The 72,089-nt window shown below is 39.4% G+C and overlaps 1 protein-coding gene and 1 long non-coding RNA gene across 2 annotated transcripts; both read right to left on the bottom strand.

Annotated features, from left to right (window-relative positions):
• Positions 1–42,224: 42,224 nt before the first annotated feature.
• On the bottom strand, positions 42,225–59,851 carry LOC125965778 (uncharacterized). Its single transcript, XR_007479964.2, has 4 exons — positions 59,394–59,851; positions 51,357–51,520; positions 45,114–45,206; positions 42,225–43,942 (listed from the first exon to the last, which is right to left on the bottom strand). It is a non-coding gene; the product is annotated as an uncharacterized lncRNA (long non-coding RNA).
• A 4,676-nt stretch (positions 59,852–64,527) lies between these two features.
• On the bottom strand, positions 64,528–71,275 carry tm2d2 (TM2 domain containing 2). Its single transcript, XM_049716582.1, has 4 exons — positions 70,883–71,275; positions 70,503–70,590; positions 69,950–70,065; positions 64,528–65,894 (listed from the first exon to the last, which is right to left on the bottom strand). Exons 1-4 carry the CDS (start codon positions 71,146–71,148, stop codon positions 65,681–65,683), a joined length of 684 nt encoding a protein of 227 aa, XP_049572539.1. The 5' UTR covers positions 71,149–71,275; the 3' UTR covers positions 64,528–65,680.
• Between the last annotated feature and the right edge of the window lie 814 nt (positions 71,276–72,089).

The raw sequence follows: 72,089 nt of genomic DNA, 5'->3' as shown, positions 1-72,089 counted from the left end.
AAGCTGGTTTAAGACACATGATAGGTTTTACTCATAATTGCAGGACACATCTGTTTGATTTTTGTTAAATTAGTTTCATTATAGTACTGATATGCGACCCCCGTGGGGGGACAAGCGGTATAGAAAATGGATGGATGGGGGTTAATATAAAATACTTCATTGTCGTATTTTACAGTTATCCTCATACACAGACTGTGTGGGTATATGTTTAATCCAAAAAAAGTTAGTAGTAGAGTACATTCCATGGGATGTGAGAGAAAATCAGTGTACCCACAGAAAACCAACACAAGCAAAAGGAAAAACACGAGGAGTTCCAATAGCAATTTTCTTGTGACTATGAGACAGATGTGCTACCCACAATACACCCATGCTGCCAATTATCATTTCAGCCAATAAAACGGAATACATACGAACAAAATTTGGAGTACTGCACTTACCGACCCTTTAAAGCAGGGGTGAGTAATTCATGTGAGAAATTGTGACAGCTGTCGCAGTCCACACCAACATGCTCAATTGTGTTCATTTTTAATTCCACATGTGATTAGCCAGTTGAAATGTTTTAATCAATTTGCTACTTGGGTATATGTACTGTGTATGGTTTATGTTAAACTTGGGAAATAAAAATATTTAAGTCCCTGTAAATTTAAAATATATGTCTTGTAACCTTGAAACAACAGTGTTGTAATGACCCCACCAAATATGAATAATCATCGCAGATAACATGAGTTGGGGTGAACACTGGTTAGTACATCACCTCACAGTTTGTGGGTTAAATTTCGGCTTCGGCCTTCCTGTGTGAGTTTGCATTTTCTCTCCATGCCTGCATGGGCTTCCCCCGATATTCCAAAGACATGCATGCTAGGCCGATTGAGCACTCTAAATTGCCCGTAGGTGTGGTTGTGAGTGTGGATGGTTGTTCATGTGGGTGTGCCCTGCGATTGGCTTGTGACCAGTTCAGCTTACCCCCCAAAGACTGCTGGGATTTGCTCAAGTGTATGAGGATAAGCGTTTCATTAAAAAATGGATGGATGGATGGATGGATGGATGGATGGATGGATGGATGGATGGATGGATGGATGGATGGATGGATGGATGGATGGATGGATGGATGGATGGATGGATGGATGGATGGATGGATGGATGGATGGATGGATGGATATCACAAATTTTAAAAATCAAGCCACAATCCAATAATGGGAAAAGCAAGACATAATTGCCAACCTATACCAAGAAATAACTGTCCACTGAAACCCGGGGACGGCAACTTCAGTTCTAGGGAGGAACTCCCCCTGCCTGTTTTAGAGTTAAGGTTCCTTCCTTAATACTAATTCAAATGATTTTGAGCATTATTAAACTTGCTGATAAGCTGATCATGTGAATCGGGTGCGTTGAGGAGGGAAAACATCTAAAACAGATAGGACAGCATTTCTCTAGGCCCGAAGTTGCCCCCCACTCATGTCTTCATTTCATAGTATGGGACCCTCTCTCTGTTCTCTAATTGCAGTTAGATTTAGCTTCTGATTGCTTGACCTCTACTTATATGAGTCAAAGCTTGATTTACAATCGAGCACATTGTCAGACCATGATTAAAATTTCATTTTAAAGGCACACTTTTCAAGAAAAACTGGACTTTATGACGCTGCTTTTCTGTGTGGCTTGTTTCAATCCCAAAATGTTTTGGTGGGCACTTTCTGAGTAGTTATGCATGAGTGAAACCGTGAACATTCACAAACATGCATCATCTGCATCAGCATCTTTGTTGAGTACGATGTCCATCTATCCATTTTCTGATCAGTTTATCCTCACGAGGATTGAGGGTGTGCTGGAGCATATCCCAGCTGACTTTGGGTTGAACTGGTTGCCAGCCAAACGCAGGGCACATGAAAAAGGTAGGTACACACATCACCATTGGCTTGCTTGACGTAACTCCAATCGGCATTAATACAAATAAATGCCTTTTTGCTGTAATATCTTTTTATTCCTTGCAATCGATTCTTCCACCATGCGAGTAATTACAAAGTAGAATGTTGCATACTATAAGGCTATTGTTGGCATTGTAACTAGTCTTTTTTTTTAATTATTGGATACTACAGAAGTTGGAAAAGTAGGTAAATGGGGTGATTAAGACGCTAGGTGGCAACACTGAAAACACAAATTGTTGCTTTTACCCAAATATACTGCTCATCTTACACAGGTACGGCAAAATAAAAGGAAGGGACATTTTATTTTTAGTTCGATTTGATGAAGACTTGCGAGGCAGGCCAGAGACTGTAATTGAGCCAGATGTGGCCCGTGAGCTGTACTTTGCCCAGGTCTTGCCAAGTCAGGCCATTTAAAAGTATCAAAACATGATGTCAATAAATGAGTCATTCTTTCTGAGAAGTGCAGGAACAAATGTTTCATTCTGTCGAGGAAAACAGCCAACAAGTCCTTTCATTTCTATATTATGAATCCTTCAGTCAGGATCAAGCTCAGTGTTTATTATATCTTTTTTTTACCTAGCCTTCTAACATACACAATGGAGCAAACGATCAAATCCCAAGTCGACTGAAAATAATGTATTTCAAAACAGCACATGACAAATCCACATGTCAAAGCCTCCTAATCTTGAAATATGCTTTGCTTTGATAGTTGCTGCTCAGAGTTAATGAATTACATATCAACATTACAACACGCAGAGATGGACGTGCCTGGTAATGTAATCTTTTTGATAATATTGGCTTGTAATGTACAGTCGGTCAGCTTCAAGAAAAAAGAGATCTCCTCTCTGCATCTGATTATGATGTGCAAGATTGGAACTGTCACAGTTAACCTTAAACAGCAAAACAAACTTGACTGTAAAAAAATATAATTCTGCTCTGCTTCAACTTGGTAATGGTAGCCCCGAAAAGATTTATGTGGTTATTGCCTTGGAAGCATTTTTTATAGCTGGACATTTTTCTTTTCATTTAAAAGCATAAACCGAAGGCTTTTCATGATGATGAGAAAACATATTTCCATCTTCTCTCACAAGAATTTCAAGCAAACCTAACCACTGCTGACTAGTTCATCAAATGATCAGAATGTGCAATTACTGATTACTTTTTTTTCCCAAAGTACTTGCCCTTTTTAAAGCGGATTCTATTAACTTTTACCTATTGTAGGGGAAGAAATAATCATGAAATGGTGAGTTCCTGAATTTTCTACGGCTGCGGAATATAGTACAATCTGATGAATGCCCAATCTAATTTGTTCGGGGTCGGCAATTAATAAACAATAGGCAGAGGTTTGCAGGGGTGCAGTTAAGAAGAGGAGTGAAGAGGAAAATGCTGTCGCATTACTCAGACCCTCCTGCACCTGTTTTCACTTTTGGTGGGAGCTGCGGGGGCAGTCCATTTTCCCAATTTTTATAATAAAATTAAAAAAGAAGTTTTTTTTTTTTAAATTTGTACATATTTAAGTTAATTTCCCACATCATTATGCATCCATCCAGTCATTTTCTATACTGCTTGTCCCGACGAGGGTCGCGGACATGCCGGAGCCTATCCCAGCCGTCATCGGGCAGTGGGAGAAGGGGGGGGGGGGGGGGGACGACACACCCTCAACTGGTTGCCAGCCAATTGGAGGGCACGCAGAGACAAACAACCAACGCACTCACACCTAGGGGCAATTTGGAGTGCTCAATCGGCCTGCAGTGCATGTTTTTGGGATGTGGGAGGAAACCGGAGAACCTGGTGGAAACACATGCAGGCACGGGGAGAACATGCAAACTCCACACAGGAAAGCCAGAATTGAACCTTGCACCTCTGACCTTTGAGGCGGACATGTTAACCAGTGCATGCCGCCCACCCGTACCATTCAAACCGTTCCAAATTTAAACTCTTCAGCTCATTCTTTGAAATAGTAATGCACTGATATGCTTCTGTCAGCGATTATAAGTAGTCAAGGTTACACAAACTCAATATAAAAAGAGGGAAAATTGGTGTCAAAAATGTTAAAAGAAAACTCATTTATGAATCAACTTTTCTGATTTGCAAGACATTAAAGATTTGTTTTTAGACCTTAAAAAATAATTTTCAAAAACGTTTAAAATTTGAACAAATAGTACAGGGAGTTTCTAAACTCAGCAGCATCTCTTAAACGGTTAAATGTATAAAACATGATATAGCCCTAAAGTTTTCTTCGCTAAAAAGGTGTTCCAAAATTTCAATGTACAATTATTTAAATGTTTAGTTTTAGCTTAGCACTTATTTTCCTTGTTTCTGGCCTGTAGAGAAATGACATTCTATAATAATAATAACAATAATAATAATAATAATAATAATAATAATAATAATAATAATAATAATAATAATAATAATAATAATAATAATAATGCATTGGATTCATATCACGCTTTTCTATAAAAGTCTTTTCTCAAAGATCACAATAGCTGCATTATTCATACGTTCACATATTTGCATTCCTATTCAAAAATGACTTTTTTTTTTTTTTAATCAAAAGAAAAACCCAAAATTAACATTTAATATTCACCTCTAATTTCCACATTTCTTGACTGGTTCAAATGATTTCAACTTCCAAAGTTAAGCTCATTTCTATTCCAATATTTTCCTTTTCACTGAAAATAATGCGGCTTTCCCATTCAATTTGTTTTGTTCTGTTTGTCGGTTTGCACACAGAGGGTATGTGCAAATATTTTATAATTGATTTGAAGCACCAAAATCAGAACAGCCACATTGACTTTTCCATTTGTGTCCTTTGATGGACACCCTTTAATTGGCTATAGCTAACAAAATATACAGAAATATCTTCAAATTATCATGTGAATTTCATCACAGGATAAAAATACTCTCAATTATGCTAATATTCGTTTTAAGAGCAAACACAGTGACAGGATAATCCCAATTGTAAAAGCTTCCGTGTCTAAAATGAGGATATTTCATGAAGCTTCTACTACATAGCAAATTAAAATCCATACAAAATCCATAACCCCAATGGGTTTTAGCGCCCTTGTTGATTAACATGATTACCAAAGATAAGAGTACTAAATTGAAACACTTTTAATTAAGTCTAAGATTTACAAGTGTTCATCCTGGAAATGTTTTATATTAACTTTCCTTTTGTCTTTTGTACTGCCAGTTGGCAATCTAAAGCCAAAATTTAGAAAACAAATTTGTCATTTACATTTTGTTCATCATACTGCGCTGTCCTTCAGTTCTTACTGAAGTCATATAAGCATGATACCTGGCAGAAATAGTGAGTGCTATTGTTTTATTTAAGTCAAGCGAGATCCGTTGAACAAGCTAATAAGGGCACACTCACACTAGGTCTTGTTGTTATTGCGCTGACACGCAATTATTCTCTTCTCCCGCTGGCCTGCTCTCAAATTGTGCTCAACTCAAGAGTGTCTCAGCACAATCCGTACTGCATCATGTTGTGATCCACCACTGCATTATTGCTACTGTCCTAACATTGTGGCTTAATTTAAAGGGATATTGAACTTCTGTTGTAATGATTGGTTTTCCTTACAGCAGTTAATATTTTTGTTGGAATGAATTTGAAAATATAGTAGTAGTGAAAGAACACCACCCCATTGAACAGAATGAATAATCGTTGTGGTTGCTGAATTACGATATTTTTAATACCGTAATGCCGTGTAATGCATGCAGTGTAATTGCGAATGTGCCCTTCCCGTGACAACATTCATTTTCACTTTGGTTTCTCCTCTCGTAACGTGCACCGACGACTGTCAACAAAGGCTGATCATAGAATTGATATTCTACTAATAATATCACTAAACTAATATTCGTGTTTACTACTAGCTAATCAAAATGATGACACACTGTTAATTAGACAATTAGCAGTCCTTATTCCATAGAAATCAATATCGGGGTGTATTTTTCAGATTTCAAGTGCTTTTCACGGCTGCAGTTCGGTCATACATGTAAGGCCATATTTGTAACTTTGTTATTTTGATCATGTAAGTGTAATTCCCATTAGGTACACTTAAAACCCCCTCAACTTTGCTATTTTAGAGTGATACATCCATGGTGCAACACTCGCCCAGCATTCACTCTGCGTTCTGAGTGATAACATATACTATACTCTGAATTTGGATAGCTTGCCAATTGTGCCATTCCCAGCAGAGCACACAAACATCACAATAGTTTTTATGTTTCTTTCATAAGACTAAATAGTGTGCATACAGTTCATAAAAGCACACTTAAATTTCAAGAAAGCTTTTGTTGAGATTTCATCCCATCTCATTTCATTCATAGATTAAATTAGTACTACTGCTATCAGCATAATAAATTATTATTATTATTATTTGTACTAGTAGCAGCGGCAGTATTATTATTATTATTATTAGTAGTAGTAGTAGTAGTAGTAAGCCCAGTGAGCCGGCTCAAATTTTACTTTAAAACAGTGAAATGAGTTTGAACACATCTCCTTAAAAATTGAAAGAAAAAGATGCTTCCCAACTGCCATCTTTATGACAGCTGGGTAAATATTAGAGATGATTTGAATCTTCATTTTCCCACCACTAGTAAATATACTGTATTTGTAAAGCACCACATAACCATAAGACGTTTGCATGTGCAACTTACCTGCAGCCTGAGTAAAAGTGCCTGTAGCTAAAGCCAAACTGTGGCAGGAATTTTACGTTCCGGACCAGGATTTCCCATTCCTGCAAACAAAAACCATTCACACTCTCATTCTTAAAATGCATGATTTTAGAATTTGGGAAGACTAGAGTATTAAGTGTCTGTGTCTACAGTGTCTATCCTAGATATTCACTGCTTGCTATAAATTTCTGAATCAATGGCTGTTTTTTAACCTCTAATTGGAAATTCTGATATAAAATCCAACCATGCATCCTATTCATCTTTTGGAATTTCTTTTTGAGCAGTTCAATAACCACACTACTGCCTGTTGAAAGGATTCCCTGAACTCCCAATTAGAAGAGCATATTTGCACCACACATGGTTTTGACTTTGAAATTAATAAGCAAGCGTTCAACACATTATTAGCAGACAGCCTCTTTTCAGATACAGTAGATTTCATATTTTTCATGTGAGTTGTAGCGCTTGCTCATGAGTTGTCCGCTATCAAAATACATTCATCTGTGCATGCACATACACACTACACACACATGCACATTATTATATGTATACGAGTATGGATATTTTGATGTTCTATTCATTCTATCAGCTTCTTGGTACATCTGCAAAGGATGTCTCACAAAAAAGATTGCTGCCTGTGATAGACATGTCATAGATTGTTTGATATATGCAAATGATTAAGTAGGTGACATTCCGGAGAAAAGATCCCAGCAAAGGAATATGACCTGCTAGGAACTCTTCGAGATTGTTCATTTCATGTAAGCTTATATGCCACCTGTGCATCAGCCAGATGGCAAAAAGGTCAAATTGACAGGCTGAGTCAACAGTTATAAAGACCATGCCATCGTTGAAGTACACTTTCTTTTATAATAAATGGGCGTCTGAAGTTTCCCACCTTGTCTATGCAGCTGCAAATGTGACACTTAGCAGAGCAATCTGTATCAAGTGACAGAGGGCACGTCAGTCTTACTGCTCACATTATTATTATTCACACTTTTTTTTTCACAACTGGCTTTCTGATGCTCAGGACTTCCGGAGTGATGGATAATATTCTGGCAAGCAGAACAGAGTTTGATATAAACTATTCAAAACGTGCAAAATATACCGTATTTTCCGGACTATAAGTCGCTCCGGAGTATAAGTCGCACCAGCCATAAAATGCCCCAAAAAGTGAAAATGCCATATATAAGTCGCTCCGGAGTATAAGTCGCATTTTGGGGGGCAATTTATTTGACAAAATCCCACACCAAAAACAGTCATGAAATAGCAACAACAGGCTAAACAATAGCAACAACAGGCTAAACGATAGGTATGCTAATGTGACAAATACAAACAAAGATCTGAGAACGGGCCTGACGTAACATATAGAGTGATTAAGCACAACTATTACATGAATAACATGTTTATAAAACCATCGGTGTCACTCCAATTCATTAAATAGCAACAACAGGCTCAAGAGGTATGCTAACGTGACAAACACAAACAAAGAGCTGAGAATGGGCCAAATAATAATAAATAATAATAATAAATATAAGAGGAGCAAAAATAGAGCAAGTGTACATGCAGCAGACAGTGGACTTTGATATGGTGCTTTAAAGTGTTAGTTGCTTTATTTGATGTTTTCTCTATTTTTTATGTTTTGAATATGTTCAAGATAAAGATATAAAAGCATGTGAAGTGTTCAACTATACTAAAAATAGGGAAGTGGTCAACTATACTTGTAAGTAAGTGATGTCTTAATGATCAAGTAAAAATTTGTGAAAAAAAACATATATAAGTCGCTCCTGAGTATAAGTCGCCCCCCCCACCCAAACTATGAAAAAAAGCGCGACCTATAGTCCGGAAATTACGGTATTTAAGTACCTATTAATTCTATTACAGTTTTTTTCGCAGAAGTGAGCAATTTACTCAATTTTGCTTGTCCATCATTCGCCAGCGCCCAGCGCACATGTCCATCATCATTAGTCTGTCATATTTTTCAAGCTCAAACTGTCATCGTCAGTCTGTCAGTCCGTCATATTATTTTCACCGTGCTTCTGTCATTTCGTTTTCTCCAGGGTATGGGTATGAACGTTCAATGTGTTTTGATTTGTTAATGCCTTAAACAAAAACATGGCATGTCTTTTTAAAAGAACCTTCTCACCCTGTAGAGAAAAAAAACAGCACCACCAACTACCAAACAAAATGGTCCATCCAGCTATGCATTTTCAACACAGCATAACTTTTCAGAGTTGCAGTGGGTGCTGGAGCCTATCCCAGCTGACATAGACTCAGACTACACCCTGAACTGGTTGTCAGCCAGTCACAGGGCATCATACAAAATTATGTTAACACCAAAAATGATTATGTTTATGTTTTGAGGCAAATTCATTATTCCTAAGAGGAATCTTTTTAGTAATTGACTGTTATTTTATGTTTGTTTTACTGTTGAAGAAAAACAAACATCTTTTTCATTTTGTTTTGAGAATGGACTTACTCTTTCAATAAAATAATGAGTACTCTATAGTTACCTTGGTTTTCAGGACAATTCAGAACGGACAATTTAAAAATAATGTATCCTGATAAAGATCTTTATTTATTCCTTCCTTCCTTCCTTCCTTCCTTCCTTCCTTCCTTCCTTCCTTCCTTCCTTCCTTCCTTCCTTCCTTCCTTCCCACCTCTGCTGGAGATTGACTGCAGATCCTCGAAAAGCATGTACTTGGCTGAACCAGTCAGTGGTGCAAAAAAGTTTGGGGAACACTGTGTTAGAGAACACTAGTGATAAACAGCATCTTGAAGACCAAGGAACTCACTACGAAGTTTCAACTGTCTCATCGAAACTGACAGCTGAGCTCACAGTTGGATATTTGCTGACAATTTCATTGAAGGATAAGACTAATTTTGTAGTTTAAGATTTGAATATATCATAGTGCTGGAATTTTTTGGACACACTGTGTGCACATTTAATTATTTTTAATTGTCATTTGGATCACTATAGGTTATTGTATTTCCTACACCCCCTTCACTGAGTAGCAGCACTTCACTTGAATATAAGAAACATTTCTTTTTTACACAGCAAAAAAATTGCTGAATCAGCAGTTGTCCATTTGACAGAAAATCGATGTTCACAAGACAGGCGACACATTCTTACTTGCTTGTTAATTGACAATTTACATCATGCTTCCTCCTCTCCTTCGCATGACTGCCCAACGCCACCAATTGTGGAAACTATAAAGTACAATGGAGAGCAGCGCAAGCGTGAAATGTTATTTGTTAATAACATGTTGTGGGTTAGGGATTGAAGGACAAAATTGTGACGATGCCTGACAATGTGTTTAGTGGATTCACTCTGTGATAGGTAAATACTAGAATTTCTGTCACGTCTCGTCCCCAACTGCTCCACTATGGGTCTGTTGTCTTGGTTTCTGTCTGTGTGCTCGCCCCTCCCCTCCTGTGTGCCCATGATCAGTGTGATTATTCCCACCTGCCTCTCGTTACCTGTCATGTATATAATTCCTGTCTGCCCCTCACGCCCTGTTGGATCATTGTTATGTGTTAACGTCATGATGTCTTTTTGGTTCCAGTTGCTGTCATTGGTAATGTCACCCTGTCATTTTGCTTCACGTCTTTTTCGGTCAGTCTTGTTTTTCATGTTTTGTTAGGTCATGTCAGTTGCCGAGTCTGTTAGTTTGCCTTTTTTGAGTTCACCAATAAACCCTGGTCCAAGCTGCACTTGGTCGTCCTGCTCTATGCTCCACCCGACCGTGACAATTTCAGGAGTAGAGATGTACTGTAGTTAGTCAGGAAAACTGTAATAGTAAAGAGAAGCAACATACCAAATCTGTAGGCTTGAATCACGATGACCAAGTTTAAAAAAACAGTCAACATTCTGGCATTGTTGAGGAGAGGACACAACATTTAAAGGAAAACGATGGTGATGGCTGGCAGATGGTAGCCTCACTCCCACACACCTAAATCCAAAGTAAAGTTGCACAGCGACCAAGTGGGAGAAGCACAGGTGGAGGGCCTGACACAGGACCATCTGGTGACCATGAAAATATCCCTTCTGAAATTTACACTGCACATGTGTAAATCCAGCTGTGCAAAGTATAAACTCCACAATTTTATGAGCATAGTGGATTTCTGCGAGATTATACAACCACGTTTCGGGGAATATAGGGAATAGTCATTCATAAATAACTTCATCAAAGAATTCAAATCTAAAACATTCTTTTCAAAGAAATCCACCAACAGTTAACACATCTGAGCTAAAATCCAAGGAATAGTCATTGATAAATAACTTCATCAAAGAATTCAAATATAAAACATTCTTTTCAAAGAAATCCACCGACAGTTAACACATCTGAGCTAAAATATTTAAATGCGCGAGTGCGAGGTTTAAATGAATCAAACAGCTGTGTTCATGCTACTTGGAACTGTTTGGACGATTTTATTCACACCATGGAGCCTATTCACATCTTGTGAAGCATACAGTAAATGCAATAAGATCAGGGTAAGAAAATAGAACAAACTGTTAAAGCAACATTGGTGACTCCACGTTACTGTAAAATACATCTTGACATTCATACCTATAATATGAATTTGAGACTTGAATGATCCTAGGTTACATTATTTTGACTGCAAGAAGAATGACTGATCGTAAGCAATGGAAATCCCACACATCAAGTTCTGAGCAGACTTTTGTAACCCATAATCAATTGGCTGGAGTCTTGCTTTAAAGCAATACCAGCCAACGTGCTGTTTTATATTAGTGGTTTATTACCCCCTATAATTCTTTGGTTTGATTTGGACCAAGCGTTGCCTGGTGTGAAAAATCATCAGTAAAAAAAATATATACATATTTTCAAACAAATATGCTGTTGTGCTGGGTTGTAAATGTTGACTATGGTACTATTAAGTAACTTTTCAAATTGTGTGTGTTTTCTTTTTTAAGTGCTGTTGTGCACATGCAGAAAACCACCCAATAAGCAACACAGAGGCAGTGATTCAGACAGATAACAGATTGAAAATTTCCGATGCACTTGCTTTCATTTTACACTACTTTGTGTATGTGAAATCGAATCAAACTTGACAAAAATAAACACTATGTATACCATACAAGTTCTGCACATGCTCTTGGTCTATCCACAAGGAATCTTTAAGGGTTATAGTACAGGAAGTACTTATAAAGCTTTCTCGAGCCCAACTTAAACACAGTGATTTCTACACAGCATTTTCACGTTATTTTCTGTCTCCCCGGCGAAAATGACCACACACACACACTCACTCTATCTCACTTGACTAGCATGCAACTCACTGGAAATACTCAAGCAGAGGTAAAGTTAAATGGCGGAACTCAGAAAAGCAGCAGCAGCAGCAGCAGAAAAGTACATTTTTGGAGTAAAGAGGAATCCTACTGCTTTATTTCTGTGGAGAGTGACATGCCTTTGTGTTAAATTAATGGTAGAAAGTAACGAGTGGAAATGACATTTACTTACGTCATGACGTTGATATGTGTCACTGTTTCTACTGGGATATTCAAATGTGCAAGTAGCTCCACGTAACCGGGTTACAACCAGCTACTACTACCAGCTCAGTGGCCTAGTAGTAGAGTGTCCGCCCTGAGACTGGAAGGTTGTGGGTTCAAACCCCGGCCGGGTCATACCAAAGACTATAAAAATGGGACCCATTGCCTCCCTGCTTGGCACTCAGCATTAAGGGTTGGAATTGGGGGGTTAGATCACCAAATGATTCCCGAGCGCGGCACCGCTGCTGCTCACTGCTCCCCTCTCCCCCAGGGGACGGATCAAAATCACATGGGGATGGGTTAAATGCAGAGGACAAATTTCACCACACCCAGATGTGTGTGTGACGATGATCATTGGGACTTTGGGACTTGACTTTACAATATGTGGGAAGTTTCAGAATCAGGATTTGTTTTACCTTTTGATTGCATGTCAATAAGACACTTGAGGCATACTATGTGGAAAAATTTCAGAGTGTTGGAAGGCTTATTACTTAGATTGATCAATATGAATAATTATTGAATATGATATATAACTTATGCAACAAATTGTTTTCATAATAGGACAAAATAATTAAATTGTTACCAAGCACTTTGCTGACAATTGTGATTCAATGTAAATGTTTTCAAATAACATGGTTGCCAACAACTTTGAAATTGAGTTTGTCTTTTTTTTTTTTTTTTATAGGATTTCAACGTTCTTGTTTATACAGACTGCATGTTAACCTTCCTATTGTGTTAGGGTCACTAGTGACCCGTTTTGAGTTTTAGCATTCATAAAAGTACTTCATACATTTGTTTTTTGCGTTGAAACTTTTTGACTTTGTCAGGGACTTCCATTTAAACAAAATAATGTTGTTGTTTTTTTACTGATTTATAAAGTGCTCTGGTGAAAAAAAATACTTTTGTGGTGTTCGGGTCACTTTTGACCCGGTTAAAATTTTTGATAATAAAACATTAAAAAATGCTAAAAATGAGATTATAAACACACAATCAACCAACAGCCTCTTTCTCCAACCACTTGAGCTTCATTTAGGGGCTTTTCTCTTTGCCTTTCTGCGAGAACAAACAAAGGGAGACATGTCCAGGCATGTCAAGCCATTTGAGTGTAGAGGTGGTGACTTGCAGAGTACACATCTCCAATTCACAGGATGCAACAATGAGGAGAAGATTGACTGAGTACCAATTGGAAGAAACAGACGCAACTGATCAGTCTGAAGAGGAGGTCACTGGTGCTGAAGCTGCTCCTGCTGAATCACTCCAATCCAAACGTGGCAACATACGTTGGAGCACAGTTCCTCCTGATGTGCATGCAAACATCATCAAAATGACCCCAGGGGCCACGAGGTTTGCTGTGACAAGAGTATGTGACATCAAGACGTGCTTTGATCTTTTTCTGCCATTGTCACTAAAATAAGTCAGAATTTCTACGACAATCCTTCAGGGGGAAAAAGTATATGATGCTGTGTCATCAGGAAGAGACAAAAAGCCCATCATCATCCTGGACTACAACAAAAACAAAGGCGGAGTGGACAATCTGGACAAGCTGACTGCCACCTACACTTGCCAGCGAATGACCAGGAGATGGCCAAAGGTTGTGTTTTACAACATCCTCAATGTGTCTGCATTTGGTCCATTTGTGTTGTGGACCCATATCCACCAAGGGTGGAATTCAACCCAAAACACCAAGCGGAGAATGTTTCTTGAGGAGCTCGGGAATTCCTTGTCCAGCCGCACATTGAGCAACGGGAACGGGTGCCCCGAGAACCAGCTGCTGCAGACTTGGTCAGACAGCTTCAGTGGTCACCAAGCACGCCATCCACATCCACAACAACCAGAAAAACATCAGCCAGTGAGACCACCTTGCTCAAAAAGAAAGCGCTGTCAGGTCTGCCCTACCAGTATGGACAGAAAAACCTACATAGTGTGCTTCACCTGCAAATAATACATCTGCAAAGAAAACACTAAGTGTCACTTTTTGCAACACATGCATCTAAACACACACAAGCGCGCACACACACACACACACACACACACACACACACACACACACACACACACACACACACACACGCACACACACACACACACACACAGGCATGTTCTTTGCACATAGTATTTATAGAACAAATACTTGATTTCTTTTGGTGTGATTTTCTCGATTGGTCTCGATTGGTTGTTGTTTTTTGACCTTGCAAATCATTGTTTTATTGTAATTTTTTATTATTTATGACTGTTCTGTTTTTCATATTGTTTAATATTGTATTGAAGTTCTATTGTGTGGAAAAAAAATACTTATTTTTGCCCTTTTCTTGAAGTAGATATATGCGGGTCCAAAATGACCCGAAACACCATAGATGTTACTACTATATTTGATAATATTAAAATGAAAATCTTTTTTTTTTTGTTGAACATTTAAGAAATATGTTTTAATATCTCTCAGTTACACTCAGGTAACTGATTATTTTGTTGCCTTCTTCTCTTAAGGTTCATTTGACCACTTTTTAGACATTGAAAATGAGGGGTATGCTGTAACAACAAAGGCCCAGGGGGCAACAAAAAATATTAAAACCAATATTTTCATGGATAAAGGAGCCAAACCAGCTAAACAAGAGTTATGAAAAACATTGGATGATAAAAGATTGTTTTTAGGGTATTTTATGGTTGATTTAATACACGGGTCCAAAATGACCCGCTAACACCACGGATGGCAGCAGAAAGCTAACACATTAGGAAGGTTAAAGTTGACCACAAATGACATCAATTTAATGACACAGAGTGGAAACCCAACATACTTCTTGTGCTTCACACTGTATGACCGAGTTGTTCAATCTGTTTTTGATGTGATTGAGAGACATCAGCTTGGAAATGCATGCCAATGATTATGAAGGGGCAGCGCTTTGCAGGAGCACAAACAGGAAGGATGCATTTGTTTTGTAGTTTGATTTGATCACTAACAAGCTGTCCCGACAGCTGTTCTTCAATACTTGTCTTCACTTGTGTCATGCTTTTCTGCTTTCAAGGTACTCGCTTCAATACTCACTCAAATTATGCCACACAAAAAAGTCCTCTGTTATGGACAACCAGACTAAACGCTTTCGTCATTTGAAGATGAGAACAGGGAGAACAATTAGAAACGGTTCAAAAAAACATTTTAATTACATCAGTATAATAAATGGAAAAACTGTTATATGAAAATAAAACAAATTTAAGTTAAAAGTGGAACATATTTTAAAAGTACTGTTTAAAAGTTGAGTGAATTTAAATGAGAATATTGTTTTAATATTGAGAAAACTTAAGTTTAAAAATATTATTTACGAATATTCATGCCTTCATCGTCCATCCATCCATTTTCTGAACCGCTTTTCTCCATGAGGGTTGCTAGCGCACTGGAACTTATCCCAGCTGACTTCAGGCAGTAGGCAGGCTACACCCTGAACTGGTTGTTAGCCAATTGCAGGGGGTACATAGACAAACAATGATTTGCACTCGCACTCATACCGAGGGGCAACAGCGAGTGCTCAATCAGCCTACCAAGGATGTTTTTGAGATGTGGGCGGAAACAGGAGTACCCAGAGAAAACCCACGCAGGCACGGGGAGAACATGCAAAATCCACACTGGGAGGGCTGGAGGTGGAATCGAACCCGCACCCTCGTAACTGTGAGGCGGACGTGCTACCCAGTGTGTCACCGCGCCTCCTCGGTACTAGTATTATAATCATTGTTATTATTTGTATTGTTGATGTTATTTTTTATTTTTTTACAAATTATTGACTAGTCAGTGGCGGCACATGTGTGTACATGAAACAAAACCAATAATTAACAGATCATAAAATACAGAAGGAGACTCCATTCCTAGATAGCCATAAAGCAAACAACTGTGCATTGTAGAATGTGTAAAAAGGGAAGCTCCAGTGTTTACAGATTTAAGTGAAATTCTAGGACCTCACAATTTAGCATTTCGCCTGGGTAAGTAACATCACGAATATTATTATTTTATACAAACATAGATGCTCAATCAGAACACAGATAAACAGACCGCTGACACAGCACACACACACAGGGCAGTAACTCTCCAATACACATCGATACCAAATGGTCGGGTGATGCTACCGAATGGTCAGGTTACAGCAGAGCAGAGGTTTAACTTATAAGGACATCCTTTTGCTTTCCCGTCTTTTCCGGACAGTATAAAACCTTCTGACTTGGAGAGTGGGGGTTGTTGTTTCATCTGTTGCAGTGCCTCGTGTACTGACCGCCATTAAACAACCCAAGATCTTGCCAAAAAAGAACCAACTGTTACTCCACATCTTTGTTTTCCTTGCTCAACGACGGACATCTTGAACAAAACGCAACTGTATATCTGGCAGTAAGTTTTAAAGGGTTGTTGACTGCATGTAAAAATAACGATTGACATGTCCGTGACATGCTCTAGCAAAAATACTGCAAAGAATCAAGCAATAGGACCCCCCACACACACACACACACACGCACACACACACACACACACACACACACACACACAAACACACACACACACTCTCTATCCATTACAGTGCAGAATGCCTCATAAGGCTTTTGTTACCATGGCTACCAGGGGCAGAGGTAGGGGGTGAACAAGACAAAGAGCTTGCAGAAGTGGAGTTTAGTGTAAAACAAATTGAATACAAGAAAAATATGTTATAAACAGTTCAGATCAGCATTGTTCAGATCAAAACCATGTTCCACATTATGGCGAACACGAAGGATGACTCAATTTCTAATTACTCAACTAACTGGAGGGCAGGTTTCTTGGATTTTTCCTTAAGGGTAAGTTTCCTGATACAGCCACACTTTTTGGCCTCCTGTGTAATACTGATTGAAATGATATGTTTTTTTGTAAATAAGCGCTCCCCTGTTATGCACGTAGCGCTTGCATGAGTGCCCGATAAACAAATTTATGTATAAGTAACAGTAAATTTATGACCAGAGACGTAACATTCTCCTTTGAAAACTAATCAGCATGGATTGTGAATATTTTGGTGAAGCGCTTAAAAGTCCAAATAATATGCTTTCTTTTCCTACAAAGTTTTTATTTAATGAACTTCTGTAGCAATCCAATGTTTATTTAGCCTGACATTAGCCTTGATTAACACAACAAAAGGTGATATAATTGGGAGCTGTTAATAATTCTAAGAAAAAAGGCCGCGTTAAATGACGTCTCTCATCACGCTGCCGTGTCACCATTTTAATGACTGCTGTTCTTAGAGAAGCACATAGTGGGTGTTCATAAATCCATCCATCCATCCATTTTCTGAACCGCTTAGTCCCCACGGGGGTCGCGGGCGTGCTGGAGCCTATCCCAGCCGTCATCGGGCAGTAGGCGGGGGACACCCTGAACTGGTTGCCAGCCATGTTCATAAATCTTTGTGAGCAAATAATCTATAGTAATATAAACAAAGTTTGTTACAGGCTATCAATGAAAAATACTGAGTAAGGATTCTACAATATACAGAATATATGACGAAGCCAATTTCCGTTCCGTGGCAAATCGCTTTAGAATTTATTTAGGCAGATTATTTCTATTTTATTGAATACTTTCTTTTATTTTCTTGAATCAACATTGTTGACATTGAGTGAACCAGATGTGAATTGGAAATACACCACTTTACGCTTGAGGAACACGCTAACTTGTGTCCTCTCTATTGAGCCACAGTTAGCAAATAGTGATCACACAGTGCTTCCTATCTTGAGGTTTGAGAAAATCTCTTTAATTTTGATGAAATTATTCTGCGAGAACAGATCAAAAGCAGGACTAAAAAAAGAGAACAGGTTCAAGAAGCAAAGCTTCATTTTCCCATCACTAGTAATAAGCACTGAGGGAAGCCATTTTTGGTTACTTCAATGAACCCAAAATGCAAAGACTGAGCAGTTTGAGGACAAGAAGAAGGAAGAGGAACAATATGAGATTTTAGTTTACTTTTTTGGAAGGTGTTCTAAACTTTTTCTAAATGCATCACATTCAATTTACTGTTACCCTGGTAAACATTTTTGTTTTACTGGCGGTCCTAAAATAGTGCTGACAAAATGTAATTTAGCGATGAAGGAAGTGTGTTAGAAATAATGATAGCAAAGCAACAACAGACTGGGCTGGCTTGAAGTGATGATGGAATGCTGATGACAGATTTCTGGGTCGAATGACTTAACTTAACTGCCATGGCCAATGATTAAATGTGAGCGGAGTTTGTCCAGCTTGCCCAGTAGCATTAGCATTAGCAGTTCATTCACGACTAACTAGGCAAGCAGCCACTAGACCATAAGTATCAAACTCAAGGCCCGGGGGCCAAATACAGCCCACCACATCATTTTATGTGGCCCGCAAAAACATATTGTGCATCAACTTCATGTGTCAATACTTAAATTACAAATTGTCTTAACTTTAAAAAATAGACAAATTGCTACAGATTTATATTATCATTCATCTTTTTAAAATACAATAAAATAAAACAGTTTTACTCATCTCTGATTTCAGAACTAGTTATTCATCACTTTGTTGTGTAGCTTATACTGTATATCAAATAAGGCATGCGACCAACATTGGTTTGACACCCCTGCACTAGACCAAAGCAGCTAGCATGTCATATTTTGTACAGTACAGCAATACTTTTAAATCAATTAATTTACATTTTAAGGCATGATTTTTAGATAGACAGAGAGAGAGAGAGAGAGAGAGAAAGAAAGAAAGAAAGAAAGAGAGAAAAAGAAAGAAAGAGAGAGAGAGAGAAAAAGAAAGAAAGAGAGAGAGAGACTTCCCGTGGAGCAGGACGGCATCAGCAGCCTCCTCCGCTTGGAGATGGTGCTGTGCAGTGGGTAGATGGGGGACAGAAGCCTGGCCAAAACCCGTTGGTCTGCCACAGACGTCAGACCAGGCAGATCTGTGCCCACAACAGAATTCGCCTTTCTCACCAGTTTGTCCAGCGGGGGAGTCATCCCTCTTCTTGATGCTGCCCCCCAACCCCACACACCACTGCAAAAAAGAGGGCACTTGCCACAACAGATTTATTGGTGAGGGGTCAATTGATAGTCATTTATTGTGTTTTTTTTATATAATTGTTCTATATTTCTTATACTACTGAGTAAATGTTTGATCATTTTCTTTGTTCATCATCTATTTCATTTTTTGTGTTTTTAAGTCATTTTTCAATACAGATGGTTTAAAACTGGCAATTTATCAACAATGTAAAGTCGTGATAATGATCACAATTTTGTTATTTAGATTCCACACCCACACGCAACGCACCACCCCTACTTCCATGGTATAAACTGGTCCATGTCAGTAAAAGTTTGCAAACCACTGATCTCGACACCCCATCCGGACATTTAAACAGCATGAGAATCTATTTATTGAAATTCAGCGCCGCAGGTAAGATGCCTGCGGGAAGAGAGTCTCCTAAGGACCTGGTTGGTCGATGCAGAATCCTCCGCACCAATTTTTGCAGGGAAGTGGTCCTCCTTTGGTTTTGTGAACTGTCTCAATAATCTTCCATTACAATGATAATGCCCGGTTTTGATTGCTGTCTCTTTGGTGTTGTAGTGGTGTTGACACCGCTGAGTGGAACTCAGCATGGGGCTGTGGAGCTCTAATCTCTGATTGGCAATTGTTAATCGTGATTTTGCAGACCATCAGAACACAGATTACCATGTCAGACAGAATTACAAATAGCATCTAATTAATTGAGCCGCTTGTGCATGTGCCTGATTGGTGCTGATGTGCCAGGATGGATCCAATGATTCTTTTGGAGCATTTTTAAATAAAACAAAACCCAACATATTGCATAAATACATGATTTTTTTTTAAATGTGTTAAGACAGCAAAATTTAAACTTTTTACTTCTATGCATTTTTCATGATTGTTCAAACAGTATATACAATACATCTTGAAAAATACATAATCAAAAATGACTTTGATAAGTGATGTAAAACACAATACCAATTTAGCAGACAGTGTAGGCTATAATGATGCAAATAATATTTGGGACGACCGAGTATAATAAAATAATAAAGGTCAACATTGGAACATTAATGCGCTTGCCTCAGTACATAAAGTGTAGGGTTCTCTGTGCACTCACACGGTGTTCTAGTGAATCCATCCATCCATCCATTTTCTGAACCGCTTAGTCCCCACGGGGGTCGCGGGCGTGCTGGAGCCTATCCCAGCCGTCATCGGGCAGTAGGCGGGGAACACCCTGAACTGGTTGCCAGCCAATCGCAGGGCACACAGAGACAGACAACCAATCTCACTCACACTCACACCTAGGGACAATTTGGAGTCTTCAATCGGCCTACCAAGCATGTTTTTGGAATGTGGGAGGAAACCGGAGTGAATCAGAACTGTAAAAAAACTGCATGATATTTACACCCCAAGATGTCCTGATAGATAAATAAATTCATGGTACACACGCTGAAGATTTCCTGGACCTGGAAAAGCAAAACAGCTGCAGAGGATGAGCCCAAACTATGCCTCAAAGTAGCCAAGGTGCACTTTTTTTTCTTCCTTTTCCTTTGATTCATAGGCCCAAAGACTTCCAATTTTGGAGCGACACGAAGATCACCATCTCATCAGTGGCTCTCATATGAAGCGCTTGATCATGGCAAATGTAGACTTGGTAGAACCAGAAGTCAGTTGACTCAAACCAGCTACTTGCTACAACGATTATTCCTACATGCCGAGAGGCTCAACTTCAAAATAAAACAGCAAAAAGGAGGAATGTGCATGGCTAGCAATGTCAGCAAAGCTTCTATAGCCAATAGTAGCTTACTCATACATTATAAACACAAATTGACACCTCTTTCTCAGGGTACTCTCTGGGGGGGCCTCTTTCAAGACATTTGCCCCTTTTTAACATCACACCTCTGTCTTGCTGTCGGCAGACTGACCCCTGTACATCTTGCACAATTTTGTAGCATGGATTTGTAATACTTAATACTCAAGCCATAAAACATCAACCAATCATTAAACCATTTTTGCAGTGTAGTATAACATCAATGTTATTGTATAGCTACGTATTAGGTGAACAATTAATAAGAATTGTCCTCAGTTTTTGAATTAACAATACACTTTTCTTATTTATTTTAAAACAGTGGTTCTTAACCTTGGTTCGATCGAATTTGGCTTCAGGGGTTCGGCAGAGCTGGTATGTCATTGCCTCGCCCCTGCTCTGCCCCTGCCCCTGCCCTGCCCCTGCTCCGCCCGTGGATGGCCGAACACACCGGTAGCACCCCCCTTCTCGACCGCGGATGGCCGAACACACCGGTAGCACCCCCCCCCCCCCCCAAAGACATATGAACCTGATGGGGGGTTCGGTACCTCCAAAAAGGTTAAGAACCACTGTTTTAAAGCCATGCATCTATTCACACAAGACTGTACAATAAATTAATGTCATGGATTAACATTGCCAACTTGTTGTTTCTCTTTGTCCGCTGTATGTAATTTTGTTGATATCTATGTAAACGCCATCACAAAGAGATCCGAGCTGTGGCAATACAAAGAGGTAAATGCCAATGACGACGAAAGATTGCAAAGGGGGGAAATAATTCACAGTCCAATAATTCACCACAATAATTAAAGAAAAAGTCAATGCTCACCAGAAAGGTAGTTTGTTTGAATAACCTTGGAGTGAAAATGGAACGTTTTAGGCAGAAGACTGACAATAAATGTGGCATTAAACTGTGAAATTTGTATGTGGATTCATGACAATGTGAACTATGAGGAGTTACGTACTTTTTACCTTCATACAAATTTTAACAAGCTCAGAGGAACATAAATTGCTTGTCATATAGCACTATTATAAATTGGAAGTTCTGAGTATGATTGCTTCGAAATATAAAGCATATGGACCTTGAAGACTTCAGACTTGAGCCATGTTTTCCTCTCCGTTAATCATTGCTTTGAGAACTTGTCACGTGTGTAGTTTACATGACGGTAAATCGGTAAGATTGCAAGTAAGTGATGTCATAGATTCATGGATGAAGGGATTATACGAGAGTGCCCCAGACAATGAACAGTAATGATTACTACGTTGCGCATCTTTTTCTCATTAGATGTGAATATTTATGATAGGCACCATCTAAAATTAATCATCCTGTAGCTGCTGTCCTTGACTACCTCACTAGCTTTGAAGGCTCCAGGTCTTACTGGGTCAAATCATCTCTCTGTATTTCATACAGCCCATTAAAATACTATTAAAATTTACACCGAGGCATCGAATTTTGCCATGTATAACCCTCAACTGCTTTTCCTTGCCATTAGAGTCAACACTTGAGAAAAAAAAGAAAATGCCATTTCCAATAAAGCACGAGATGAAAGCGGTGTGTACAATGGCAGTGAATAATGAAGAGCACCGGTCATCGTTCTGCTGTCTCCTGGCATCTTATCTCATGGTGGCTTCTCATCCATTTTGTGTGAGAGCATGTCAAAGGTGGCAGGCAGCTTCCTGTTGGAGATGTTCAGCTTGTGACACACTGTTAATAGTCAACTGAACAGAATGTAACAAGTGCAAGCTGTTCTAGCCCATCAAGTTTAGAAGCACATTAGTACGAAGCATCCAGGAAAACAGCTGTTGCGGCAGTCTTTGGTGGAGCTGCCGACGGGTGCTGTTTGCTCTTAGACTTTCCCCCATGTGGCCTTGGTGACAAGTCAAGCAATTTTAATTGGATAATCTTGAGTTTACAGGCAAAAAATAATCAGTATCTTGCGTTTTGAACAGCCGGCACAACAGCGCAACATGGCACCATATGTATTTGACTGATTAAGTCATAACTGTGTTTATTTGTTTATTTATTCATTCGTTCGTTCGTTCGTTCGTTCGTACGTTCGTTCGTTCGTTCGTTCGTTCGTTCATTCATTCATTCATTCATTCATTCATTCATTCATTCATTCATTCATTCATTCATTCATTCATTCATTCATTTATTTATAATTTGTCTTTTACAAGCAAGTGAAACAAAAATGGTTTGAAAATTCAAGAAGTTCAAAAATAGGACAAGTGCTCTGTTTATTTTGCTTTGACTGGGGGCTTCGCACCAATGATCCCTCTCAGCAGTGCACACTCAGAGGGAACATTGTGCGCAATCATACACTGTTCTTTACCTTCTCAGTGCACAACAAATATATGCAGCTCATAAAAAACAAAAAAAACAAAAATCCAATCTGTGATATGTTTACATTTTGTCTTCTCCTCATATGAATAAATTGAAAAGTTAATTGGCTTATGTGGTTGACAGAGCTGGGGAAAAAATGCGACAAAAAACAGATTGAAATGCAAGGTCATGTAAAATCACTGGCACATGATTTTTGCTCTCCCTTGGAATCACCCATCTGTTTATCATAACTAGTCTCGGGTCCTACATCTTTACAAGATGGCGGCGCGTGCACACGCAGCGGCCACTCTCTGTCCCGTCAGTACGGTGATTTGTTCGTCTAATGAGTGTTCGTCCGACAGTCTTGTGTGTTCGTCTCGTCCGTGCTACAAGTACAGCAGGCAGGTTGTGCTTGACATCGGCAGAAGTGGGTTTTGCGGCGTTCTGGACTTTGAAGCGTCGACATTAAAGGCGCTTGGACTGCTACGTCCTGAAACGTCGCCGACCTCACCCGCTATTCCTCCCCCGGTTGGGAGCCGTCGGAAACGGTGTGCGAGGAGGCAGAAGAGGGGCAAGCGCGGAGGCGTCCGGGCCAGGCTGGCGGCCAACCCAGCGCGACCGGCGGTGCCCTCCATTCTTCTGGCGAATGTTCGATCGCTGGACAACAAAATGGATTACGTTCGCCTGCTGAGGTCTACGAACCGGACGGTGCGGAACTGCTGTGTGCTCGATTTCACCGAAACCTGGTTGAGTGACAACATTCCGGACTCTGCAGTGCATCTGGAGCGGCTAGCGTGCTATCGGGCGGACCGTGCCATTGTACGAGGGGGAAAGTCGCGTGGAGGTGGAATATGCGTCTACATCCGAGAAGAATGGTGCCGGGACTCTGTGGTGGTATGTAAGCACTGCTCGCCGCTTGTGGAGTTTGTGATCATTAAGTGCCGTCCTTTTTATCTGCCGAGGGAATTTACCGCGATTCTGCTAGTCGCGGTATACATCCCGCCTTCCAACATCGAAGGAGACGGGATCGCGGCGCTTGGTGAACTGTACCAGGCTGTCAGTGAACAGCAAACAGCGCACCCTGACGGTTTCACCATCTTCGCTGGAGACTTCAATCATGCCAACCTGAAGTCTGTTTTCCCGAGGCTTCACCAGCATGTTCCCTTTCCGACACGTGGAGACAGCTTCCTGGACCTAGTCTACTCGGCGCAAAAGGGAGCTTTCAAAGCCACCCCCCTCCCCCATCTGGGGCTTTCTGACCATCTCACCGTTTTGCTTTTGCCCGCATACAGACAATTGGTAAAGGCATCCAGGCCGGTTCGGAGGCAGGTTCGAGTGTGGCCTGAGGGTGCCTCCGATGCACTTCGCGACTGCTTCGACACCACTGACTGGGACTTGTTTAAGCAGGCAGCCACCTACAACGATTGGACGGACATAGAGGAGTATACTGACTCTGTTACCTCTTACATCACAAAGTGCATCGATGATGTGACTTGCTCGAAATCCGTCGTCACTCGCGCGAACTGGAAGCCGTGGCTGACGGGGGCTGTCCTCAGACTGTTGAGGGCCAGGGACAAGGCTTTCAGAGCGGGGGATGAGGCTGGCTTGAGGACAGCGAGGGCCGACCTGTCCCGAGGCATCAAAGAAGCGAAGAAGGCGTTCTCGTGCAAGGTCTCCACCCACTTCAAGGACAGCAAGGACGCACGTAGCCTTTGGCGGGGCATTCAGACCATCACGGACTACAAGCCCGCGCCGAGGAGCTGTGAGGGCGACGTCCGTCTGCTGAACGATCTGAACCGCTTCTTTGCTCGCTTCGATGCCCAGAACAGCACTTGCCCACTGAAGTCCACTCCCCCCCCACACGAGCAGCCCCTGCGCCTCTCTGCCGACGGTGTGAGGAGGGCGTTTGCCACTATTGACACCCGTAAGGCGGCGGGCCCTGACAACATCCCGGGTCGAGCGCTGAAGGACTGTGCTGGGGAGCTGTCGGGTGTCTTCACGGACATCTTTAACGTTTCCCTGCAGCAGGCCATCGTCCCCTCGTGTTTCAAGGCTGCCACCATCGTTCCTGTGCCAAAGAAACCTGCACCGTCCTGCTTCAATGACTACCGCCCTGTGGCACTGACGCCCATCATCATGAAGTGCTTTGAGCGGCTGGTCATGGAGCACATCAAGTCCGTTCTCCCCCCCACCATTGACCCTTTCCAGTTTGCGTACCGTGCCAAGCGGTCCTCTGAGGATGCCATCTGCTCTGCCCTCCACTCGGCCCTCACCCACCTGGAGAGAAAGGACTCATATGTGAGGTTGCTGTTTGTGGACTTCAGCTCTGCCTTCAACACCATTGTGCCGCAGCGACTCATCTGCAAACTCGACGAGCTGGGCCTCAGTACCTCCCTCTGCAACTGGATACTGGACTTCCTCTGTCAGAGGCCTCAGGTGGTGCGTGTTGGCGACAAAATCTCCGCCAGCATCACGCTGAGCACGGGAGCCCCCCAGGGCTGCGTGCTCAGTCCATTGCTCTTCACCCTGCTGACGCATGACTGCACTGCGACCTACAGCGACAACCGCATAGTGAAGTTTGCTGACGACACGACTCTGGTGGGTCTCATCACGAAGGGCGACGAGACTCGGTACAGGTCGGAAGTTGACCTTCTGACCACGTGGTGCAGGGACAACAACCTCCTGCTGAACGTCAATAAGACCAAGGAAATGATTGTTGACTTCCGGAAGGGTCACACAACACACCTGCCGCTGATCATCGACGGTGCTGTGGTGGAGAGGGTGAGCTGCACCAAGTTCCTGGGGGTGCACATCAGTGAGGACCTCTCCTGGTCCGAAAACACCTCGTCACTGGCGAAGAAAGCTCAGCGCCGCTTGTACTTCCTGCGGAAGCTCAGGCGTGCATGTGCTCCTCAGGCAGTCCTGTCTACATTCTACCGTGGCACCATTGAGAGCGTCCTCACCAGTTGCATCGCTGTCTGGGGTGGTAACTGCACTGAACAGAACTTGAAGGCCCTGCAGCGCATAGTGAATACGGCTGGTAAGATTATTGGTGCTTCGCTACCCTCCCTGAAGGACATTTACACCTCCCATGTCGCCCGCAAGGCAACCTCGATTGCCAGAGATGTGAGTCACCCGGCTCACTCTTTGTTTGACCTTCTGCCCTCTGGGAAGAGGTACAGGAGCCTGCGCTCCCGCACCACCAGACTCGCCAACAGCTTCTTTCTCCAGGCTGTTAGGGCCCTGAACTCGCTACCCCCTTCTGCGTAGCGTGCGGCACTGTTGCGCTATTTTCGGGAATGTCTGCTGTACGCGCACTTGCTCCTTTTTTTTCTGCTCCTCCTATTTATTTATTTATTTATTTATTGGTGTGTTATTTATTCATTATTTATTCAGCACGCTTTTGTTATACTTGTTTACTTGTTTGTCTGTTGTGAGCCATGTCTTGTCACCGTGGGATAGGGGGGAACGAAATTTCGGTTTCTTTGTGTGTCTTTGGCATGTGGAGAAATTGACAATAAAGCTGACTTTGACTTTTTTGACATTATGAATGTACCTTACTAACGTAACATTGACCCTTACGCAGGGCTGGGTCTAATGACAGGTTGAAAATAATCAAAAAGAGATAAATATTTGCAATGCGTCTGAAAATTTGCAGTAGCAGATGCAACATTGTTAGCACTGTCCATTTGCCACATCACCGATCCACTCAAAATTGATCAGGGGGAAAAGCCATGATGTTGAGAGTGAGAACTGAGAATATCTCTACGCAACTGAAGCATATTACCACAACACACATTATAAAGTGCCTATGGTCAATGTATCAATCAATTCTTGAGTTCTGGCAACTCCGAGCAACCTAAATCACTATTGTTCGAACTACAAATGATCACACTTTGACTGGCTCTGTTCTGGACCATAGTTAATCAGAAATTTAGACCATTTTGTCCTGCCTTTTGAATCTGTTAAATCATCAGACAGCTTAACTTAGCTGATTAGAATTTACCCCCAAAGTCTAATGTTTAACATCAGTTTAAAAGTATGAATTTGTTTTGGACTGGTTGTGTTTTGGGGTGGGTTAGCTGACTAGTATTTACCCCCAAAGTCAAATGTTTAGCATCAGTTTAAAAGTATTCATTTATTTTGGACTTTTTGGGTTGGGTCCTTTATACCTCTCAGTATTCAAGATTGAGGTTTGCTTTATTTAATTGACTGGCTCTGAAGAACGTTCCGGGAACTAGAGATAAAAGAACTCCTTTTTCCTCAATTCACAAAAAAAAAAAAAGAAAAAAAGAGTTTTCAGCTTTAGCATTCAAGGTCTTCAACATGTTTTTTTTTTTTTAATCTAGGGGGAAAATTGACAAAATGCATACAAGCAAAATAAGAAAAGCCCGATTCAAAACAGAGAGGTCAGAGCCAAGGTATGAACACTAAATTTTTTTGGCTGAGGTCGACATGACGTTCACATGCACACTCATTCAGTTTTTTTGTTGTTGTTGTTGTGTCCCTAATGTTCACAAAGCAGGACTAGGAAAATATTGTGTTACATAGATATTGTGAAAATGGGTTGTAGCATATTGACTTTTGATCATTGTATCATTATTGTTCCAATAAAATATCAAGTTGTTCTACTGCCCCTGTTTCTGCAATTCAAGCATGCACACTAAACCGTATACAACTGAGCTACAATTGAGTATTCACTCCCTACTTCTAAACTGTGAGATTATTGGAAGTGTGTATTATTCCCACTTGCTTTGATTTTTTTCTCCAACGTTCATGAGTTTCAACGGAAAAAATAGCAATAGCAATGCATATTTAGTAGCCTTTATGGCCTACCGTAAAAAAAAAAAAAACACTGATTGGCTCACCCCAGCACCCAAGTCCAATACAACAAAGATAATGCTGTGAAGCACACTCACCTCTGTGCAATCATAAATGATTGATGTTTACCAAAAGCAATCTGTTGATGATGAGTGTTTTGAAATCATTTCCAATCCACACAGTTTTGAACAGACTCCCATTGATTTAACTAAGATACCATAGAGTGCTGCTCCCCAGTTAATTGGTGTTGGGTAGAGATGCATGCAATTACTCAGCATAAAACACCCATGACTTCCTCCTAATTATTACCCCTTGTGAATAATCACAGCCTACTGCAATTAATGGACCAACGCTTCAGCAGAAACACGGAAAGAACTACAGCTTGCCTTGATAACTTCTTCTAATTTAGCAGGTTTCATTATGCCCATCTATTCAGTTTAATTAGACTTATGAAATGTGGCTGACCTTCGAGTACAGCCGTCCACCGAGGCCGGTCATGATTGCCAATCATTGTTGGTTATATCAAGAGCAAAATGCAACCAACCTTTTCATCATGTTTTTTTTTTCTCTCATTCCCCTCAAATCGAAATTTAAATCATTTCAGGAATGATCACGTTTGATACAGGGGGCCCCAAGCTTTCTCCATGATAACCCTATATAGCAAAATCAAAGGATGCAAGAGTTATTTTCTCTTTCCCCTGAAGTTTGTGAAACATTAAAAAATAAAATCAACAATCTTTATGCATGTGCTAAGCATGTACAACAGGTGTGCACACTGGAAATTGCTGTGAACGGTAAAGATTGACAACTTCTTGAATGTTAACTTGAGGTCCAATATGTTCAGAAGTGTAGTTGTACTAAGTTCATCTTGTTTTTCCTTTTTAATCACTTCACTGGTTTCTTTTATATCAAACAAATTATTTTAGATGCATTACTTGACATGTTTCGGCGGTTTTGATGGAGGAAGAAACCGCAGAAGTGTGTTGAACTCCACTAAGACACTGCATACACCTAAAAAACATGCATGACAAGAAAATAGTAATAGTTTTTTTTTCTTCATTATTGGTTTCAGTCACACTATCTCACAACAGAACAGCTTCATATACTTTTGGTATTTTATTTTATTTTTTTTTTAACCGACCATTGTTCACTTCAATTGATTGTTTTGGCAGGTGTCAAACTCAAGGTCCAGGGGCCAGAGACGGCCCGCCACATAATTTTACGCAAAGACAAATTGTGCATCAAATTCGTGTGTCATTACTAGAATTGCAAATTGTCTTCACTTTTCATAATATCTTTTTTTGAAATATTTGACCAGTTTTTACTCGTCTGATTTGTAAACGAGTTATTTGTCAGTTTGTTTTGTAGCTTTTACTGTATATAATATGAGGTGCTCATACATTTATTTAGATTGACAGTCTTAATGGCCCTCCGAAAGAAGCTATGACTACAATGCGGCCCGCGAAAAAAATGAGTTTGACACCCCTGGTTTAAACAGAGCAGCTAATATTTACCGGGTGAAGCAAGACTTACGTATACATCCAGACAGGGAGACAGGTGTTTTATCTCCTGACAGCAGTATGTTTACAGCACCAGGACTGCAGTCAGGGGATGCAGTGGAGACAGAGCTACACCTGCATAATAATGATTAAATCCAATTCTTGTCTACTTTAGTTCTGCGGTGTTTGTTTTATCCTGAAATTTACTTTGAATCCAGTAATGTTCATGTCATCATTGTTAAAGATGCCAAATTTGCATGTTTCCAGCCACAAGTGTGGCAGCGAGCAGGCGCACCTGAGATTGGAGTCATCAGCAGTCATCGGGCAGTAGGCACCCTGAAGCGGTTGCCAGCCGATCGCAGGGCAGAGTTTTTGCATACGTTGCCAGAAAGCGCTATTTTAGTTTTGTCCTTCCTAAGAATTTTTTTCCCGAAGGCTTGTGGATGTTCAGGTGCTCCTTGGCAAAGTTTAGTCCTACCTTTTTAAATGCTTGACTCAGGGATGGTGTCTTCCATGGCCTTTGACCATAACAGACTGTTTGGTTCAGTGTGTGGCGTATTGTATATGTTGAAACTATGATCTGAGACTTTTACAGGTTAGCATAGTGTTTTTTTCAGACAAAAGACTTCGATAATCATTTTTTCTCTTACGTGTGGGCAACTTTCGTGCCATAATTCCTTAATTTAGAAGGTTTATTTTAAATTTGTGATTTTTTTTAACCCTTTGATGGGTCTAAAAAGACCTGGCTGAGTTTATATTTTATATATGTTTGCAATAAACAAATTTCAGCGGTTGGTACTCAAGGAATGCTTCAATTAACTAGTTTTTGACGACCCTACATCTTTATTTTCATTTTTACTTTTTTACTTTTTGAACAAAAAACATTTTTGTATCAAAAACGTGGGCATGCATTTCGAAAAAAATCTGCGATGTACTGAAGCCGCGACAAACAAACCGCGATGTAGCGAGGGATTACTGCATACATATACGTAGTTTATGATGGAAAATTGTGATAGAAAAGGGCTTCCATCACCGATCCGTCGATCCTTACATTGTCAGTCTGTAAAAAAAGTCGTATTCCAATAGATGAGAAACACAATTTGATTAAAATGGTGGAGTGCATATATCAGAGTTCTGAGAGTTTAGGGGGCACTTGACCCAGATGGGGACAATTACAAGGACATACGAAAACCCACTTTTGTCAGTGCTCAATCCATTCTTTATATGAATTTTCTTATCCCTGACCGTTCTAAATCCCTGGGACGGAATGTGCATCTCTGAAGAATTTAAAAGAGCATGTTTATGCTCGTAGACACATACTGTCTTTATTTAAAATGGCAAAAAGTAAGTGTGTAGTACTATGTGGCCCTGCAGTAGCATTGATGAAAAACCATGGCCCCCTCAGTAACGTATTCTAGTAGCCTATTGAAGTTGTCCAAGCCTGATCTAAACAATGTCTGCCTTCATGGCAAGCCATAATGCGTACTTGATTGTGTTGCACTCAGACTGTTTTACAAGCTGTCAGGCCAAATATTCCTCAAACAATTGAATAATTTCAGCAGCATTGGGTAACAGTAGGAGGTTAGACATGTTTTGCCAAACAACCACATAGAGATCAGTGGCCCTCCTGATGAGGCAGCAGCATCAAATACTAAGGAACAAAGAAGAAGAATTCTGGTTAACTTCTCTGCTGCACCTACTGTAGTGATGCCATGAATCCCCCTTGATTTTTTGTTTTGTTTTGAAGAATAGAGTAGAACCTGAATAGAATACATCTTTTTAACTGCATCGACTCATTTACTATCTTGAGACCATTTTCGGCAGTATAATTTCTTAGAAAACTCAGTAATCGCCCCCAGGAACCTTGAGCAAGCAAATCCAGACATCCTATACCCCTGCCTGCCTCCCCTTTTTATTAGTTTATTCCAACTGACAGGACATCACAATCTTCATATTGTTTGAGATACACAAGATACGGCTTTATTTGGTCACAGCTTTTATTAGTCTGTGTCTTTTTTTTATTGATGCAATTCAAGCAGAGAAGAATTCAGAAAATGCTTGCTATAGAAATAAAGTATAATCCTGCTGTGGTCAATAATTGTGCATTTCTGACTAAGATAAAGAAAGTTTCAAATTCCAACTGCATGGTAAAGAGCTCACCAAAAATTGCTTGCCACCAGCCATTCCTTTTCAGATAGTCTTCAAAACCACTGTGCTTTTTTTATTTGCGATGGATCTAACCATGCTCAAAGTCTGAAAGACGATCATCTGACAGAATGAGAAGAAATCTGCTCCAGATAGACAGAAACACAAATCTGACAATGATCGTGTCTATCATTGTGTACTTTTTTTTTTCTAAAGGTAATATATATGTGTACTCTGTTCAAATTGTGACCTTTTGTGCCCATAAACCCGTTTTCTTGTTGATAGCAAAGTTTGCCAGCTGGTCTGAATATGCGTGACAAATAGTAGGTCATAGACTGATGTGCATGTTTAGAAATGCTTCATAGTAGGAACACACAACTTCAAAAATGCTGATTTTACACTGGTAATCTTAAAATAAAATAGGTGCTGCTATTCTGAAGTGTAGCAACTAATGCATGAGATGAATTTTAAAACATGTGTAATACTTAGTAGCAGAGGTGGGCATCATCCTTCGTGCCTGAGTTTTCCGCCCTTATTTCATCCTCACCCAGTCGGTCCGAGTCAGCTAAACACCATTGAGAACATACTTGTCGCGTACCGCATCTGTGCCTCACACCTGACATGCAGCCAAAAAAGAAACCTAAGAATCAAAAAGAGTTCTAAACTTTTTGGTCCCACAGACCACGACCGGATCCACTACAAACTGCTTTTTTACACACCTTGTGTCCTCATAAAAATGCACCTCAGCTAGCTTCTCACCTCACAAGCAACCTCTGATTTTTCAAACCTCCACCAGCCCTCTGCTAAGCGTGCCACCATGAGAATAAACAGGGCCTTACAATTAATGGCTCCTCGGGATTTGGGAAGCTTTAAAAAGGAACAAAAAAAATTGTTTTTCAATCTTTTGCTAGATTTGCGTTAAAGCAAATGTTTATATATTTGACCAGTTGTCTGCTGCAGCCTTTTACTTTCTTAAACTATGTTGTTGTTGTTAAACTCTGTAGCATAAGCCATGAGTCATAAAAGAGGCCCGTGTCACCCGTGCCAAAAAAACGCAACTACCTTGAAGAAGTTTCTCTGATTAAGGCCTAAATAAATATATTTGAGCTGAATTATAATTATGTTCTGCCTTTGCCCATGAGACATCTAACCCACAAAGTCTTGGAGAAGTCAATTATCTTGCTCGACCATTGTAACCTTATAATTATCTAAAATGGACACTTGAACAACACAAGTGTATTATTTCAATCTCAGTCCAAAAACAGCTGAGTAAAACAATTGCTGAAAACAATTATTCGATAAGAAACCATGCGTGTATGCCACCAAGGAGTGTTACTTAGAGTATGTTAATTAGATTTAAGCTAAAAGTGTCACGTCTCGTCCCCAATTGCTCCACTATGTGTCTGTTGTCTTGGTTTCTGTCTGTGGCTCGCCCCTCCCCTCCTGTGTGCCCATGATCAGTGTGATTGTTCCCACCTGCCTCGCGTTACCTGTCGTGTATAAAAGTCCTGTCTGCCCCTCACTCCCTGTCGGCTCATTGGTTGCTGTCGTTCGGTGTTGTCGTACTGTCTTGATGCCGTCATGTCCTGCTGTCTTCTTGTTTCACGTCCCGGTCAGTCAGTCAAGTTATTGTTTGTTAAGTCATGTCAGTTTGCCTTTTGAGTTGCTTCAATAAACCCTGGTCCAAGCTGCACTTGGTCGTCCTGCTCCATGCCCCACCCGACCGTGACAAAAAGCTTCCATAGACCCTAACCACTATTTAAAAACTCTTCTTTACTTTTAAAACATGTAAGCATGTCCAGAAAAATGCAATAAAAGTGCAATTTATTATTGTTAAATCTTAAACCTTCTTTCTAGACAAACATTTACAAATATTTGGGGGATTTAAACCCATTGCACTTTGGGGATCCAACCCTCATCTAAATTTTGCCAGTAAAACAGATTACAGTCAATCTAAATAATTAATTGTACTAAGTTCATTTTCCATCCATCCATTTTCTGAACCGCTTAGTCCCCACGGGGGTCGCGGGCGTGCTGGAGCCTATCCCAGCCGTCATCGGGCAGTAGGCGGGGGACACCCTGAACTGGTTGCCAGCCGATCGCAGGGCACACAGAGACAGACAACCAATCGCACTCACACTCACACCTAGGGACAATTTGGAGTCTTCAATCGGCCTACCAAGCATGTTTTTGGAATGTGGGAGGAAACCGGAGTGCCCGGAGAAAACCCACGCGGGCCCGGGGAGAACATGCAAACTCCACACAGGGAGGGCCGGAGGTGGAATCGAACCCGCACCCTCCTAACTGTGAGGCGGACGTGCTACCCAGTGCGCCACCGAGCCGCCTTAAGTTCATTTTGTTTTTCCTTATTTAATCACTTCACTGGTTTCTTTTATATCAAACAAATTGTTTTAGGTTATTCACCTGACATGTTTCGGCGGTTTCTTCCGCCTTCATCAGAGGCGGAAGAAACCGCCGAAACATGTCAGGTGAATAACCTAAAACAATTTGTTTGATATAAAAGAAACCAGTGAAGTAATCTAAATAATTCTTTGCCAATTAAAGCAGTGATTGATCATTGCTTTTTAAGACCGATTTTCATACAACATTAAACATAACATTGGGTAAGTTGAAACCTGAGTCTTCCTATTGCTGTCCTTGTCTTCCATGTGTCTTTTTACATGCTCTTAACTGCATTTCGACCAGCAGTACATTAGTGGGGGAGGTAAATCTGGCCATCATAGCCAATGATAAAATTATTCTAATTAAGTTGTTTCTGAAAAGATTTGATTAGCCAGATCTAGTTAATTAAACTCTGGGTTGAGCTTGATGCAATCTGTTTCAACAAAAGGTGGCACATAGGTCAAAACCAATAACAATCAAGTTTATTTATGAAGTCATTTCTTTACTCTTTTCTAATGACATTTGACACTTCAAACACATACGCTGAAATTATTGAAAGATGGACAGAGAAATGGATCAATATTTTTTCTTTTAGTACTGTAATCATGACATTCAACTCACAATAAAAATTTCTAAAGCAACACCTCACCATCATGTGCAAAAAAGTTTGGGCACCCCTGACAATTTTCAGGATTTTCTCAAAGTTTTTGTTTTTTTAGTTTAGCTCTTTTGATATTTAAGAAGTGAAATGAAGTTTATTGGTTTTACAAAAGAACTACAATAATTATAAAATTAGGCAAGTGCAAATATTTGGGCACCCCAATCAAAATAAAAATACATCAATAATGAAAAAAAAATTAGAACACAATTGCAGCGATTTATCTGCTATTAATATGTTTATAAAATAATTCATACATATTGGCTTTTTAAAACGTTTTGGGCAATGTATGATGTAGATAAGGCACTATACAAGTTTTCTGCAATTACTATTTCAGAATGTTTTTTTTATTTATTTTTCAGAAAGATGGGTAATACAGTGTGTCGCGGTACGTTTTGATTTTTTTCTACTGATTCTGGTATTTCTATTACTAGCATTACTGATAGTTCTACCCCATAAAATGATTTTATATTCTGCTTTTGACAAAATTACACTATAATTATTGCAGACTTTTATTGCGTAGTAATCATGAGTCAGCATAATGAAGTAATTTCTTTGTTAAATAGTGTCCAAAATAAAGCAGAGACAACAAAAACAATGTTTAAAAATGAAATAATGAAGGAATGACAAAACTTTAATTTTATGTAATTTTTTTTCATTATAGTTTGTTGTATACAGAGAGGAAAAGATGAGCTAAAGAGCTGTCTAATAAATGTGTCTCTAAAATAGTAGAAACAACAAGGGAAACACCAGGTTTTCTTTTGTTTTGTTTTTTGACGTCAACTTTTAAGTCTCTGCCTGCTCCTTTTTACTTCTAAGAGCAGCCTGAAGAGTTTTTTTCACACATTACCTGCAGCTTGCACCATCATCAGCAACTCATGGAGAATGGGTGAATCAGTCGTCTGAAAAGTGAATTTAAAATTTGAATTTCTCTTGAGGCATTATACTCTGAGATTATCTCCCTTAGCAAGAGTAAGCAGCAAGAAAATACCAGGCTTTCATGACTAAACCAATGATGAGTGAAAAGCACACATTTTCTTATTACAGAAGAAGACATCCATAAAACATTATTTTTTGAAGCACAGGCATAGGCTTTCTCATTTCATTCAGTCCTTATTTCTGTCCTTATTTAATAATGTTCTTGCCCACTAATTGAGTATGACAGAAGAATGGGCTTTAAAACAAATGGTCATTCCTAGATGAGCAGCCAGAGGTTAAAGGTCTTGTGATTAATATAGTAGAGCACACAGAAAATAATGTGCTCCTCTGTTTGCTTCGAACTTCCTACTTAAAAAAAAAATGATCATGTCATAATATAAAGTGAAAGCAGCAAATGCTGAGATGGTTGGTTCTGAGAAGCTAAAAATGTATAGCAAAATTATGGGAGGAAATAGATATACAGTATCAAAGAAGGAATAGCTTTACTGAATGATATTAAGGACACCGGTGGTCCATGACCTTTTTTCTACCACGGCTTGTTTGTATTGCTGTTTCTAAATTTCTATTTTTATTGACCTGGAATGGCAAACTAAAATGCAAAGTTTCCATTTTCCTACTGTACATAGGTGAGCCTGCATGATTCACATCTCTGATGTTTGTTGCAGTTCTGCTGCAGAGATTGTGGTCAAAGAAATTGGAGACAGATAGTTAAAGCATGACATTTTGATACATTTATAAATCCTATCCCCTAGGTCATCCGGACAAGCTGTAAAAAAAAAAGTGGATATGTCCAGGCAAAAGAGGACGTTTGATCACCCTCACCGTAATACTGTACATAATTGTTTTTTTTTCTTTCATTTCGAAAGACAAATTCTACTTTGTTGGATATGAGTATTCTCTTTCAACGTCTTCATGTGCTATTTTGAAGAACTTGACATGTTGGATATGTGTCTCTTATTCTCAGAGAAAAAAAAAAAAAGTGTCAATTCCCCAAAGGCATTGCTACCTGTACACTCAAAGAGCACACAGTACAATTCTCAAACTATTGTCTTTTTAGTGAATTCAGATATCTGTAACGTAGCCTCAACAAATTGGATCAGCCTCTGTGAAGGATTTATTTCTTCAGGCATTGCTTGGAGCTCAGGGTTAGACTGTAGTCACAGTGGTGCACATTTTGGATGTGGTTTTTGTCCCTGCTTTTAACACAGCAGGTTTGTCATCCCAGTGCAAGCCAGCTAGCTTCATCAAAGTGTACCCCCCCCCCCCCATAAACATCATGCATAATCCTCCACAAAGAAACTATCCATTCATTCATTTCATACATTACTGGTTATTGTTGCAAGGGAAGGAAAGACTTGACGCTCGCTGATCTGAGGCAGAAGAAGGAAGAAACCCTGAGCGAATCGCCCGTTGATTAAAGTGTGCTTATAAATAGAGCATTAAATGAAAAAGAGTCATTATTAGGTGTTCTTTTTTATTCTTTTTCACAGTTTAGTAAAAATCTGGTTGCAGTTGATTTATCAGGTTTTAAGGGGAAAAAAATATTATGTCAGTGCTAACAAGAGCACTTACTAATGAGATACAAGACAAAAGTGTCATTTAAATAAGACCAAACTATGTGCATATGCCTATTCTTTCATTGAATCAACGTATGGCACAGTATCTTAATATAGTTCATTATCAAATATGTGTACGTACGTATAAAAGATAAATTTGCTGCAAAACAATTCATGATACTGATGTCGATGCAAACAGTGAAATTGGCTCAGCAGTACATATAGATTACTAACTTGAATGTGCAGCTGTACCTCAATATGCAGATTTGCACAACATTAATATTCATATTTAAAAGAGAGCTGCCGGGCTGAGTATTAGTCTTTAATGTTGCACATCTGATGGTCTGGTGGCCAGTGATTATACATGGAGTACACAGAAATATTTGCTTTTATCTGAATGGTTGTTTTATTTTTCATTGCTTGTGACATTTCAAAGCCATCTCCGTCAAAGTTCTAAGTTCACCTATCACATGGTGCCCTTACCCAGAGAGATTAGGTGACAATCTGTTTAAAATGTCAACCTCTGCCTTTGTAGTACTTGGATTCATTTGGGATTTCTAAAGCTTACAGGTGTAGACGAGATTGAGTCACACTGTGACATGAGAGATCATAGAAAGAAACCAATATGTTTGAAGGGTAAAGGTGTATCTTGCATCTGTAAAAAAAAAATAAAATAAATAAAAAGCATCAGTACAATATTTCGTTTTACTAACTTTTTTTGCTTTAGCTCCTGTGGGCTTTCCGCATGCAGGGCTGAAGGCAATAAAGCTGTTAGATATGCAAATTGTAAAATGGCTTTAATTTGTATAGCACTTTTCTACCTTCAAGGAACTCAAAGAGCTTATAAACACTGTTTCCTCATTCATGTGGATAGATTAATAGATGATTTGGATGGATGGATGGATGGATGGATGGATGGATGGATGGATGGATGGATGGATGGATGGATGGATGGATGGATGGATGGATGGATGGATGGATGGATGGATGGATGGATGGATGGATGGATGGATGGATGGATGGATGGATGGATGGCTGGATGGATGGATGGATGGATGGATGGATGGATGGATGGATGGATGGATGGATGGATGGACGGACGAGAGACGGACAGACAGAGAGACAGATAGATAGATACCAAGATTGTAATAACAGAAGGGGCAACGTTGAAATGATTGTATTACAAAATTGAAATCATTTTACAACTTTTAACAGCATGCCATTATATATTTATTTCATCAGCGAAATAGTCATTGCCATTAACTTGCATGTCAGGAAATAGGAAGGTGCAAATATTGAACATGACAAAATAGGAAATTCCCCTGCTTCCGCCGCAGGTCTCTTCACTGGCAGCTGTTAGAGAGCGAGAAAGATTGATCTTCTATCAACAGCCTTTGGGAGGACGTATTTTTCCCTTTGCAATTTATCTAAATTCACTCACATGTTGGAAGTCTTAGATCCCAAGAGGATATTGTAAAGAAAGAGAAATATTTTACTAAATATTATTTACCTGTAAGGTCAATTTAATCTCGTGCTTCAGGATCCTTAAAAGAAATCAGTTTTTTCAGCCTAAAAGTAATTAACTGAGCTCTTCAATGCGATGAGGTGCTGTTGTGTGGATCACCAGACATTTTCTCAATCACTACCCTTGTTGAGTTAGTTTAAGACTCTCAATCTGCAGCCACCCTACTAAACATACCGACGGGTATATACTATGAGAGATTTTGGTGACGGTTAAACTGACTCTTAAGAATAAATGCAGATGTGAAAAAAAGAGCATTAATAGCTGGCCATCTGAATAAGCCTGGCGAAATAAATGACTTGCTGGTAATGATCATTTTTACAGTTCAAAGGAAGATTTTAACACAAATATTTAATATCCACTCATCCATACTCTTAACTGCTTGTCCTAACGAGGGACATGCTGGAGCCTATCACAGCTGACTTCGGTAGGCGGGGTTCACCCTGAACTGGTTGCCAGCCAATCACAGGGCACACAGAGACAAACGACAATTTGCACTCATACTCACACCTTCGGGCGATTTGGAGTGCTCGATTGGCCAAACCTCACACAGAGAGGCCCGAGCCGGAATAGAACCTCTGCACTGTTTAATATAAAATCAAAAACTTAAAAATGCACTTGGTAGTTTGAATTGACTACAGAAAGCATTATGATTAAAAAGTTAGACGTAAGTTAGTTATTTGAATACTGTGGCTTGTGTGATTCATCAGCGCATAGTATTCTGCATGGTAATTCAATTTTGTGGAGCTGAAACAATATTACATTTAAATGAGTTAGGATGATTACATTCTATTTCAATGCATTCTATGGGAACTACAGTAATGAGAAAGACAATCTTTGTGCAACCCCGATTATATCACTCCCTGTCGCTGCTATGAAATAAAGCATAATGTGTTTTCAAACATTTGACTATCTTTGCCAGGTTACTCAGGCCATGGTTACTCTAGCCCAGGGGTCACCACCCTTTCTTAAACCGAGAGCTACTTCCTGGGTACTGATTAAGGCAAAGGGCTACCAGTTTGACACGCACTTCTGAAGTAGCCAATTTGCTCAATTTGGCTTTCACTATGTGTTATTATTGTCATTTCTAGTTCACATGTAAGTGTGATTTTAACAAGAATAGCAAAAATACAGTCAAACCTTGGTTTTTGACCATAATCCGTTCCAGAAGGCGGTTCGAGAAGCGAGTCGGTCGAATTCTGAATCTATGTTTTCCATTACAAATAATAGAACATTTTTAAATTCGTTTCGAGACATAAAACCCCCGCCTTTTTGAAGCATTTTTTCATTTGAGCATATTTCTCCGATCGCGCATCTGCAGCGCACCGCCGAACGCGCAACTGCACCGCGCTGGTCGCATTATTGTGACAGAACGGTCGCTGAAATTTAGAAAATATTTTTAAAGTCCTGATGTACTTTCCAAAATTTAAGTGGACCTCAGTGCGCAGGGAGCTTAATTTGGTCCGCAGCGCGCCGGGCGCTCACTGTCGCATTGCTTTGAGAGCGTCTTTGTGTTTTAGGATGGTTTTACTGCTCCCACTTGCTTTCTTTGGAGGCATGATTAGAGGTTAATACAATCCTCAAAGTAACGAAAATACAATAACAATGGAGTCAGTCGGCATCCGGGCCGCGCGGTCGGGTTTTCTCGGGTCCTCCCGGCTCATCTCGCAATGTTCGACCTCCGAATTTTGTACGACAACAGAAGCAAAAAAGTCTCGAATTTTTTGTTCGAATTCCGATTTGTTCGAGAAACAGGACATTCGAAAACCGAGGTTTGACTGTAAAATGAATAGATGCAGCTCACTGACAAGTGCCGCTATTTGAGCTAATTTTAGAACAGTGCTGCGGGCGACTCATGCGGTCCTCACGGGCGACCTGGTGCCCGTGGGCACCGTGTTGGTGACCCCTGCTCTAGCCTTAACCACTATAGTAAATTGAAAATTATTTGTGAAAAGTTAGGTCATTGTAATTATAGAACGATGACTTCTACTTCATGTCTATGGTATGTATTAAAAAAATAAACATTTGTAAAACACTGTTCAAATCTTTAAGAGTATTAATTCCGCTTGGCTGCCTTTCTTGTTTCAATTGCTGAGAATACTACAACAGAGAATTTCTGCCTGCCTGTCTATCAATGGAAAATAATTGACAATGAATTCCAGAGTCAAATTTGATCAACTATACAAGCAACTTTATAAGCATCGTTATACTATTTTTAACAGCAATACATACAAAAAGGGGCTTGTAATATCAATACATGACAATAAAAATATATTATTTTTATTGACGAATGAGGAAGGAGTAATAAAGATTTGTTCTTAATCGTTATTTAATCATGTTCAATGTAAAATCAATAAATGTTCCTCAACACGTGCTGTAGCAGAAATAATGCAGTGTTATGATGATGATGATGGTCAAGGGATACTGTACAAATTGCTTCTAAAGGAATTCATTTCTTTGGCCTTCCTTTTTTCAATCCTCTGAAAAGGCACATTATCAAGATATGTTTACTCAGCCTCTGGGTTTTATCACATTTTTTTTTTCTGCTTGGTCATGTCAGACCCCTGTAGAGAAGCCCACTATCAACCAGTCAAGGTCTTATGCTTGCCACCTTGAGGCCCAGAAATGTCTCATTTTCTGTCACTCGCCTCACCATGGCCCAGTTCTCTCCATGGAGCAAGTCTTACCTCGACAGATGTGTTTTGTGCTGTGCATGATAACCAAGGTTCAGGCCCCTTGTTTCTTTATTATTCTTAATTCTTCAGCATGCAATACATTTCTAGCATGACTGACCAAGTGGACAAAACATTGTCCTCAAGGCATGGTTGACTGATCTGAAAAACTTTGGCTAGCCTGTAAAGAGCCTTGATAGTGTGGTATATGGTTTTTGCTGCTTCGCTGGTCTTCAAAAAACACTCGGTGATCGGAGGCTGTTTCCCGACGAATGAGCACTTCAGGGACCACGGCTGATTGGGAAAAGATTTTATTCAACCAATGTCAGAGTGAAGTCTTTCCTGAAAGTTGAGTGGCCCAAGGCATGGATGTAAAAAAGCCCTACCCCCCCCCCCCCCCAAAAGGGGGAGCGAGCGAGAGCGAGCGAACCCGCGCTAGAGCGAGCCCTGAAACCAACGAACGACCCCCGCTCGAACGCCCAAACGCCCCTCTTGTCAGGCCCGTAGCTTTTATACCTGACAAGAAGCTGATGTCACGGCTTTGGGTAACAGCTGTAGTTTTCAATCTACTAGTTTACTTCAGTCCTAAAAAGGAGATCTTGACCAGCGCTGTTGGTGATGGACGACAACAGCCACTTTACCTTATTATAGGATTGCCCACATTGCTGAAACTGAATTCTCCCTGACCAGCAAATATAGAATAGAACCGTGTCACTGACGCCAGGTGGACATTCTAAGGCCACCTACAGGAATAGAGAGGGAATTCCAAATTACACTTCAATAGTATCAACCATAATTTGGAATCATGATGCAAATCGATTCTGCGGTATTGGTTTATTGATACGCCAACGAGTATCGACTACACTCATAAAATATACATTTCAAGGGTGCCTTCTGGGTTCAGTTTAGAATACTCCCTGCCAACCGTTCAGAAACACACAACGTTGTTGCTCTGCCGTTATTCAGAGTGCCACACAATGGGTGCTAGAGCGAGCTCTGGCCATTCTCACTGGAGTTGCAGTTTGATGGTTCTCAATGAATTTCTCAACAAAACGTTCACAAATTAAAATGTCTTTCGGAACACTCGGACTCTCAGAGCGGGTGTCAGATAGACTGTCAGATTTCCAAATACATCCTAATTAATAAATGAAAAAAGTTCCACGATTGTGAAGAGAGCTTCGTCCACAGGTGTCAAACTCAAGGCCCGGGGGCCAGATATGGCCCGCCACATCATTTTATGTGGCCCGCGTAGACAAATTGTGCATCAAATCAAAGTCAAAGTCAGCTTTATTGTCAACTTCTTCACATGCTAAAGACACACAAAGAAACCGAAATTTCGTTCCCCGCTATCCCACGGTGACAAGACATGGCACACAATAGACAATCAAGTAAACAACAGCGTGCTGAATAAATAACGATAAATAACACAACAAATAAATAAGAGGAGCAAAAAGGAGCAAGTGAGCGTACAGCAGACATTCCAGAAAATAGCGCAAAAGTGCAGCACGCTACGCAGAAGGGGGTAGCAAGTTCAGGGTCCTAACAGCCAGGAGAATGAAGCTGTTGGCGAGTCTGGTGGTGCGGGAGCGCAGGCTCCTGTACCTCTTCCCAGAGGGCAGAAGGCAAATTTGTGTATCATTCCTTGAATTACAAATTGTCTTCACTTTTAATATCTTTTTCTTTAAATATAATTTTACGTGGCCCGCAAAGACAAATTGTGGATCAAATTCGTGTGTCATTACTAGAATTGCAAATTGTCTTCACTTTTCATAATATCGTTTTTTGAAATATTTGACCAGTTTTTACTCGTCTGATTTGAAAACGAGTTATTTGTCAGATTGTTTTGTAGATTTTACTGTATATAATATGGTGCTCATACATTTATTTGGGTTGACAGTCATAATGGCCCTCTGAAAGAAGCTATGACTACAATGTGGCCCGCAAAAAAATGAGTTTGACACCCCTAGCTTAGTCCATACAGGCTGTATGTCAACTTTGAATATGCTGTGACTACAAAACCATGTTAGAGTTTGAGTATTTATTTGCTATTCAGTACATTTGTTTTGATGAAAAACCCTGTGCACTTATCTTAGTATTTGGCATTGCAAATATTGTGAGGTTAGTTACAGAACATGGTGCTCTGACTGGTATAAAACATCAGTACACAATGCCGGTTGATAAAGCACTTATAAACACCCACGCCATTCGTGTCACTGTGGTATATCAAAATGGAGGGGATGGTACACTCCTCATCTTTTATAGTGGGATTCTCACCTTGCACCCGAGGCTGGCCTTTACCTCCCGTGGCTGATGACCCAAAATAGTATTGTGTCCATGTAGCATACATCAGCATCACGAATGCCCACGCTGGGCAAAGAAATGCATTGCAGAGAGCTGCTGCTGATTCATCGAAGGACAGGCACTGGGTGAAGGTATTGATCTATTACCCAGCCTTGTGCCCAAGAATATCATTTCCCCACCGGGTGACATTCAGACGACAGGACCTGTCTCAGCAGCAGTGCAAAGAGAATGAGGGTGATGTTTAAAATGATCAGAGCAAAATGCATTTTACTGAATTTCACTCAAACATTGAGAACAACATTCCCTTTTTTGAATGATATGTGATCCCTAAAATCAGCCGTTTCCACTGCTTCTTTTTTCATAGGTAGCTATTTGGAGACAGGTAATGCAGATTTTTAGATATCATGAGATCCACTCTTCAACTGCATATTTCTTACTCTTGTATCCTCATCACAAGCATTTACGCCTGATTTCTCTCCAAGCTCAGAGATCTGCTCTACTCAAGCACACACTCTCATTATGTCGAAAAAGTCATATATCATTTTTGTTATTCGTGTTTTGTTGTGGCACTAGCACATTTTTCAGTTTTGTGTTACTTTGTGCGGTTTCCATTTATGTCCTACTGTAAGGTTGGCAGTTTTGTTTTCTGTCTTTATGAATTCTGCCGCTCCTAAACATGCAAGGTCCTATTTTGGTAACGATAAACATAAAAATGAGCGTAACCTTGTTTTTGTATCGGCACAAGTCGAGCATCTTTAGGACCGTGTTGTGCCCATCTGGTCGTTTCACCGCATGAAATTGCCTCACCATTCATGCAGGGGTAATAGTCTAGTTCAGCGTGTTTGTGAATTTGGTAGACTATGCCTCACTGTGTGTGTTTCCCCAGCACATTTGCAAATTCGATGACAGAAAGTAGTCTAATGCAATTTTGGGGGGTGTGATTGAAGTGCAGGCCAAGGTTATTTTAGTAAAGAAAATCAAACTGAAATTGAAATAACAAAATAACATGAAAATGAAAATGCTTTTGCAAAAATTAAAACAAACTGCAACCACATTTTACGCTTATGCAACTAACTAATATGACAGCAAATATGTCCTTCGTCTTCGTGGAGGACAGAAAAAGGAAAAATCCACACGTCATTTAGGTGCACAGTGGTGAATACTATAAAAACTGATTGATTCAAAAAAGAAACAATGATGTGTGTGTGTGCATGTGCGTGCGTGCGTGCGCGCGGAGGACGACAGTTCTCAGATTTTTGGAAGGATACAGCAAATAATATTTGAATTGCAAACAGTCAAAACTGAAATCTGATTGGACAAACCCATACACAGTATTAAATACAAAACAAAATCCTGCCGGAGATAAATGATTACCATTTCCTGTTGTTGTAAATGTCTGTGCTTCTGGTGTTTGGGCCAGCAGAGAAGCCCTTGAAGGCCATCACTGCACACCACCGGCATTGAGAACTATAAAAAAAAAAAAAAAAACTTTGAGGAGCTGATCTGGTTTATTATGCTGTAAATTATCTGTTGTTTTGGAGAAGACTCTCTCCATAAGGAGTAAGGTTGAGGTATTAAATACTCCTTTATTTGTCCCACATGGAGAAATCCCCAAAAAGGTGCAACGAAGCTTGCACCTGCACAAAAATTAAGATGCTTTGTTCTTATGCTTTCGCACAGTTGCCCCAATAGAACATGTCTTGTTCTGCTGGACCAAACCGCAACATTTAATATTGTAGATCGTAATAGTGGCTTGTTTATCGTATCTTGTGGACATTAGTGGAAGTGCTCTGGCTTGGTTGAGAGTTTATGCTTTACTCTTTGTTTTTGGCGGGGTTCCGTAGGGTCATGCTTTCGGGGCGCAGCTGCTTGTATTTGGTACAAAGGGCCCTGGGTTCCATCTTGAGAAACAATTCAATTCCATTCCAATGTTATTTTCTTTGACATTCAGATTAATATGCAACTAAAGAAGAAGGAACATTTCTTCACAATAATGCCCGGCGGATATAAGTGACCCAAGTTGTTCAAGATATACAGTAAGCTGTTCTTCAGCTGATTTGTTTTTTGTTTAGTTTCTTTTTTTGTTTGAATTGTTATGGGGAAAAAATATACCCCGGTTTACTGTGAAACTTAAGATAAATTAAAAAAAAAAAAATGTGCACACACATTGTTTCAGATAAGCCTATTAGCCTTAATATAAAAATCCACAGACAGACTAACAAATAGCATCAGTAAAGTATTGAGATAAAATATGCCTATATTTTTAAAGTATTACTTTACTTTACTTCAACAGTTTGGGTAGAAATTAAGGATTGTGTGACCTCAGGGACATTATTGTGATTTAAGAGCTGGAGGGATTAAAAGGTAGTACAAGCATTTGTGTTTTTCCTTCAAAAATACATTATGGCAAACTGTTTTTTTATTATTATTTATACTTTTAAAAAAAGAAGAGAAAAAAAACTGAACACAAGCAGAATCATGTAAGAGCATATTGTATCGCCCTTCAGGATAAATAATTCAGTTGCTCATAAGCACGATCAGGAGCTGAATGCTTTTAAGCTATGAGTTCAAAACAACACAACAACTTGTATATGTCAAGTAGAGTTTGGCTCTTTTATCCCTTTCACAAAACGATGCAGTTGCTCTCAGTGACAACACACAAAGATGACGCTCACAAAAAGTAAATCAAATAAAACTGTCTGCTGCTTGACAAACCAGGTCATTTGCAAATCTTTATCATCAAGTCAAGTTTATTTATTTAGGCCATAATCACAAAAGAGTTGCAGGCCATGGTTCTCAGAGATCGATGGTATCCCCTCGAGACTAACTCACCCAACCCCACCCAGATGAGGAAAAGCTCCCAGCAAACACTTGGGTTTTAAAAAGTAAGACATTTTGTGAATCAAGCACAAATAAAGGGATCCTCGTTCAGGCTACCGCAGTGGATGCCTCACCATTTGATTCCGATGTAGGGGCTATAATTCGTTTATGACACGATTATTGATGGAGCTTTATGTAAAATGACAACTCACATACATACGACACGTACAACTTAGGGCATGCCCTGTTCGCATTCGTTGTCAACATTGTAGAAGTGTTTCCACACTACGAACACGTCTGCTTTAAATTAGAAGAAAATCCTAGGGTAAAATGTCGATGGCGGTCATCCATGTTTGTTTTCCTCTGAGCATGTGTCACCGTGTCTGCTTCCCAAAGTGTCTCGAACACGACGTATACTGTGCTTCTGAGTTTCGCATTATTTAGACCCGTATATATTACTGTAACTAACATATACATATGGAGAAAAATATCATTATTACACAAAAGTCCCAAAGCAAGATTCAAAGTGAGCCTCTTTGCTGCCTAAAACACAATTGATGACTTGAGAAAACAAATTTGAAAACAGGACATCACCGCACATCTGAGAAGATATAGCAGTATATACAGAAGAATAGGTTTCAGTTGAAACAAAATTTGTGATTTTCTTCAGCATCTTGCATTATTTAGCCTCATGAAAAGATTCATGAACAACAGCATTTCATTTCCATTTGAAATGTGCAAATGCCTGCTTGTGACATCAACACCATGTTGCTTAATCTGTTATTTAGGTCTATGTTTGGGCTTTGGTGCTTGAGAGAGCCATCTTTGATAAAAGCAATTCCGTAATGAAGTCAAACTGTTTAAATCTGTATGCTGAACCACTTAAAATAAATCCTCTACAAAATACACAAGTAAAGTAGAATACATTTATATGCAAATTGGAAACCGATGATACCATTTAGCCAGCAGGTATTAAGAAATAAGCACATCTTAATGGAAAAACCTTCTGCTTGGTTGCCACAGTACATTACGTAAAGTTGTTCACGATTCCAACAAGGAGGCTCGAATCATCTTTTCGCGTTGATTGCTCACCTTTGCTAAATGTGTTCAATAAAGAAGAGCAAGCTCTTTTTTTATCAAATAAAAAAGAACCTTCAGTCAATAGCTCGAGTTGATGGCATGGAGGAATTCACAACAAAACCAGAAATAGCAAAAATAGAGCATGAATCTTGGTGCACTCAGAGGCCCATTAATAACATTGTTTTAAAAATATGTAAAGCACATTTAGGACGTTTGTGTGTCCTAATAGTCAATTAGTCAATAGCTTTTGAATCCTTAGGAAAATATATATCTTCACTTTTACTGCACAGTAATCCCTCGTTTATCGCGGATAATTGGTTCCAAAAACCACCCGCGATAAGCGAAATCCGCGAAGTAGGGTCACCCGCTTATCTGTACATTTTGTGCGTGTCAGTAAATGTATATGAAACCATTTAAGTGCATATTTTATTATTAGAACATTGAATAATTGTTTCAAACATGTAAATAATACATTAATAGTATAAATAACATACAGAAATCCTTGTATAAATATTGAAAATAGAAATATTATATGTGTGTGCGTGTAACATGTTAACAAGAAGTACTGGGCAGGCTAACGAGTTAGCGGAAAGATGCTAATTCGCGATCGTGCCAACACACGAAAACGGACCTCTAAAGGAATGAAAACCAACATTTGGAGCAATACACCATTGGTTAGACATACGTGGTCGTTCATTTCTCTTCTTAGGAGACCCACATACATCGTCAATGACTGCTGTACCACTGTAACATGAAACAGGAAGTGGTATCATCTGAAAACGGCCTTCAAAATACAGCACCCTACCTCAAATCAAAGCACGACTGAGTAACATAACATGGAGAATTCTTAAAAAATACTATAACTATGTTTTTAGAACAGCTTTTTATTATTATATTTTTATAACAAGGTACAAGTGTACACACTGTAAATATGTTTTTAAAACTCTTATTATTATTACATTTTTTTTCATTCAAGGTACAACACTGTAAATATGTTTTAGAACTCTTATTATAACAATTTTGTTTATCAAAAGGTACAAATGTAGTGCAATTGTGTGGGCACTCCCTGGCTTCTGCTGGCGTGTGGGCAATTTACGTGCCATAATTTCCCAAATTAGAAGTTTTATTTTGCATTACATTTTTTTTTTTTAATTTGGAAAAAAAAAATCCACAATGTGGTGAAACCGCAATAACCGAACCGCGATGTAGCGAGGGATTACTGTATTCATTTCATGACAAAATTTCATCTGTTATTTATATCTTAATGTAATTTAAAGGGACTCTAATGGGGTTAACATTGACAATTATTTTATTTCTCTGGACTTGAAAGAGATGTCTGCAATGAGAAATTACCTTCCAAAAAGACCTGGTTGTCTATTTTGGTAGACAGCTGCCAGTGCGCCCGGCGCTGATTCATGCAGTGCTGTTTCATTTCTAGCAAGTTGTTTCGTCTAGCAAGTCGAATTGACTGTTTCGGAGACTAGTATACAATTTAGAGAGAGAGAGCGAGATGAAACGTATGTGCTGCGTTGCTATTACTTCAATAATACCACGGTGTTGCTAAGTAACTGACACAGTGTAAAATGGTTAACAATTAAAACGTGTTAATTCTACTCTGTAGAGTGTGGAGCTTTATGAATCTGGAAAAACAGTGTTGAAATTGAGTCTGTGGGAGTCGTTTTAACAACCAACTTTTTGCTGGCTGAGATGTGAAACACCTGGATGACGACAGGGTTCAAGTGCAGACCTTGAGTGCCATAAAGCCACATGCGCTTGCAGATGCGCAGGGTCCTACCAAGAGGGTGATGGACTTACTACCTTACTACCTTTGGAGACCACAGTTCTAGTCGCAGTGGAGACCACTGGAGTCCCCAAATGCCATAGTGTAAGACAAAATATAGAGCTACATTATCTGTCAAGTTTTAGAAACCTGACCTGTTATTACATTTGAGGAAATTGTTATATGATAGGGTGCCACAAAACTGATAAGAAAAAAGAAAACAAAACGCCCAGGGCAATAACTCGGCAAAAAAGTGGGGACCGCACTAACATTAAGTTTTGCTGTCAGGTCGGGGCCGCAAAATATCATCCTGGAAGGCCGTAAATGGCCCCGGGCTACACATCTGAGCCCCCTTTTCAAGACAGGATCTTTTTTTCATGTATTTAGAGCCATAGCAAAAACATTGTTCCAGTTCTATTGTGGGAACCAGTAAGAAATCAGTTTATTTAGCTGTCTTCTTCAAGTACTCAAAAGTGTCATTTGCGGTCATAAGCAAAGCCAAAAGACATCCCAACTAGTTGTAGAAATGGTGCCAAATCTGACACATTTTCCTTTATCAGGCTAATTAACCTTTATGAGTTCGATACTACAGACCATCTGCTGTGACTGTCTCCTCCACCCACGTTTCAGCAGACATGGAACCCATCAATCACAAGCTGACTATGCCTCTCCTGATGAAGGCCATGCTCAAAATCACAGTGTAATCGTTCACGAGGGGACCATACAAAATGACAACATCTGTTCATCTGCTGTTTTGGGCCATAGTTTGGACCGAGGGAAATATGGCAAATAGGACCATCCTGCTAGAAATAATTTCATAAATTATATTTTAACAAGTCTGGTTATGAGTAAACCAATTCCGACAACATTTGAACCAAAACCTTCCACTGACCGGGAGAAACCTAGTGTTTCCTAAAACCCGTTTTGATGAAATACTGTATAGACAAACATGATAAAAGTGGCATAACTGAAGATGTAACAGACTAAGATGGTAAATGAAACCATTTGCAATATTATGTATCTCGTATCGGAATCTCATCAAGTAAGCGTTATTCATCTAAAAACACAAATAGAAGGCTGGTGTGAGTGTGTGTTAAAATACAATTTACATCTCAACTACACATAGGACATTTAAATATGATGTAATAAAGCATTGATAAATGTGTCGAAAGTCATTTGATTGCCTGGAGGAATGCTTTTTGATTTACCCCAATCCATTTCATGACTCTCAAGGAGGATGATATGCAAATGTTATATTGTTCGATCCCCATAAATCTCGTGTGGTAATTACAGTGCTGGCAATGTGAATGTTCAACGTGGGATTTAGTCCTACATATCCGCAGAGGTTTCATTTTTGGCCAGTCGCAAATCTCAATTGATTTTCAAACTTGCGGGCATTTTTTGTATGACCACACAACTCCAAGTAATTTTTAACAAATCATTCTGTCAGTGTTTTGGCCTTTTATTTATACACATTTACGTAATGGCAAACTGTTTTTTTTAAGTTTGGTCAATCAATTTATTATGTTTTCCCCATTTAACTAGAACGAAACCTTATTGACCACTTCTTACTACTGTTCTTGACGATGCCATTTATTTAGTACTATACCACATTTACTTTATTCCGATCCATTTCAGCCAGTGTATCAAGGTAAACTGGCAGAGGAGTCTATTTCTGCCAATCAAGCATTTTACCTTGGTAGAGGATCAGAGTTGTTTACTTCATCATGTAGTCCACAACAAAACGAACAAACGAGGAATGTATTCTTTCAATGCAGCTTTTGTTCAATTCTACTGTTTATCAGTTAGTTAGTTAGTTAGTTAGTTAGTTAGTTAGTTAGTTAGTTAGTTAGTTAGTTAGTTAGTTAGTTAGTTAGTTAGTTAGTTAGTCATTGTATATTGTATTTTTATGCAATTGTATATTTTTATGCAATTACCACTATTTATGAAGTTGGAACCCCTGTTCCAATTGTGCAGATGCAGCCATTCATCTTCCAGGTTGGTTGGTTGGTTGGTTGGTTGGTTGGTTGGTTGGTTGGTTGGTTGGTTGGTTGGTTGGTTGGTTGGTTGGTTGGTTGGTTGGTTAGGTTGTTTGTTTTACCTTAAAAGAAAATGTTATTGGTCAAGAAAGTAGCAGAAATCCAGATAAGTTAAGTCACATGACTATGCATCACATAACACAAATTAAATCATTTTATATTTGTATTAACCTACTTGTAATGTTAGCACAAGTGTTCGTGGGGATGTGAATGCTTGCCATGCTGTATGTGTCTGTTTGTGTGTGTGGGTATGAATGTGTCAGTTTGATTTAGAAGGAATCATTAGTAAATTGGCCACATTTTACAAGAAAAGCTATTTCCACTTGATATGACAAGTGTTTTTTTTTTTTCTTCCTTCTTCTCCCACAGCTCATTTCTCACTTGGCAAGGTTTTAATGGGACTTTTGGGGCAAGAAACTTAGCAGGCACTACAAGACAAAGCCAGAAAAATTAAATCTGCAGACTTCATTAGATACTCTCTCCCCAGTGAAAAAGCACACACAATTTATAACACACTAAGCTTGATTTCACGAGTGTACTTGCCAAATATTCCTCTATTTACTTGCTTTACACGTGAACACTAACATTTAAACATAACACACGCTACACATAATATTTTTAATTTTCATTTTATTGAGCCACAGTGTACTTGAACACGTTCAATGAACGAAAGTTCATGAAATCTTTCATATTTTGGACAACCGTAAACTGAACACACCGCATTTTTGTAAACGCTCTTTCTGGGGCCAATGAATGGTTTTGAACAGCAGTTCACATTCTTCCTTAGACTTCAAAATAAACCCCGCTAAACACAGGGTAAATTAGGCGGGAGAAAAAGGATTTGAAAATCCCGGACACAAACAGTCGCACGGTGCGTGGATCATCAAAATGCCATGTGTGCTTGGAGGACGGGAAAAAAGTGCGATGATGCTTCTGTCGATATAAACTGATCAGTGACGATCAGCCCCATTCACCTCTTTTATTTGTCAAACGGCAACGATAAGGTATCTTCCTGGGATAGTATTCAGGAATTTTATGAGAAGTTTTAGAGCTCTCAATGGCGTTGAACCACAAATTACTCTTAGACAGATTATTTTGTGTTCTTTTAGTCATTTTTTTGGGCTTTGAACCCGTTGACCTTTTATGTCCCTTTTATAAACATTTTCTGCTTCTTTGAGCAAACAAGTTAAGAAATAACACATTCACAAAGAAATTAAAAGTTAGTGTTCATTTTTTAAAAATATTATGTTACTTTAAAAGTTAGGTTGCTGTTTTTTTTTTAAAATATGTTACTTTGAAAGTTAGTTTTCACTCCATTTTCATGTTACTTTAAATGTTTTGCACATTGAATACTTTATTTGTACATCGTTTGTTTCCAAACTTAGACTGGCACCTGCAGCAGATTGTTCGTGTTTGCACATTCTGGATCATAGTCATGTTTTTCAATTCATTAAAGAAAAAACAATACAAGCAATTTTCTCTTGTATTTGACATTGTAAAGTGACAGCAGCACCTGCATACTAGTGTACATGGAATGGGTGAAAATGCCAAGTTGCCAAAGGGTAACAGCTCGCAACAACCTTTTTTTGATTGGGTGAAGAAAAGACCTATGAACGTTCACTTTTGGAACGATGAACTTAGTTAAAAAAAAAATGTAAATGATGAACTGAACATTTTAAAATTTATGAAATGAGCTTGGAACGAATTTGTGGAAAAAATGAACATTCCCAACACTGACTGTTTCTGACAGTGCATCCACTCGTTCAACTCCCCAAGCCTGGTTACAAAAGTGTCGCTGAGTCGGCATGCGGTTAGTCTGGTGGGCCAGACGCTTTGCTCTTGCAGGCCAGATTTAAAGGAAATGAGAAGTCACTTCAAGTCGAAGCGAATCAGGTCGGCTATTTTCAATCCTACACAAACTTGCACAATGCCAAAACTTGATCTAGCCTGCCACTGTGCTGATTTATACGTACTGCGCCTCGCGCCAGACGTAAGTAAAGTTATGTGATAATCAAAGAGCTTTTTTACTACTAGGTTTGTTTTGAATGAGGCAAGCACCTTCTATGAGGCTCTGCTTGTAGCCTCACTGAGCTCAGCGTGTACTTTTTCTCTTTTTGCCTTCCCACATACGTGCTGAGGAAGCTTGAGAGGTTGAAGTAAGGAATAAATGAATGTTTTGTCTGTACAGTATCTGTTTGTGTTCTTTGACTAGCTGGCTGGGAGCTTTCTAGTTTCCTTTATATTGCTGATAAACAGTATGCCAACCAGCTGGAATCACTATTTCTGCACCATGCCACTGCCATGGTTTTCAAATATTACAGTCATGCTGGGGGCAAGCTGGATTGTCCTTATGATGTCCCTATACAAACCAACTGTCATAAAGCTCCCTCTTGTTTATCTCCACTTTGCATTTGGCAAGGGGAATGTAACAGGCTGGTTCCACAGTAAAGGTAAAAATATGAAATATTCATGAACGTATATCCACAGCAAAGCTTCCAACAGAGCTCCTCACAGTGTGTTATACTCCTTGTGTAGAACCATACCCAGGTCTTGTGATACACACCAGAGGAATCAGACAACACTGAAAACTAACTTATTTCTCAGATTTTAAATGCTTTTCTATTCTTCTGATTACAATTATCTCCAATTATCAGTGAAGACTGAAACAAATAGAGTCACATGATGCACTTCAGTGCAGCACTTGCCCTGATTTGGGAATTATTTCTCGTTTATTATTTGTTTATAACTGCCTGGGATATGGATGACCTCTGCTTAAAGGTTTGGAAAATTACTTCCAAAATGTAATGTATTACACATTACCATATTTTCCGGACTATAAGGTGCACCGGACTAAAAGGCGCACCTTCAATGAATGGCCCATTTTAAAACTTTGTCCTTATATAAGGTGCGTCAGACTATAAGGCGCACCATTAATGCATCATGTCAGATTTTTAATCCAAATCAAATCATGTATTTTTTATTTCAACTTCAGATGCAACAAATTACTTTATAATCACAAAATAATGATACATAGTAGTCTTTTTGATTCATGATTCATAGTCTTCAGCAGGCCACTTATGATTGAGTTCATGACACAATGCTTCGGGCCAGTTTAAATTTAGGAATTTGGTCCATATATAAGGCGCGCCGGACTATAAAGCGCACTGTCGCCTTTTGAGAAAATTTTAGGTTTTTAGGTGCGCCTTATAGCCCGGAAAATACAGTACTAGTCCCTTGCAGGGGTGCACTGGTGCACGGTGGGGCACTGGTTAGCACTTTCATCTCACAGTCTGGAGGTTATGGGTTTGATTCCGGCTTGGGCCTTCCTGTGTGGAGTTTGCATGTTCTCCCCATAACTGCGTGGGTTTCCTCTGGATACTCTGGAAGACAAGCGGTATAGAAAATGGATGGATTTTGTCCAATAAATAATTAGTCCCACACTGTCCACTGTAAATAAAATTATCAACATTCTCATTTTACTTTACACACTAATAATACTGATATATGAAGTGTAATTGATAATCAGTCTAACATAACTAGGTCTGAACATTGTTTTTTAGAATGTGTTTTTTTTATAGTGGGACAGCAATTTTATTCAGTGGATGGACGGACAGACGTGCGGACAGACGGATGAATGAGATATAGCAAGAAAGAGAGAGCAAGAATATATCTATAAGCTAGCAAGAAAAGCCATTGTGAACAGCTGTTGTATTAATCTGCTATTTATAAAATATGTGAGTAATAAATAGTGATATGAAAAGGCTATTCTTAATCTATTGTGGGGCGAATTTCTGTGGAGTTCAGCGTTAAGATATTTGTATGTGCTCTGTGAGAAGCTTTTGTCTAGTATATTCTATAGAATGATGAATTATGTTGAAAATATATGCTTAAAGCATTGACAAGCCCTTTGAGAATATTGTGGAGGGGCTTTGAAAGCGGCAATAATAATTCAGCGCTACTTGAATGGGCTTTCACTACTACTCCCTGACATTCAACATGTCTTCACTGACATAAACAGTCTTGTCCTTTCTCTGTTGTCATCACTGCAAAATGCTGAGGGGTGAGATGATTGCTTGTACTACTTGATCAAGTGCATTCCACCGTGATGGAGGTCATCCTTCATTCCTTCACATCAAACATTACACAAATCCATAAATAAATTTACCTGGACGAATCCTATGGTGGACCTGGCTGCTGAAAAATAAGTTTGCATATAAATGATCTGGAAAGAAGCTCTCATTCTGGATAATTTACAAAGCAGAGCAGCAAGTTACAAGGCTAGAAGTTGTTGTGAAGGCTTGTCAAAGGCCTGTCACTTGTAGGAAATGAAACAGTGTGAATTACTTTTCAGTGCTCTGGAAAACAGCTGACATCTGGAGACCTTAAAGGTGTTTCCACACCTGGCACCATCTTTTTATGACACGCTCTCAGTGAAAAAACAATTGTTCTCTCTTATTCTAAAGGGAGTAGCAGCTTAATTGCCCATCTAAGGGAAAATTACATATCAACAGATGACAGATGCTAAAGTTATCAGACATAAAATAATAGTAATTATAATATATATATATATATAGTCCATCCATCCATCCATCCATCCATCTTCTTCCGCTTATCCGGGGTCGGGTCGCGGGGGCAACAGCTTCAGGAGGGACTCCCAGACTTCCCTCTCCCCAGCCACTTCATCCAGCTCATCCCGGGGGATCCCAAGGCGTTCCCAGGCCAGCTGAGAGACATAGTCTCTCCAGCGCGTCCTGGGTCGTCCTGGGGTCTACTATATATATAGTAATAAATAAATACATAAATAAAATAATAAAATAATATTAATTATGGTATATAATATACGTATATAATAATGAAAAATATTTGCAGCTCAGTGGAGATGAGTGCATCATTACTTGTCTGTATGTGTTTATCTACTAGAAATTGGATGCAAAGATGGGATCTTTGACAGAAAAGTAATGACGTAGCATTGTTGTTATGGAAACAATGTTTCACTAACTCCAACTGCCATACAATATCGATTAAAACTTACCGGCTACCAACATTGATAAAGTACATTTCAGTGCATTTTATTGGGTCACTGTTTGTCGAGGTAAAATGTTAGTGGATGTTTTATCAACTGTCACTAAGGCATTCATTGTCGCGTAGTGTTTGAGTCATCATTGTTGTGTGTTCTTTACAGTATATAATCAATTTTCAGAATTAAAACGATTGCAAGCTCAACCTGTTGTTTGAAATTAATTTCCTTTTTAATTTGTTTCAGAAGTAAAACTTTTGCCACCATAACACTTTGAAAACTGATTCTTTGAAAACGGCAAAACTCAATAGTTATTATAGCTATACATCATTATAGTAATTACTTTGAGTTTATTTTTTCCACACTTCCACTGGCTGACATTAAAAAGGCGACTCATGCTAATTCTACTTAAGTGCTTAAATACTTGTATGTTTGACTAAGCTTCCGTTGAAGCCCTCGCTTAGGTTCACAGATGAGTGAGTTTTTCCTCACTTTACCGTTTTTGCAAGAACCACACTATAAAGTCAGTATGCCCATTTTACGTTTGCAAACGGGGAGAGCCAGCATCACTTTGCGTAACACAAAGTGCTTGAAAGCAACTCCAACTTTCCCCTCTTGCAGGAGCCTTTTATTGTCAGAAATGGGGTGGGGTTGAGTGGTAACAGGTTTGGGGTCACCTCTGCAAACTGGTTCAGCCCAGCTGCAGAGGGTCTTATCAGTTTATCTTTACAACAGTTTGCAAACAGAAACTAGCGGAGCATGTTTGGACAACAAGCCAAGCAAGCGTGCAGAACATAAGCAAAGAGTGGATCATCTTTTAGCAAGCATTAGCAAAATTAATGATTCCAGTCAGCATTTTACAAATAATCATATGGTCAAAATGAGTTGTGAACCCTATCAGTCATTTATTTTTTCCATATACATGTGAGTGAGAGTGCTAGTGGTCGTCCATCTATGTGTGCCCTGTGACTGGCTGGCAACTAGTTCAGGGTGTGCCCTGCCTACCGCCTGAGGACAGTTGAGATAGGCTCCAGCACGCCTATGCCCTTCGTGAGAATAAGCAGTTTGGAAAATGGAGGGAGGGATGGATGGATGGATGGATGGATGGATGGATGGATGGATGGATGGATGGATGGACGGATGGACGGACGGACGGACGGACGGACGGACGGACGGACGGACGGACGGACGGACGGACGGACGGACGGACGGACGGATGGATATCACAACACATTTTCTTCTCTAAATACAAACTCAAAGTTGAGGTTAGCATGCTGGCTTGACACTTGACAGATGTTTCAGCTTCTCATGTAGGCCCATTGCAAAATTAATTGGCCACCCCTGCTTTAATGTAACCGGACATTCACCCATGTTATCATTCTGATAATATAACCTCAAGGTTATCAAAAAATGATATGATTAATCAATTACAATGTCAGAATGTAACATGAAGTTTATATTTAAGCATTGAGGATTTTATGAGTTGATATTGGATTAGTGTTTAAAAACGGATGACAAATGCAATCTCATGTGAACTTTCACTGAACAGCATTTTGGCGCTGACAGCCTCCATGACCCACATTAAATCAGTCTTCAAAAGGTCCAGCCTCCAAAAAAGCTTGAGAAGAAGCCCTTTGAGTTTTTGAAGGAGGCGCTCTGAAAGTCCTCACAGACATACTAAATGTTTGTTTTCTGTGTCCTTCCTGTCACCAATGTAAGATCCTGAGCAGTGAGATGCATATATTACTATTGGATATGTACATGCTATGGTTATTTTGACCATAAGTTATAGCTCCCTTGGCAAGACAGTTGATTTCCTGTCAGTGTCATTGACTGTAGTCATTCATGTTGTGCATGACAATTAGACCTCTTTAGGCTTTTTTTGTTGATTTATTTCAAACGTATTTTTTTTTCATAACATTCTTTGACTTATTATCACTGATACTGAATACCACAAAATACAGACCTGCAAGCAAACTAACCAAGAAGGTGAGTTGATATTAAGCACGTTTGTCTAACTTTGTTGCCCAAACCACTCGGATTTGTTACTGCAATAAATCAAGAGACGAAGCTAAAAAAAAAAAATTGGGAAACCATGCCTCAGCAACTTAAATTATATTTTAACTATGGGGAATGTTATGATATGCTGGATTGTTTTAATCAACATTCAATTCCTCACCTATTCCAGAATATAGTAATGCATCGCACTCACAATAACATGGAAATCACTGGAATTAAGTTCTAATTTAGCAGACATACAGTTGTACTGGGGGGGCAATGAACGACTTTAAATTGAACTTACACTCAACTGAATTTACAATAAAACACCGGTGCAAAGCTTTGGTGCCACTGAAAAAATCGGAGTGGATCTTTATGAGCTGTTATTACAACCAATGGAGCATGCAGAAGAAGAATAGAGAAGGTCAGAAAGATTGCCGCATCCAGTATAATAGTTTGCATGTATTTGTGTTAAAAATCATATTTGTAAGGGGGGAGGGGTGATAGGGTATACACGCATGCGTGCGTGTGTTGATTTCTCGTTACTTCCTGCTTTTTTCTGGTCTGCAGATTGTCATATCATCATGAGAGCAGATTCATTTTGAACTCACTAGTGATAATACTTCCTTCTGCACATAGCTTTCAAGAATTTCTTGAAAACGATGAGTGCTAATTCTCAAGACACATCTGACCTCAATTTCAAACAACTCTAAATCCTCTTAATAGATTATTCGCCATGACTGAAGACATAAAAAAGTAAGGATGTAGCCTAAACCCAATATCAAAATGAAGCTTATTTTCCCTTGATGTTGTGTGATGGTAACCAACAAAAAAGGGATTTTGATATGCACTTTGCCACCACATTACATCTTATCTATTACAACAGACAAGGCTAATGAAACAGGATATGGAGAGTTTACCTCAAACAGCCCCAGCTCTGACAGTTGCCATACCGGACCGCTAAAAAGCTGAATCTCATATGGACCTCAGGGGCTGTCATTTTGCCTCACTTTCAATTGTAGCGTCACAAAGGCAACCCATAGCCAATTAGTCGAGCAGTCATCATTGAAAGAGGAGAGCAACTGCGGTCAGGACTGGTCCTCAGATAGCTGACCTTGGAAGCAGCAGACCTTCCCTGTGTGCATCAGGGTCGACAAGGGAAGAGGTACAAATAGTGTTCCCCAGCTGCATCTCTTGCTCCAATTTAGATTGGTGGCACCAGATTACAAAGGGGACACATCATAGATCACTTCTGCCCCCTGCTGGCGAAAGGTGAAAGGCAAAACTCTCAACCGTAAAGGTGAAAGCTCTTCATGCTGAGAAGGAAAATGACTCTTGAAAACGGAGTGCACAATGGCCCAGCCCGGCAACTATGTGACATATGATTGTGGCTAAATGGAAAGCATCGAAAACGCTCAACCCCCCCCCCCCTTATGAGAGCATATAGAGTCCTTTCAAAGTCACTAAGTGTGTTCGTCAAAGTTGAGAGAACAACTGCTTTAGAGACAGACAGTTCTTGACTTTCAAAACTAGGCCACTTGCTGATCAGGAAATTGCACAAAGAACGCGCACGGCCTCTTTAATTCACACCCACTCTAATGAGATTATGAATTATGAGTTTTCTCGGGGAAGTAATGGATTTGTATGCTGAAGGAGCACGCAAAATGACAGCACTAAAAAAATGAACATTTATTTTTCCTGTTACATAAGGGTTCTTAACTACACTTTTTGTCAAAGTAAGTAGTCATTATATGATCACTACTGTAATTATAGTCATAACAAAACCATTGGGAAATGGAATTCTGTCACAGTGACTTTTTTTCCTCACTTTAGCTATCAACCAGACAGCTAGGGGAAAAACATTGCAGTCCAATTCAAATTACTACAGTTGTCATCAGTAAATCATGTAAAAGCATTTCAAGAGCTGGGTGTAATATTGTGTATTATAGCTTCATAATTCATCATCACTCCCCCAAACGATGCAAACATGTTTCGCGTTGTATGGGAAAATATAAGATGAAATATTGCTTCAACTGATCGCTCTCAGTATTTAAACAGACCCTTGAAGGCAGTTAACACATATAAAAAACATTTAATTGGACCCTTCCGAACCTTTTGTAATGCCATTACCATTACTCTAAAGCAAATTTTAGCTTTATCATCAATACCTCATTAAACGCAAAGCTCCTCCATATGTTTTAATCAGCTCATCCAATTACTTTAATAAAGTTGCCCCCTTGAGGTGTATCGGAGACAGATGTACAAAGAGACTAGTATGAGAACTGACTTGGCAATAGCAAGAGGAAAGGCAAAAGAAAAGAAAGCAAAAAAAGATACATTATTTTGATAATTATTATTATCATGAAACGGACAGTATATTGCACCATATTGGAAAGACCCTTTGCGTAAGTTACATACTTACAAGTTCATTTACAATGGTAATGGTTCAAGGAATGTTGGTGCGAATGGTCGGCCCCTATACATTTTCATCTAACCAAATCTGGCCCACTTTGCAAAAAGTTTGGCCACCCCTGCTGTACATCATCCCAAGGTCGTATTCTAGGACTACAATATGCTTTGTCTGATTAAGACCAATTTGTCTTGCTCCAGCCCTGATATAACGATGAGCGCAAAAACATGTGAGGATTTTTTTAATTTATTTTGCTTTGATTTGACACTGGATACTGGTTGCTGGGGTGGAACTTGCCTCTTAAGCACACCAACTGTTGTATTAGTTGTGCAAGAATAGAATGCATTGAACCTCCAGTTGCTCGGAGACGCAGCGTCTTTTGATGCAGCCTTGACACTAGAAGAGCTTTCCTCCCATACACGCCTATAAAATGATGAAGAATCTTGCCCCTGTGGCACAATTAATTTAAAAAAAATTCTGACATACTCATACTAACACTAAAACATGGTTATGAACACCATTAAGAGCTCCATACCGACTGTCCAGCATACTAATTTGTAAAATAACTACTAATTGAAATGCATGATATATGTATATCATCTACCAGGCAGTATCTGCTGCCCCATTAATGAATCTAAACCTTACCACGATGCATACATTCCTAAGATAAATTTATTTTACAAACGGCTGAAAAATAATGATGAATCCTAAATCATTACTATCGTCAGCAGCTTCTCGTTGCTCAGCCTTTGCTGTTCAGTTCTCCGTAACTGAACAGTAATCCCTTTAGCAAGTAAGATTTGAGATCTCTCTTCTGATTTTGTCCGAAGTATCCACTCTCTAACCTTGTTTGTCCCTACGATAAGTTCATCCTAAAAAAAATTTACCCTCAACACCTTCTTTTCCACCCCCACCTGCTGTTCTTCCTGTCATTTCTTCAGGGCCACTCTTTGCAATCCGTACATCATGGCCAGCCTCACGACTGTCATAAACTTTCCTCTTCATCCTAGCATAGACCTTTCTCTCACATAACACTCAACTCTGACAGTATTGTACTAAATTATAGCGTGTGTTCTTCCCTCTTGGCAGCTTGCCGCCAGCTGCTACCATCAAAGTCTTTTAATCAGGCACAAAAAGTGGGGCATATATTCCATGGAGAAAGACATTTAGAGGCCACCAAATTTAGAGCATGGCTTACATGGTCAATTTGTTGATTCTCATCCACTTGAGAGATATTTGGTCCTGAAGAGTGAAAATCAAAGGCCAAATTAGTTCATTTTTGTTGGAAGCACTTGCGGGAGTTCTTCCTAATAAAATTATTTTTCACACATGAACTTAAACCAGCTGTTTGTATTTGACTACTTCACCTCATGTGAGGCAAACGAGAAACGTTATTTCCGGCTAAAAGGGAAAACATTTATCTGTTAACAGCCTGGAAAGTGACAGCAACACATCATGCTGCTGCATTACATTGCAGATCGGTAGTGAGTGAGTGAGTGAGTGAGTGAGTGAGTGAGTGAGTGAGTGAGTGAGTGAGTGAGTGAGTGAGTGAGTGAGTGAGTGAGTCAGTCAGTCAGTCAGTCAGTCAGTCAGTCAGTCAGTCAGTCAGTCAGTCAGTCAGTCAGTCAGTCAGTCAGTCAGTCAGTCAGTCAGTCAGTTCATTAGTTAGTTCATTAGTTAGCTAGTTAGTTAAAGTGTATTTGTGGCTTAAATTATTGTTGAGAAGTGTACAGTGCAATATTAGTTAATAGCAAAAATATATTTTGTATCTGTTGTGATCCAAAAAGGAAATAATTTCTTACCAAGCATTGCATTTTAAAAAAAAAAAAACATGCCAATGAGAAAAACTTCATTTGTAAATAAGCTGTATTATGTACATAGAGCAGAGTTTTGACTTTTCATTTCATGCAGTTTTGAGATAGTGTTATGCCCTCAGGCTAGTCAACCTGGCTGTGGCAGTGCCATGAGTGCTAAGCAAGGGATTTGGACTCCCTCCAACCCTTAAGCAACTCATTAGTCAATCAGTTGCATTCCATTCTCTTGATTTACTTAGTGATGAAAGTAATTTAAATGTCAACATCCAGATGAGATGTTTTGACGTTCGCAAACAAATCGTTCTTTTGAATGGGTCTTTTGGGGTGACCGATGAAAATTGATTATGCTGTGACATCTTGACTTGTACTGGATGTGGCAATGGTACTGTAGCTGATGAATAAGTCTTGAAAAAGCCTTAAAAATGAATTCAATGATTTCAAGAAATAAGTGGGAACCCTGAGTTAGTTTTGTAAATGTAAAAGTTGTGGGTTTTTTTTTTTTTTTCATTTTCGCTGTTAAATCATTTTGTTAACAAAGTTACTTACTGGTGCGATACACTGTTATTTACACAAATTACACATTATCTGATTAGTCGATTATTTGCAATTGCTATCTGTGACTTTCGACCAGTAAAATAATCAATTGTTGCAGCCATAGGAGGAAATTATAATTGCATTCCCTACACCAGGGTAGGGAAAGCCTGTTCCTATGAGAGCCGTATCCTGCCTGTTTTCCTTCATCTGCAACACACCTCAAATGATCAGCTCATCAGCAAGCTCTGTAGGAACCTGAAACCATCCTGATCAGCAGGCAGACAGGAAAACAGGCAGCATATGGCCCTTGTAGCACTAGGGTTACTAACTCCTGACCTACACGGACTGGGTTAGTGCTCAACATTGAGCTGTTATTCACAAGACAAGAAACTTGCCAGGGAATGCAGAAAGTGAAACCTGAATTAGAAATGTGTGGGTGAGTTTGTGTGTGCATTTGTATGTGCGTGTAAGGGTGGGGGGGCGTGGGGGTTATAACCTCCTGGCGCCCCCTCACGACCCCAGGTAAAACTGTTTAGAACAGACAGTGCTGGGCAGTTGTCATATAGCGGTTTAACAAATGACAAAAGTGTGTTTTGTTAAGTGCAAATTCCACTTTTAAGATCACTCCCATTATTTTTTTTTTAAACACAGTCAACATGCCCTTGAGCAAAACATTGTTTCTGTGACTGCTTAATAAATGCGAAAAGTCCTAAACACAGCAGATTAAATTACCAAATTTAGCAAATATCTGAAAATACTGGCTAGGTTTATGAACTGTCTGAAAAGAAAATATCCCCCTTTTTTAAAAAATAAAAGTCGTTTATCTTACCAAAATATTTTTATTTGCTTTATGCAATTGAAATAATACTGAGACAATAGTGCTCAGATTATTTGTGTCCTTAATGAAGTTAGCACCAGGATTTGAGTTGTTGGAAGGTATTTTCTTGGTATGCCTTGGGATCCTCCGGGATGAGCTGGACGAAGTGAGTGGGCTGCAACACTGAAGCTGCTACCCTCTCAACCCGACTCTGGATAAGCGGTAGAAGATGGATGGATGCATCTGCACGATTGGAACTGGGGTTCCAACTTCATAAATGGAAGTAATTGCATGAAAATATACTCTAAGCAGTGTCTTCTGAACATGTTTTTGTCACTCCATGCATGGTTTTACACTGAGGGGAAACTGGAGCACCAAGGTGAGCTGTGATGAGCACATAATGTATCAGATCATGTTTTAATCAAGAGTGAAGACAATACATTCTGGTTATCATATTAATTCACAAAAGAGAAAAAAAATTCACAGAACTACAAGAATCTTTATTTTAATATTGTAGAGAACAGAGAAAAATCCAACATAAAACAGTTGGGTAGTTATTTTTATATTTACATAGTCAGCAACAATATATTTACATTATTTCATACTAAGGATAAATTAGCCAACATATATTACTGTATTTGAGAAATAAACATTGTTAAACCAATACTTAAGCAGATTCAATCACATCAACTTGAATGAATGTGTAACAAACACAACAATTCCAAATTTATGCAGGGCTACGAATTTACCCTTTTAACTGGGATAGGATAGTTTAGAACATGTTTTCTACTAAAGACATGTGCAATCACATTTTGTTATGTTCCATGGAAAAAAGTACATGTCTTAAAAGAAAAAGTTGAACTTGAACATCATTTTCTTCACCTCAACTCAGTTGGCCACATTTACCACATTATTTTCAAACGCAATAGCCACCAATTTACAGACAACCAGAAAAGGAGATGAGGAAACCACTTTAGCCATCTTCCCCTGCAGTTGTACTTCCCGCATGTTTGGTGAAATGTATGAGGAAAAATAGTGAGGCAAAGCAATCTGCCCGCAAGGGAAGAAGCTCGCAACCGTCGGTCTCAAGTCATTAGAAGTTGTAAATGATGTTACTTGACGGATGTTGCCACAGATGGAAATTTCATCTCTGCGAGCAATATTATGTTTTCATTTGATGTCAATCTGAAGTTAAAAACCCAACTGACATGCATCTTGCAGCAATGCGAATCAATTTACTTGTAGCTGCCAACACAGGTGAAGGCCATCATCGGTTGACTTTGGAATAAAGTGCATATATTCCATCAAACTGTTACATAATTTATGTTATGCTAACATCTGCACTTTGCGACTTTAAAATGCATTCAAGTAGTTCAGCATCGCAGAAATTATGGATGGAAGATTCAATGGTAGTTCTTTGCTTGTCTTTTGACTGACTTACGTATACATATGACTGCATCTTTTTCTCATGTGGAAAGTACAAGTGGTACAACGGTATGGTGATGTTTCTTCAGGTAACCTTACAGGACCGCAGCTGGGTAGTTTGGAAGCAGCCTGAAAACACATTACTGTTCTCTGAAGCATGTGGTATATAGAACTGGGAATGTCCAATTTGAGGCATTGCTCTTCTGATCAGTAGTAAGTGCACCAGTTGCTATAATCACTAGGCATCAAACCACCTGTAATAAGCAGAATTAGATCCACAAACCACCAGATTCCTAAGCCTCCAAGTGTAAGCAGCTTCCCCACCGCTGTCCCCGTGTGGCCCAGGCAAAAGCGGTCAACACCGAAGCAACCAAGGAAGAACGAGTACAGCAGAGTGGTGATGAAATAGTGGCCGGTGTATCTGCGAATAGAGAAAACATGCAACTTCAAAAAACTTATTTTGACTGAACAGACGTTATTCTGGTGGATTAAAAGCACTGCTAAATCTTAGCTCTGGTGGAAACATTATTTCAAACCATATTCCAAAAGATGTGTTATGCTAGTGTAGTGTCGTGTAAAACATTTTGGTTTATAGAGTAAATGTATGCTGACAGAAACACAAGTTTCTCTTCACGTGTTCAGTTGGTTTAAAGGGAAGTAAAAAAAAAAAAAAGCACGAACTTCAATTCCTAAAAAAAGTCCTCTCTGTCACCTTGTTTTGTGTAGTTCAACATTTATATTCATCACAGTTCCTTGAATTTAAATTGGCCAGTGAAAAACTTATATATTGTTTTTGTTAAAGCAAAACTCATCATTGCAACATTAGATATCTCATTCTGTCTTAACTACCTTTTTTAAATCAAGATACCACAAAGACAACAATACATTTACTACTAAAAATAATAAAATAAAAATAACAATAATAACAATAATCTTCATCACAATAACCGCATGTCAAAACTTTACTCGGCACTTACAAACACCACTTAGTATAGAGTGAGCAGGATCATTGACTGTATTAATTTCCAATTGTTTTAGTGCAAGAGCATTCACTTTTTAAAAAATATGTGTAGATATATGAACTATTGAATTTATAACCCCCTAATCAACTGCCAACATAAAGGAGATTATGGGCAGTCGGACACTAATTTTTTAAAACCATTTGACGTTACTTACATCTGTGTATCTTTCTCCTACACTTTTTAAACATTTACACGTTTCATGGATAAAATGAGATCAGATTTTTATGTATAAAATGAGCTATGAGGTATTATGGGGTTTTTGGCGTGAATATGATCAAATGCTGCTGATGAACACATAACACAGGAGAAAAGAAAAGATGAAGCGAACAATGGCTTAAATACATGATCTATTTGGAAACATTGCCCTCTAGTGGAAATACCTGATGGCATGGCAATCACCTAATGATTTGTCATTTGGAAACATTGCCCTCTAGTGGAAACACCTGACAGCATGGTAATCGCCTAATGATTTATCTTGGAGTTTCAAATACAAAAGGCATAGAAATTATCAATAGCAAATTCAGAAATTAGATACAAAGAGGAGAAAGAGTCTAGCACAACAGCTTCTCATCAAAGAAGATTCGGTTTCAGCTTTTTTTTATCTTTCTTTTGGAATACATTGGTTGACTGTGGCATAACAGACTGACAAAAGAAAAGTGTCCCTTTCTTTTTGTGTTACGAAAATAATTCAAAAAGTGGGATGTCACACTGTCATTTAAAAGATAATTTGCTCTGTTGGTTAAGTTGCTGCACACTTCACATTATATATAATATATATATATATATGTATATATGTATATGTATATATATGTATATATATATATATATATATATATATATATATATATATATATATATATATATATATATATATATATATATATATATAAAAAATCGTCCCCCCCAGACCCCCGGCTACTTCATTCATTCACACATACATACATGTATATTTATATATCATTGAAGATTTATTGACAATATCATGACAACAGCGCAATATTAGCTTACATGTACTTTCTAAACCCACATGCTTGTAAAAGTAAAAAAGTACCTTTGTGTTTTTTTTTGTTCCGATGTGCTCCTTAAAGGGCTAGAGACACCGGTATATGTATAAATCGGTTTTAGTTAGCTTATGGGCTTATAAATATAAATTGACGCTCGAAACAACGAAAAGGAAGCTGTTGCTCTGAAAAATATAATTTAAATTTGCCGCACAGACGAGTTTCACTGCACCGAGCCGCCAGCCGGAAGTGACGTCTCATGACGTCTCAAGTTGTACGCGTTTAGCTTCAGTGAATGTAAACAAAAAGAGAAGAGGGGCCAGCGCGGAGATGTCGGGCCAGGTTTGCGGCCAACCCAGCTCGCCTAGCCGTGCCTTCCATTATCCTGGCGTACGTTCGTTCGCGGGACGACAAGATGGGTTGAGTTCGCCTGATAGGATCCACGAACCGGACAGTGCGTGCCTGCTGTGTGCTCGTGTTCACAGTGCCCTGGTTGACTGTCATCTTTCCGGACTCTGCTGTGCATCGGGAGCGGCTAGCGTGCTATCACTCTTATTGTTCATCTTCTTGTTTTATTTTTCCTGTGTTTACTTGAATGTGCGTTGTGAACGCTGTCTCGTCACCCTGGGATAGTGAGAAACGTAATTTCGATCTCTTTGTGTGTCTTGACATGCGGAGGAATTGACAATAAAGGAGACTTTGAGACTTTGACTTTGAAAAGTATGTCGAAGCGTGACGGGAGGGGCACAATTCAGAAAACGTGCTCAGCTCGTCGAAAAAATGCGATTTAAGAAATAAAATTAAAAATGCGCCTAAAACCTAAACCAAACGCTGCAGATGTTAATTTCTTCATTCGCAGTGGTCAACTCGGCACTCTACTCTTTTTACTATGCCAACCTAACCACAGTGACGGGAGAGGCACAATTCAGAAAACGTGCTCAGCTCGTCGAAAAAATGCGATTTAAGAAATAAAATTAAAAATGCGCCTAAAACCTAAACCAAACGCTGCAGATGTTAATTTCTTCATTCGCAGTGGTCAACTCGGCACTCTACTCTTTTTACTATGCCAACCTAAACGTGCTCAGCTCGTCGAGAAAATGCGATTTAAGCAATAAAATTAAAAATGCTTATAAAACCTAAACCAAACGTTGCAGGTGGTCATATCTTCATGTGCCGAGATCAACTCGGCACTCTAAAGCCCCCAAGAGCACTTTTTACTATGCCAACCTAACCAGAGTGACGGGAGGGGCACAATTCGGAAAATGTGCTCAGCTCAGCCCAAGTGAACTGCTAGATTCATCATATTCTGCGTCAAAAGAGGTTTCTGAATCGGATAAAATGATGCTAATATTGCCGCTAGAAACGGAGCTGTCGCTATCATCTGCCATGTTGTTTGGGTTTGTTGACATCCAGATGTACAACTTGTGACGTCACAGTAATGGCGCCGCCAGTTTGGCTTCGTGCGGGACCCGATCGATAAACTGGCATTTCATTTCAGCTTTATTCTTAGTAATCGGTGTCCATTTTTAATTTTCAATGCGGCAAATGTGTTCACTTTATACATTCTATCAAATTCCGTTCTAATTGAAAAAAAAAAGGGATGTCTCTAGCCCTTTAATGTTCCTAGTGCCGCGACCTCCATAGCTGATCATATTTTGACAGAAAATACACAAAACCTTCCCCGGGACATCTACTTTACGGATATGTTCCGTCAGGCACGTGGTTACCGACTGTGTTCCGAGCTGTACAATGGCGCTGCTCTTGAGGCCATGCCCATCTGAAGCAGTTCCTGATCCCGTTCAGCTTGTCTATTTCCCTGGCACGATCCTCATGCTGGCGAAAACTTTTGCTGGGTAGGCCCTAGATCTATCTAACTAAATAACTCGTCTACAAGTGGTGAAAACCCAATCGCAAATTTACATTGTGGCGGTGTAAAAACACTAGTTCTTCGCATAAGTTAACAAGTGGAAATTATGTGACGAAAGTAGCGGCAAAATGCTGCCGAAAATAAGGCGGATGTTGTCGCATCACTGCTGCCAGTGAGTTAGGTTTACAGAGGATTAGTGTGATTTTCGTACTCATAGCTTAATTAATTTTGCCTTGAGATGTGCCTAAAGATGTCGTCGGGCGAATGCTCACGAGTCACCAAGGCTAACGTTGCCCGCTTCCAATCACCCCCATGTATATAAAAAAAAATTCTCAACGGATTTACACGATTCACGAAAATGATACTTTTGACGGAAAAAAACACGGATATCCGCAGATCCGCGTAAAATTTTCATCCCTGTAATTAAAAAGATGCTACGATGCAATAAATAATATACAAAAGTGTAGATAGTATAGTTTTGACGATAAAGAAAAAGGGTTTAGACATTTTTCCTACTATGACAAACACAAATCTAAAAAACTGGGGTCTGTAAAGGTGCAATGAAGAAATTAATCCACAATCTTACTTGATGCATGGTACATTCCCTCTCAGGAATTCTCTGGGCCCGGCACATTCAATATCATCAAGTGCAGTGCAGACAACCGGTGTGTGGTTCACTTCTTTCTTAGTCTGGCCTCCCCACTATCAATAAAAACAGCGAATCAGGTGATGTTAATGTGATACAATCAAAGCCCAAGTTGTGCTCAGATGTACATGTGCTAATCAAACTCATCAGTTGAGATGAACAAGAGAGCCTACATACATAAATAAATGAAGTTATGAAGTAATTATTTCTCTCAGTATGTAATTATAAAAATGAAAACATTTCAAACAAAATTGATAAATTTATCACACTACTTTACAGTACAACAAACGTGGACATGCTGCATTCATCGATTCTTTTATCCTTTACTCATTGACAATGTATGAGAACAAACAAATGTATTTAGTACAGCATGGTACAATTCCATCCAAGTAACAATTCTTTAAAAATAAAAATAAAATAAAAATGACATTCTTTCCCATGCTAAGAGTATGTTTAATTATGACCACAACTTTGGGCTATATATTGTACTCACCCCTACACACCCGTGGCCCATCTCCAGACATGCGCTAAGATTCCCAGCATGATCTACAGGGTCCTGACAGTAGATGAACTCCTCCGGCCTTTATCAAGAAACACATCAGTGGTGACATTGTGAGCAATGGAAAGTGACAATCAATGTTGATCAAACAATAATTCTGGATAGCATTTTTGATTGACACCTTCATAAACGTTTTACTTTTGTTTTGCACTGTGTAGCTGCAGTGATACAAACACAAAAGACGTACAGTTCGATACAAAATTATAAAAGCAGAGTATTTAATGCATCTTCTGTCATCATCCGACTGCTTTAAGTTTGCTGAGGAATCACTTCAGCGCTAGTGTTAGCATGTGAGCATTAGCGAGGCTACTTACAAATAACTGCAGAGGACGACGGGTGACTGAGCCGTGTACTCAAATGCGTCTGTGTAATTCGTACTTTCAACTGGTACATCATATTTTACAGTTTCTGGGGTCTGTTCGGAGAAAGGAAGTACTGTCGAACCAGGAACGGATGAACCGGTAGCTGCATCTGTGGTCGACGAGTTTTGGGAATGGATCCCTTCCAAACATTGCAAAAGAATTACTGTGAGTAACAGGAGTAGTTGTCCACACAGCAAGATGTAGCTTACTGAAATCATTATCGCCGTCAAAGAACAACATGAACAGCGAATAAATTGTCATACGTATCAAAAGCCACCATCATAAGCTAAATTGTTGTCCGTCGACTGTTTGTGTACCTTTTCTTCTTCATTGGAATCAAACGGGGCCTTGTGATGCATTGTAACTTCATTACTGCCCCCTGCTGAAATAAATTGCGCACTACACTCTTGGTCCAGTTTTTCTTTTATTTTAACCAATTTGGTAATACGACAGGCGGGGTTATAATATTAGAAACCCCATGCAAGTATGTTACGATGCAGTTCGAGACGATTTCTGGATCCCAAGCCCCAAATAAGACAAGCACGTTTTTAAATTAATACAGTTTACCTGCTATAAGTGAAAATTGAAGCACATTATTGTAATGTGTCTGTCTATCCTATTTTCACTCAGCTGCTATTTAATTGAACTAAAAATGTGTACAGGTATTTTATACAATGTAGTTTTATGCAACATATGCCTGGACTTTTCACTTTCAAGCAATATTATTTGATTTGGTACAGCTGTAGCTTACGTCATGCTGGTTAATATGTAACGCGTAAAAGCCCCCCCAAAACCCTATCAATTTACTTAACTATTCAAGTTAATTTAACTCAAAGAAACAAATCATCAGAAACATCTAACCGATTCATACCCATTTATACCCGTATGAATAGGTATGTTTCTCTATACCACAGGTGTCAAACTCAAGGCCCGGAGGTCAGATACGGCCCGCCACATCATTTTATGTGGCCCGCGAAGACAATTTGTGCATCAAATTCGTGTGTCATTACTAGAATTGCAAATTGTCTTCACTTTTAATAATGTCTTTTTTTTTTTAATATTTGACCAGTTTTTACTCATCTGATTTGAAAAGTTATTTGTCAGTTTGTTTTGTAGCTTTTACTGTATATAATATGAGGTGCTCATACATTTATTTGGG

The sequence above is a fragment of the Syngnathus scovelli genome, chromosome 3 (assembly GCF_024217435.2).
Source record: "Syngnathus scovelli strain Florida chromosome 3, RoL_Ssco_1.2, whole genome shotgun sequence".
In the NCBI taxonomy this organism is placed as follows: Eukaryota; Metazoa; Chordata; class Actinopteri; order Syngnathiformes; family Syngnathidae; genus Syngnathus; species Syngnathus scovelli.
The sequence above is the reverse complement of the archived record's forward strand: the minus strand, read 5'-3'. Positions and strand labels throughout refer to the sequence as shown.

Excerpts from the sequence above, each read along its gene's own strand:
- tm2d2 (XM_049716582.1), bottom strand. The coding sequence starts at position 71,148 with ATGATTTCAGTAAGCTACATCTTGCTGTGTGGACAACTACTCCTGTTA. Across the intron at positions 70,591-70,882 it reads GTCGTCCTCTGCAGTTATTT|GCCGGAGGAGTTCATCTACT; the intron begins GTAAGTAGCCTC and ends TTCTTGATAAAG. Across the intron at positions 70,066-70,502 it reads TGGGCCACGGGTGTGTAGGG|TGGGGAGGCCAGACTAAGAA; the intron begins GTGAGTACAATA and ends TTTTATTGATAG.